At 45.1% G+C, this 70,361-nt stretch overlaps 3 pseudogenes across 1 annotated transcript; all 3 read left to right on the forward strand.

The window, feature by feature from the left end:
- Positions 1–8,160: 8,160 nt before the first annotated feature.
- LOC147956931 (uncharacterized) lies at positions 8,161–9,334 on the forward strand (annotated as a pseudogene).
- On the forward strand, positions 8,647–8,785 carry LOC147956932 (small nucleolar RNA Z247; annotated as a pseudogene).
- A 23,948-nt stretch (positions 9,335–33,282) lies between the features above and the next one.
- LOC125521649 (disease resistance protein RGA2-like) lies at positions 33,283–38,121 on the forward strand (annotated as a pseudogene). The gene is made up of 3 exons (XR_015609918.1): positions 33,283–33,452; positions 34,108–37,487; positions 37,573–38,121. The product of XR_015609918.1 is annotated as a disease resistance protein RGA2-like (transcript).
- The last annotated feature ends 32,240 nt before the right edge of the window (positions 38,122–70,361 follow it).

Here is a 70,361-nt window from a genome sequence, read left to right on the forward strand (position 1 = left end):
TAAACTTTCTGTTAGTGCCATTAGCTTTAAAATTTGAATAGTTTAAATTTGAATTTTTTAAAATTTGTGTGAACCACTAGTTTATGAATCACTAGTTTACTAAATTTGTGTGAAAACACTTTGTAGAATAGTTAAAATTGATTTTTGAGTCAATCTTTTTCCTGCTATTTAATAGTAGGTGGCACTTTTTTTGTTTTGTGTGAAAACACTTTGTAGCTTTTTTTCCTTTTTTCTATTGATTTTTTCGTTTCTACTTAGAACTAAATACTTATAGTTTTTTAGTGATTTCTTTTTTTCTTTTAGGTCACAAAAAATAAAAATTTCTCTGCTAGTGAACATAGATGCACTTATAGAGAAAATTAAACATAAATTCATAATTAATTTCTATTTATGAATTTAGGTCCAATTTCCTCTATAGGTGCATCTATTTTCACTTTGAGAGGAGCTCAACAACGCAGAGAGGGACCGGCTTATAAACAGGTGTGGGAGCCCTTCGGTTGGCGAGGTGGGACTAAACTCTGGGCCAACCCTTTAGTCCCGGTTCGTGGCATGAACCGGGACTAAAGGGGAGCCTTTGGTCCCGGTTCGTGGCATGAACCGGGACCAATGGTGGCGGCCCAGACAGGGGGGCCTTTGGTCCCGGTTCGTCCCACAAATCGGGACCAAAAAGTCCAGACGAACCGGGACCAATGGCCCACGTGGCCCGGCCGGCCCCCTGGGCTCACGAACCGGGTCCAATGCCCCATTGGTCCCGGTTCTAGATTGAACCGGGACTAATGGGCTGACCCGGCCTGGACCGTTGGCCCCTGTTCTACTAGTGGTGGTGGGTCGCCACCTCCACGCGTAGCTCCGCTGCGCCTCGATGGTGACGCGAAGAAGGCCAAGCTGATCCTTCTGTGTAGCTTCGCCACCAGGTGAGTCACAGGCGGCGCCAGGCTGTGGGTGGTCTTTTTTGTATGAGATCACTTTTTGTATACAAGCTAGCAATTCGGCTTCGGTTGTTATGCACGCACATGTCAAGGGATAGCCAGCTAGCTAGCTATAAAAACGCAACAGAAGTGTATTCAAACGACCGGCTAGCTGCGCGTGCACGCAACGGCTAGGTAGCTGCTGGAGTATTTGAACCCAACGGCTAGGTAGTAAAATTTACAGCGTTGTGCGGCAACAACCAAACAGGTTCTATGTATTGTCAATACTCCAAAATATTGTCTTTTGGTAAAACCACGGTATCTCATACCTACAGGCAAAATTACTGCAGTTTTGGTACTTCAGTTTATATAATACTTTGCTATTAAAACAGCCAGGATAGTCCACCACCAGGGGGCCAGGCCATAGAAGAGCCAAGCAAATGGATAAATATTGATGGATGAACTCGATCATTTCACACAGTCCATCGCATTCGATCGCACTTCCCACACTAATTCAGTATGTGGTTCCATCATACATATATCACTTTTACTCTTGGCGTCAAGATTCGAAGGCTGCTGGCATCAGTTGAGCCAGGTGAATCCAACGGGGCTCCAGACACGGTAGAGTGTGGTGTTATAATTTTCGAAATAGTATGAGATTGTACAAACAATCAGAGGTAGAGCTATGCACAAATGGAGGGGGGGGGGGGGGGGGTGCATTGGCCCCCAGCCTTGGATCAAGTTGTGAAGGATTTTAACGAGCTTAGATTAGATTTTTTTAATTAGCAAGCTCTGCCACTGCATATAATAGTTAGATCATACCCAAATCCTTACTGAACGCGTTAGCAAAATTTCTTGGCTTGTTCACCGCACCACGAGGAAGCACCGTCGTGTAGTCGCAGCGGCGAATCCTGCAGCGCCGGCTACTCGAGGCTGCATAGGAAGTCCACATTGTAATTTCTCTCACATTGTGAACTTAGATGATATTGGTAATATTTTGATTTCCCGTTTGATTTGGACGTTATAGTTTGTATTACTAATATATGCTTGATTTTATGTGTTGCCTGAACTCAATTCCCATGGAAATTTCATGGAATTTTGTCGTTTTCCCGTAAGTGATGAAACGCCTTTTTAGAGGAGGCAATGGGAAGAACTCTGCAGAGGAGACCTCTCGTAACCACAAGCGGTCGATGGGAGAATATATCTCCCTCAACGCAGAGGTGAACGAGGCATATCTCAAGTAATGTGCTCACGGCGTGCTTCCCATGAGGTGGAGGTGTGATACCTTCTTTACTGAATAAGGACTTACCACCAAAATCGACTGGATGCACTGGCGGAGCCAGGGGTATTCCTTGGTATTTCATGGAATACCAATGATTTGGCCCCCCAAAAAATTAGGTATACTAGTCGTCAACCCGTGCATTCGCACGGGCTAGTGTATAATATCTTTTATATAGACTGACTTGTTTAAAGTAACAATATCATTTAAAATATAGTCCAAAACAAATGGTAATGTTATAACACTATGCCATAAAATAATACCAAAGTACTACCAAGAATGATCGATATGATCTACATTACATAAACACCCAACGGTAGTCATTTCACATACAATTTGAAGATATCAGCTACTATAAATAATTTTCTTTCTGTTGTTGGCTCAGACATTAAAAACCTTAGATGCTACAAAGTTATTGTTGCAGTACTAATTAACAAACAGTATATCTTACCAGAATCTTAATAATGTGGGAATCTACTGAGTGATGTCACTGCATATAAAGTATATTGCACGATCTAATCATAATCTTATTGACAGAACACTTCACCTTTTGAATAGGCAACATGACAAAAATATGGTGAGCATAAATCTAATGTGCACTAACCATCAAGCTTTCTATATTATTATAGAATAAATTATGCAACTACCAGGCTCTTTGATACGAACTGTTTGATCAGTTCATAAATCATCTGAACATAAACACACTTAAAAGTAGCAATGTACAGTTGTACACTGGTAATGGCAAACTTCTAACTTCTTATATCAGTGGATACTGAGACATATATTCCCTCGAATCAGATCTCTTGCTAAACTTAAACTACTAACTTAAGTTTCATTGCATGTATTTTAAGAATAACATACAAAAACTTTATTTTATCTGCATCCTACCTAACACAGTATTGTTGTGTTAGCACGTAATTCAACTTCCTATATATGAACACTGTTCTTCGTGCCATCCACGTTATACTTACATAGGATACATGGCCTCTTTTGAAAGCAGGTTAATTCCCACTTGTCGCGCATCACTATTTTTATTATTTAAGCACTCCTAATCATCACTATACCTCGGCATGATGCAATTCTAACACAACGATTTTTTTTATACCAGTGATGTACTGCATGCAGTTCTCTATTCTGAAGATGAAACATAAATTTTTAAATTGTTAAATCCTAGAGTTCATGTCTTCTGTGTATAAAATTCATGTAAGACGGATGAGAAATCTCAGTGAACAGAAAAGTTTGAATAGGAAATCCCAAAGGACAACTTACAGGTCACGGTTAGAAAATTAGTTGGGAAACTGAGTTTACTTACGGCCCACATATATGAAAGCGAAACCTACTGATCATGGTAGACAACAACAGCCAACCCAAAAATACCTGATGCTCATCTTCCAGACATCATCTTCTCTTTGATATTCCATCTTCTTCTGCATCTCTTTTATATTCCATCATGCATACAAAGTGTGCAGTCAAACACCTATACATGGGCAAACAGCTTATTATCGGCTATCTGCTGTTCACTATTCGATTTGAATCTCTCGAATGCAGCCATAAAGAGGAGGGCGATAGAAGCAACTTAACCTCATTAGGGATTTGGATATCTTCGTCATTGTGCCAGTCCATGCCGTTGCCCATTGAATACAATCTTAATCCCAATTAGTAGGTCTTTTTCTTTTAGATATTGTCTCGCCAGTCAGCCTAGTGGATTGTTGTGTTCACAATTCGCTCTTGTGGGCAGGGTGTTGGGTTTTACAACATGATCTTCTCCTTGGTCTACTGAACACATATGTATGCCCCCAAATTAGATGCAATCAGTATAGCACCCACCCCCAATCCTTCACCTCGATTTGGATACTCCTTTTTAAGGTGGTTCTAAGATCTGCATGACAATATATATCAAAGGAAAAAAATAAATAATACAAAAGGAAAGGTAAAAGAATTTGTGAGGATCCTTTTATACGTGATGAACTACTTTCTAGTAGTTATTTAGAGAAACTATATATTGTTGACTTTCAGGTATTACTTCCGGACTGTTGGAGTTGTTTTTTTGTTGGAGTTGTTTTATACATACTGTTGGAGTTTATTGTTGTTGTTGACTTTCTGGTATTACTTCCGGACACTGAACCACCTTTGATCGCCATATCTCCAGCCACCAGCAAAAAGTATTCAAGACGAACTGGGCTGTTAAGGAGAGAAATATAGTTCAGATACATATATAATTATCATCATCAATTAAGGAAAAGAAAATAAATCACCAAAGACCAGTGTCAGCATTGCCGCAGCTCCAGATTCAACTTATCAGTCATTTGGAGAACCTAAAAGATGAGCACTGCTTTTATCCAATCTTCAGGCATATCCGGTGGAACAGCAGATCGCCTAGCTAGCATGCAGCCATGCGATATGCAATCTGTGCCAGCACGTTTATTCAGGAAAAGCAAGGTGCTGTTGATGCCCTTATGGATCCAAAATAGATATGCAACAAAACATCGGTTCTATTAACCAGATTGAGTTTGTAGAGATTCCAGAAGATTCCTATATATATGGTCAAATAGGGAACCAATTAAACCTGCAATCTTTAGAAAAATTGGAAGAACTGTCAGAAAAATAACACAATACACAAGACAAAAGATTACCGAGCCTTGTCATCTAATTACATTATTGATGGAATCTAATATGCAGCTGTCTTGAGCATATATGTAGCCTCACGTATATTCCATCGTTGTGACGCACAACCTCACCAGATCTATAACAAAAGGAAAAACATGTAAGACATGTAAAATCAAAACCCTATTTATCAGGTGGCTATGCATATTCCCTTCCAGCCAAAGCAATTGACATTATTTTTCATAAGGCGGCCATGAGATCGATGTGATCAGGACAAACGTTGCAGTGCAGATTGACAGGAGATACACGAACCAGGTGCGAGGATGGTGACAAACGACTGGAGGCTATACAATGCCGATGTTGAGAGAGAGAATGGAGGGAGGAAAGGGCAGGTTTCTCTCGAGGGAAAGAGAGAACGGAGAGAGATGAAGGGAGGGGTTTCCATCGAGGGGAGAGAGATAATCGAGAGATTGGAAGGGACGGTGGAATAGCAATGGAAAGAGATGAGATTTTTTTTACGGGAGGGAAGAGATGGGAGTTTTTCTTTCACGGGAGGAAAGAGATGAGATATTTTTCTTTTTTTTTGAAAGTAGATGAGATATTTTTCTAGATGAAATTGGAGTGTATAAGTCTAGGTTTTTTTCTTTGCAGAAGATATAATAGGTAGAGCTTTTGTGAAAAAAAACAAAGATCTTTGCAGCAAAAGGGGATGGATTGGATCGTACCGTGTCTTTCGGCTCGATTGGCGTTGGGATTTTTTTTCCCAGTCTCTGAAATTTATTTTCCACCAGATGAGCGGTTCCTAATTAATGATTAACGACGGGTAAATCTACACCGTTATAACTCGGTCTCACCAGATGAACGGTTCCTAATTACTGATTAACGTGGTAATTTCTTGGGAGTCTGTAATTAGTATAGGTATAAATAAATATAAATATAGATAGATAGATAGACATATCCAGCCCACGCAACAGGCAAGTGTGTCCAGCCCATGCACGTGACACGCAGCCATCAACTCAGTCCAGATCGAGACTCCTCTCTCCTCCAGTACGCAGTTGCTTTTCTTCTCCCTTGTTCTGCCCCGGCCTAGCTGCTCCAGCCGAAGGGGGGCGGCTGGCGGCGACACCGCATCAGCCACCAACATGGCAGCACGGCAACACCTGTAGGCGGCCGCGATTGGTCCAGGCGTTCAGCCGTCGGCTGCTCTGCTCGTCCCCGACGCTCACTGACTGGATTGGAGTTTGGAGAGGTAATTTTCTGCACTAATTAGAACGAATCCATGCCACTGGTTGCTAGATCCCTATTTATTTACTCTGATTTACTAGCATCTATTTAGTGTGTTCTGCTAGATGCTAAATGAGGTGTAAATAGAAGCCAATCTACTAGTAGATGCTAAATCTTTGAAAGTAACAAATTCTAATTTGCTAGATTCTAGATGCACGCTACTGCCACTGATTTTTATCTTGTGTTCTTGTAATGTACTCCCTCTGTTTCTAAATGTAAGACCTTTTTAAAGATTTCAATATAGACTACATACAAATATATATAGATGTATTTTAAAGTGTACATTCGCTCATTTTACTCCGCATGTAGTTTATATTAAAATCTCTAAGAAGGCTTGTATTTAGGAACGGAGGGAGTAGATGAAGAACAAGGGCGTTAGCTTATCTTGTGTTCTTGTAATGTATTGAAGAACAAGTGTGTCGGCTAATTTGCTACTAGATGCTACTGCCACTTATTTGTAATGTAATCTTGACACTTATTTTTGGACGGAGGGAGTAGATCGTAGAGTTGTATTGTAATATTTTTTGTTGCTTTGTAATCTTTCTTAATTGTTAGAGATATTGCCGCAACAATATTTTGCTACCATTGTCGATATATAGTCATTGACTCATTGATATTGCCAGCTTACTGCACAATTATTGTCCTATCTAGTATACATTTACATTGCATTGCAAAAAAAAATTACAAGGAATACCCAGCAACAAATTCCTGGCTCCGCCACTGACTGGATGGTGCACAACTCGGGCATGGGTGAGTTTGGTCAATTACCCACCCAAACATATAATTAGGTCACCCACGATTTGACGCCACCTTGGAGGATAACCTGACATTCCTACCGTGTCCTAAACTAATCATCACAAATATCGTTACCTTCCTTCTCATGGATCCCACAACTCTCATGGATCCACTGATAATATCCGCGGAAGTTAATGCTGTTGCTTCATCTCTACTACTTCCTGTAGCTGCTTAGTGTTAAGCTTTTGACTGTGCATGTGTGGAGAATTCTGAACATTTGGTACTAACTGACGCCAGGCACATCCAATTCCGGTTCGCAGCAGATTGCTGATGCCAACATGTCAATGATTTCAGGTTTGCAGAAGTCGGAATTCGGACAGGCTTTCAAGACCATGGCCGGGACAGAGGAGCACGCCACCGTCTGATACCGCAGATCCATAGAGACCATGAATCACTCCGTGTTTCAGGTCAACCATTTTGACCACAACCTTGTACTTTCCTCTTGCATAGCATAACCCACCCTCATAACTGCTGGAAGCAAATCAACTGATCACGGTTCCTGCATAAATAACTCTGGCTGACCTGCGGGCCCAACTTCCATATCTCTCTTCTGACGACTGCTTCTCCGAAGCTTGCACTGCGCTGGTTGACGGAGCTTCAGTTTCTTCACTTCCAACCACCCCTGTTGCCGTTCAGCTTCAGAATGATTGGCCAGGGCATGCACACGTCGCTTCTCCCATTTTCAGCTGCATCTGGGTGTTACTCTGGGTTCACTGAACTAATTCACCATAATATGAATTTTTGTTCTATATTCTACAGTTGTACTGATATATATAGCAAACCAGAAAAAAAAGGACACCACACCTTATTGTGCAGTTGTAGAGGAATGCCTATACAACCCTGAAGAAGATTACAGAGTTCAGCAAACGTTGCCATGCTGTTTAGACGGCAACCGTAAGTAGCACATTGTCTAGCAATAGAATGAAAGTAAGGATGGGACATCTGGTTTGCAAAACTGATATTTTTGCGCTGCAGATGATTTATCTTACTCCGGTGCCCTATGTTAAACATACATGACAGGTGCATATCTACATGACAGGCGCACCTTAGGAGATGGTTAGGTTGTTAGAGTATAATGTTTATCTCATGTAACTTCCTATCTCTATCTTCTTTCTTGATCTCCAAGTATGTAATCTCAACCGAATGTATGCGCTGTTATGGGAGGTGCGCCCCATCTATATAACAAGAAGCCGTCGCCCTGAGAAGGCAAGACGTTCCGCTAGTTCGCACATGGTAATCAGAGCCCCATCTCTTCCCATCTACTGAGATCCCATCTACACGAGCCTAGCCATGTCTTCCTCCTCCTCCTCCGGCGCTTCACAGACTACACTTAATGGGCAGGTCACCGAGAAGCTAACACGCACGAACTACGTGCTCTGGCGCACACAGATCACTCCCCACCTGCGCGGCGCCGGCGTGTTCAGCTACGTGGACGAAACCACCACGGAGCCGGCCAGGCTTCATGTCACCAAGGACAAGGATGGCAAAGAAAGCGCTGAGCCCAACCCTCTCCACCCAATCTGGGTCCGGGAGGATCAGCAGGTGTTGGGCTACTTGCTCAGCACCCTCTCCAAGGAGGTACCCATCGCGGTGACCACGGTCACCACGGCGCACGCACTCTGGACAGCGTTGACAGGTATGTTTTCCTCGCAGTCCATGAGCCGTGTGAACAACATCAGGACGGCGCTCATCAATGTGCAGAAGGGCAACCAGACGGTTGCCGCCTACTTCGCCTCTCTCCGTGGCCTCGCCGACGAGCTTGCCGCCACGGGGAAGGCCATCCAAGACGACGAGCTCATCTCCTACATCATCCACGGCCTCGACATCGACTACCAGCCCCTCGTCTCCGCCATCGACGCACGCGTCACGCCGGTATCCCTCGACGAGCTCTACGCCATGCTCAGTAACTTCGACCAGCGCATGGCCTAGTTCAACCACTCGGACAACGGCGGCTTCCGCTCCTCTGCCAACGCCGCGGTGCGTGGCTGTGGTGGTGGATCACATGGCCATGGCTCTTCTCGCACCAAGGGGCGATCTAGAGGACAAGGTGGTCGCGGCAACAGCAGCGGCGGCAACGTCCGCTCTGGTGCATCTCGCGGTCGTCGTGGCGGCGGTCCAACTTGGGCCCGACCAGAGATGCCTCGCTGCCAAATTTGTGGTAAGCCAGGGAACACCGCGAAGGATTGCTGGTACCGTTATGATGAAGATGATAATGACTCCCAAGATGAAGAAAAAGTGGCTGCTGCGGCTGATGGATCCTACGGCATCGACACAAATTGGTACGTTGATAGCGGCGCCACCAATCACATCACCAATGAGCTTGAGAAGGTCACCATGAAAGAAAAGTACCGTGGCAAAGATCACATCCACACGGCAAGTGGAGAAGGTATGCAGATTTGTCACATTGGTCATTCTACTTTTCGTACCCCTCACCGTTCAATTCATCTCAAGAAAATTTTGCATGTCCCTAGTGCTGCTAAAAGTCTCCTCTCCATTCATAGAATTGCCCTTGATAATCATGTTTTCCTCCAATTTCATCCATATTTCTTTTTGATCAAGGATCAGGCCACGAAGAAGGTCCTCTATCGAGGTAGATGTGTTCGAGGGCTTTACCCACTGATTCCGGAGCTTAGGAGAGTCAATAAACAAGCCAATGGTGTTGTAAAAGTCTCGTCAACACGGTGGCACGATCGATTAGGGCATGCTGCTTTTTCTTTAGTTGAAAGATTGCTTAGGAAAAATAAACTCCCATTTGTTGGTGAGCGAAATGTCGAAACTATTTGTGATTCCTGTCAATGTGCTAAAAGTCATCAATTACCTTATCTAATATCTACTAGTGTCTCTACCAAACCACTTCAATTAATCTTCTCTGATGTGTGGGGTCCTGCTCCCACTTCTGTTGGTAGACATGAGTATTATGTGAGCTTCATAGATGACTATAGCAAGTTTGTATGGATTTACCTCCTCAAAAAGAGATCTGATGTCTTTCAAGTTTTTCGAAACTTTCAAGCCTTGGTTGAATGAAAATTTGATAGCAAAATTATTGCAGTCCAATCGGACTCGGGGGGGGGGGGGAGTATGAAAAACTAAACTCCTTCTTCCAAACACTTGGCATATCACACCATGTATCATGCCCTCATGCCCATCAACAGCATGGCTCTACTGAATGAAAGCACAGACACATAGTTGAGGTCGGGCTAGCTCTCCTGGCAGGGGCCTCCATGCCCCTCAAGTCTTGGGATGAGGCTTTTCTTACCGCTGTTCACATCATTAATATGCTCCCTAGTCGAGTCATCAACAATGAAACTCCGGTAGAAAGACTTCTTCACACAAAACCAGACTATAAATCTCATCGCGTGTTTGGGTGTGCTTGTTGGCCCAATCTTCGCCCATACAATAAAAGAAAACTCATGCTTCGCTCAAAGTAATGTGCTTTTTTAGGGTATAGCCCTCAACAAAGGTGTCAAGTGTTTAGATATATCCACTGGCCCTGTCTATATATCTCGTGATGTCGTTTTTGACGAAACAAAATTTCCATTCGCCACCCTACATCCAAACGTCGGTGCTCGCCTCCGAGAAGAAATTCTCCTCCTGCCCACTCATCTCACCACTATAAATCAAGGGGGGGTCTGAATTATGATGATCAACTGTTGACTAATCCTGCTACTAATGGGGTGCATGAGCTTTCTAATGATGTTACAGGAGATAACAGCGAAAAACAATGGAGAAATCAGTGAAAAAATGCGCCGGCAGCTCAATATCACATGTGTCCGCATCCAGGAGGCAAATCCTCCTCGGGATCGGCTCCGCAGTAGCATTTCAGTCGATCCCCCTCGGGATCCGCGCCGACAGACGAGCCAGACGCGCCAGCGACAGCGCCAGCCAACCACGCTGTTGTCCCCAGCCCAGCGCGCTGTTGGGTAACGTAGTAATTTCAAAAAAAATTCCTATGCACACGGAATATCATGGTGATGCATAGCAACGAGAGGGGAGAGTGTTGTCCACGTACCCTCGTAGACCGAAAGCGGAAGCGTTATATCAACGCGGTTGATGTAGTCGTACGTCTTCACGATCCGACCGATCCAAGCACCGTTACTCCGGCACCTCTGAGTTCTTGGCACACGTTCAGCTCGATGACGATCCCCGGGCTCAGATCCAGCAAAGCGCCGGGGAGGAGTTCCGTCAGCACGGCGGCGTGGTGACTATCTTGATGTTCTACTGTCGCAGGGCTTCGCCTAAGCACCGCTACAATATGACCGAGGTGGAATATGGTGGAGGGGGGCACCGCACACGGCTAAGGAACGATCACGAAGATCAACTTGTGTGTCTAGAGGTGCCCCCCTGCCCCCGTATATAAAGGAGCAAGGGGGGTGCGGCCGGCCAGGAAGAGGGCGCGCCAGGAGGAGTCCTACTCCCACCGGGAGTAGGATTCCCCCCCTTTCCTAGTTGGAATAGGATTCAGGAGGGGGAAAGAGGAGAGAGAGAAGGAAGGGGGCGCCGCCCCCTCTCCTTGTCCTATTTGGACTAGGGGGGGAGGGGCGCGCGGCCCATCCCTGGCCACCTCTCCTCTCTTCCACTAAAGCCCACTAAGGCCCATATACCTCCCGGGGGGTTCCAGTAACCTCCCGGTACTCCGGTAAAATCCCGATTTCACCCGGAACACTTCCGTTATCCAAATATAGGCTTCCAATATATCAATCTTTATGTCTCGACCATTTCGAGACTCCTCGTCATGCCCGTGATCACATCCCGGACTCCGAACAAACTTCGGTACATCAAAATGCATAAACTCATAATGAAACTGTCATCGTAACGTTAAGCGTGCGGACCCTACGGTTCGAGAACAATGTAGACATGACCGAGACACGTCTCCGGTCAATAACCAATAGCGGAACCTGGATGCTCATATTGGCTCCTACATATTCTACGATGATCTTTATCGGTCAGACCGCATAACAACATACGTTGTTCTCTTTGTCATCGGTATGTTGCTTGCCCGAGATTCGATCATCGGTATCTCAATACCTAGTTCAATATCATTACCGGCAAGTCTCTTTACTCGTTCCGTAATACATCATCTCGTAACTAACTCATTAGTTGCAATGCTTGCAAGGCTTATGTGATGTGCATTACCGAGAGGGCCCAGAGATACCTCTCCGACAATCGGAGTGACAAATCCTAATCTTGAAATATGCCAACCCAACATGTACCTTTGGAGACACCTGTAGAGCTCCTTTATAATCACTCAGTTACGTTGTGACGTTTGGTAGCACACAAAGTGTTCCTCCGGCAAACGGGAGTTGCATAATCTCATAGTCAAAGGAACATGTATAAGTCATGAAGAAAGCAATAGCAACATACTAAACGATCGGGTGCTAAGCTAATGGAATGGGTCATGTCAATCAGATCATTCAGCTAATGATGTGATCCCGTTAATCAAATAACAACTCTTTGTCCATGGTTAGGAAACATAACCATCTTTGATTAACGAGCTAGTCAAGTAGAGGCATACTAGTGACACTCTGTTTGTCTATGTATTCACACATGTATTATGTTTTCGGTTAATACAATTCTAGCATGAATAATAAACATTTTTCATGTAATAAGGAAATAAATAATAACTTTATTATTGCCTCTAGGGCATATTTCCTTCAGTCTCCCACTTGCACTAGAGTCAATAATCTAGATTACACAGTAATGATTCTAACACGCATGAGTCTTGGTGCTGATCATGTTTTGCTCGTGGAAGAGGCTTAGTTAACGGGTCTGCTACATTCAGATCCGTATGTATCTTGCAAATTTCTATGTCTCCCACCTGGACTAGATCCCGGATGGAATTGAAGCGTCTCTTGATGTGCTTGGTTCTCTTGTGAAATCTGGATTCCTTTGCCAAGGCAATTGCACCAGTATTGTCACAAAAGATTTTCATTGGACCCGATGCACTAGGTATGACACCTAGATCGGATATGAACTCCTTCATCCAGACTCCTTCGTTTGCTGCTTCCGAAGCAGCTATGTACTCCGCTTCACATGTAGATCCCGCAACGACGCTTTGTTTAGAACTGCACCAACTGACAGCTCCACCATTTAAGTAAACACGTATCCGGTTTGCGATTTAGAATCGTCCGGATCAGTGTCAAAGCTTGCATCAACGTAACCATTTACGATGAGCTCTTTGTCACCTCCATATACGAGAAACATATCCTTAGTCCTTTTCAGGTATTTCAGGATGTTCTTGACCGCTGTCCAGTGATCCACTCCTGGATTACTTTGGTACCTCCCTGCTAGACTTATAGCAAGACACACATCAGGTCTGGTACACAGCATTGCATACATGATAGAGCCTATGGCTGAAGCATAGAGAACATCTTTCATTTTCTCTCTATCTTCTGCAGTGGTCGTACATTGAGTCTTACTCAACTTCACACCTTGTAACACAGGCAAGAATCCTTTCTTGGCCTGATCCATTTTGAACTTCTTTAAAACTTTGTCAAGGTAAGTGCTTTGTGAAAGTCCAATTAAGCGTTTTGATCTATCTCTATAGATCTTAATGCCCAATATGTAAGCAGCTTCACCGAGGTCTTTCATTGAAAAACTCTTATTCAAGTATCCCTTTATGCTATCCAGAAATTCTATATCATTTCCGATTAGTAATATGTCATCCACATATAATATCAGAAATGCTACAGAGCTCCCACTCACTTTCTTGTAAATACAGGCTTCTCCAAAAGTCTGTACAAACCCAAATGCTTTGATCATACTATCAAAGCGTTTATTCCAACTCCGAGAGGCTTGCACCAGTCCATAAATGGATCGCTGGAGCTTGCACATTTTGTAAGCTCCCTTTGGATCGACAAAAACTTCTGGTTGCATCATATACAACTCTTCTTCCAGAAATCCATTCAGGAATGCAGTTTTGACATCCATCTGCCAAATTTCATAATCATAAAATGCGGCAATTGCTAACATGATTCGGACAGACTTAAGCATCGCTACGGGTGAGAAGGTCTCATCATAGTCAATCCCTTGAACTTGTCGAAAACCTTTTGCGACAAGTCGAGCTTTGTAGACAGTAACATTACCGTCAGCGTCAGTCTTCTTCTTGAAGATCCATTTATTCTCAATTGCTTGCCGATCATCGGGTAAGTCAACCAAAGTCCACACTTTGTTCTCATACATGGATCCCATCTCAGATTTCATGGCTTCAAGCCATTTTGCGGAATCTGGGCTCACCATCGCTTCTTCATAGTTCGTAGGTTCATCATGATCTAGTAGCATGACTAACAGAACAGGATTGCCGTACCACTCTGGTGCGGATTTTACTCTGGTTGATCTACAAGGCTCAGTAGTAACTTGGTCTGAAGTTTCATGATCATCATCATCAACTTCCTCACTAATTGGTGTAGGTGTCGCAGAAACCGGTTTCTGTGATGAACTACTTTTCAATATGGGAGCAGGTACAGTTACCTCATCAAGTTCTACTTTCCTCCCACTCACTTCTTTCGAGAGAAACTCCTTCTTTAGAAAGATTCTGAATTTAGCAACAAAAGTCTTGCCTTCGTATCTGTGATAGAAGGTGTATCCAACAGTCTCATTTGGATATCCTATGAAGACACATTTCTCCGATTTGGGTTCGAGCTTATCAAGTTGAAGCTTTTTCACATAAGCATCGCAGCCCCAAACTTTTAGAAACGACAACTTTGGTTTCTTGCCAAACCACAGTTCATAAGGCGTCGTCTCAACGAATTTCGATGGTGCCCTATTTAACGTGAATGCGGCCGTCTCTAAAGCATAACCCCAAAACGATAGCGGTAAATCAGTAAGAGACATCATAGATCGCACCATATGTAGTAAAGTACGATTACGACGTTCGGACACACCATTACGCTGTGGTGTTCCGGGTGGCGTGAGTTGCGAAACTATTCCGCATTGTTTCAAATATACACCAAACTCGTAACTCAAATATTCTCCTCCACGATCAGATCGTAGAAACTTTATTTTCTTATTACGATGATTTTCAACTTCACTCTGAAATTCCTTGAACATTTCAAATGTTTCAGACTTATGTTTCATCAAGTAGATATACCCATATATGCTTAAGTCATTTGTGAAGGTGAGAAAATAATGATATCCGCCACAAGCCTCAACATTCATTGAACCATATACATCTGTATGTATGATTTCCAACAAATCTGTTGCTCTCTCCATAGTACCGGAGAACGGTGTTTTAGTCATCTTGCCCATGAGGCACGGTTCGCAAGTACCAAGTGATTCATAATCAAGTGGTTCCAAAAGCCCATCAGTATGGAGTTTCTTCATGTGCTTTACACCGATATGACCCAAACGGCAGTGCCACAAATAAGTTGCACTATCATTATCAACTCTGCATCTTTTGGCTTCAACATTATGAATATGTGTATCACTACTATCGAGATTTAATAAGAATAGACCACTCTTTAAGGGTGCGTGACCATAAAAGATATTACTCATATAAATAGAACAACCATTATTCTCTGATTTAAATTTATAACCGTCTCGCATCAAACAAGATCCAGATATAATGTTCATGCTCAACGCTGGCACCAAATAACAATTATTTAGGTCTAATACTAATCCTGAAGGTAGATATAGAGGTAGCGTGCCGACCGCGATCACGTCGACTTTGGAACCATTTCCCACACGCATCGTCACCTCGTCCTTAGCCAATCTTTGCTTAATCCGTAGTCCCTGTTTCGAGTTGCAAATATTAGCAATAGAACCAGTATCAAATACCCAGGTGCTACTGCGAGCATTAGTAAGGTACACATCAATAACATGTATATCACATATACCTTTGTTCACCTTGCCATCCTTCTTATCCGCCAAATACTTGGGGCAGTTCCGCTTCCAGTGACCAGTCTGCTTGCAGTAGAAGCACTCAGTTTCACGCTTAGGTCCAGATTTGGGTTTCTTCTCCTGAGCAGCAACTTGCTTGCTGTTCTTCTTGAAGTTCCCTTTCTTCTTCCCTTTGCCCCTTTTCTTGAAACCAGTGGTCTTATTGACCATCAACACTTGATGCTCCTTCTTGATTTCTACCTCCGCAACTTTTAGCATTGCGAAGAGCTCGGGAATTGTCTTATCCATCCCTTGCATGTTATAGTTCATCACGAAGCTCTTGTAGCTAGGTGGAAGTGATTGGAGAATTCTGTCAATGACGCAATCATCCGGAAGATTAACTCCCAATTGAATCAAGTGATTATTATACCCAGACATTTTGAGTATATGCTCACTGACAGAACTGTTCTCCTCCATCTTGCAGCTATAGAACTTATTGGAGACTTCATATCTCTCAATTCGGGCATTTGCTTGAAATATTAACTCCAACTCCTGGAACATCTCATATGCTCCATGACGTTCAAAACGTCGTTGAAGACCCGATTCTAGCCGTAAAGCATGGCACATGAACTGTCGAGTAGTCATCAGCTTTGCTCTGCCAGACGTTCTTAACGTCGTCAGTTGCATCAGCAGCAGGCCTGGCACCTAGCGGTGCTTCCAGGACGTAATTCTTCTGTGCAGCAATGAGGATAATCCTCAAGTTACGGACCCAATCCGTGTAATTGCTACCATCATCTTTCAACTTTGCTTTCTCAAGGAACGCATAAAAATTCAACGGAACAACAGCACGGGCCATCTATCTACAATCAAACATAAACAAGCAAGATACTATCAGGGACTAAGTTCATGATAAATTTAAGTTCAATTAATCATATTACTAAAGAACTCCCACTTAGATAGACACCCCTCTAATCCTCTAAGTGATCACGTGATCCATATCAACTAAACCATGTCCGATCATCATGTGAGATGAAGTAGTTTCAATGGTGAACATCATTATGTTGATCATATCTACTATATGATTCACGCTCGACCTTTCGGTCTCCGTGTTCCGAGGCCATATCTGTTATATGCTAGGCTCGTCAAGTTAAACCAGAGTATTCCGCGTGTGCAACTGTTTTGCACTCGTTGTATTTGAACGTAGAGCCTATCACACCCGATCATCACGTGGTGTCTCAGCACGAAGAACTTTCGCAATGGTGCATACTCAGGGAGAACTCTTTTACTATGATAATTTAGTGCGAGATCATCTTATAATGCTACCGTCAATCAAAGCAAGATAAGATGCATAAAAGATAAACATCACATGCAATCAATATAAGTGATATGATATGCCATCATCATCTTGTGCTTGTGATCTCCATCTTCGAAGCACCGTCATGATCACCATCGTCACCAGCGCGACACCATGATCACCATCGTAGCATCGTTGTCGTCTCGCCAAACTTATGCTTCTATGACTATCGCTACCGCTTAGTGATAAAGTAAAGCATTACAGGGCGATTGCATTGCATACAGTAAAACGACAACCATATGGCTCCTGCCAGTTGCCGATAACTCGGTTATAAAACATGATCATCTCATACAATAAAATTTAGCATCATGTCTTGACCATATCACATCACAACATGCCCTGCAAAAACAAGTTAGACGTCCTCTACTTTGTTGTTGCAAATTTTACGTGGCTGCTACGGGCTTAGCAAGAACCAATCTTACCTACGCATCAAAACCACAACGATCGTTTGTCAAGTTAGTGCTGTTTTAACCTTCTCAAGGACCGGGCGTAGCCACACTTGGTTCAACTAAAGTTGGAGAAACCGACACCCGCCAGCCACCAGTGTGCAAGGCACGTCGGTAGAACCAGTCTCGCGTAAGCGTACGCGTAATGTCGGTCCGGGCCGCTTCATCCAACAATACCGCCGAACCAAAGTATGACATGCTGGTAAGCAGTATGACTTATATCGCCCACAACTCACTTGTGTTCTACTCGTGCATATAACATCAGCACATAAAACCTAGGCTCTGATGCCACTGTTGGGGAACGTAGTAATTTCAAAAAAATTCCTACGCACACGCAAGATCATGGTGATGCATAGCAACGAGAGGGGAGAGTGTTGTCCACGTACCCTCGTAGACCGAAAGCGGAAGCGTTATATCAACGCGGTTGATGTAGTCGTACGTCTTCATGATCCGACCGATCCAAGCACCGTTACTCCGGCACCTCTGAGTTCTTGGCACACGTTCAGCTCGATGACGATCCCCAGGCTCCGATCCAGCAAAGCGTCGGGGAGGAGTTCCGTCAGCACGACGGTGTGGTGACGATCTTGATGTTCTACTGTCGCAGGGCTTCGCCGAAGCACCGTTACAATATGACCGAGGTGGAATATGGTGGAGGGGGGCACCGCACACGGTTAAGGAACGATCACGAAGATCAACTTGTGTGTCTAGAGGTGCCCCCTGCCCCTGTATATATAGGAGCAAGGGGGGGGGGGGGTGCGGCCGGCCAGGAGGAGGGCGTGCCAGGAGGAGTCCTACTCCCACCGGGAGTAGGATCCCCCCTCCTTTCCTAGTTGGAATAGGATTCGGGAGGGGGAAAGAGGAGAGAGAGAAGGAAGGGGGGCACCGCCCCCCTCTCCTTGTCCTATTCGGACTAGGGGGGAGGGGCGCGCGGCCAAGCCCTGGCCACCTCTCCTCTCTTCCACTAAAGCCCACTAAGGCCCATATACCTCCCGGGGGGTTCCGGTAACCTCCCTGTACTCCGGTAAAATCCCGATTTCACCCGGAACACTTCCGATATCCAAATATTGGCTTCCAATATATCAATCTTTATGTCTCGACCATTTCGAGACTCCTCGTCATGTCCGTGATCACATCCGGGACTCCGAACTAACTTCGGTACATCAAAATGCATAAACTCGTAATGAAACTGTCATCGTAACGTTAAGCGTGCGGACCCTACGGTTCGAGAACAATGTAGACATGACCGAGACATGTCTCCGGTCAATAACCAATAGCGGAACCTGGATGCTCATATTGGCTCCTACATATTCTACGAAGATCTTTATCGGTCAGACCGCATAACAACATACGTTGTTCCCTTTGTCATCGGTATGTTGCTTGCCCGAGATTCGATCATCGGTATCTCAATACCTAGTTCAATCTCGTTACCGGCAAGTCTCTTTACTCGTTACGTAATACATCATCTCGTAACTAACTCATTAGTTGCAATGCTTGCAAGGCTTATGTGATGTGCATTACCGAGAGGGCCCAGAGATACCTCTCCGACAATCGGAGTGACAAATCCTAATCTTGAAATACGCCAACCCAACATGTACCTTTGGAGACACCTGTAGAGCTCCTTTATAATCACTCAGTTACGTTGTGACGTTTGGTAGCACACAAAGTGTTCCTCCGGCAAACGGGAGTTGCATAATCTCATAGTCATAGGAACATGTATAAGTCATGAAGAAAGCAATAGCAACATACTAAACGATCGGGTGCTAAGCTAATGGAATGGGTCATGTCAATCAGATCATTCATCTAATGATGTGATCCCGTTAATCAAATAACAACTCTTTGTCCATGGTTAGGAAACATAACCATCTTTGATTAACGAGCTAGTCAAGTAGAGGCATACTAGTGACACTCTGTTTGTCTATGTATTCACACATGTATTATGTTTCCGGTTAATACAATTCTAGCATGAATAATAAACATTTATCATGTAATAAGGAAATAAATAATAACTTTATTATTGCCTCTAGGGCATATTTCCTTCACGCGCGCCACGCGTCACGCCTCAATTGCTGGCGGCCCGAGCTCTTCTCCACGCCAACCCTCGTCCAGCACAAGGCAGCCCGCGGCTCGTCAGGATGGCGCGCGATTCCGTGACCAGCCGGTCATGTACAAGCGACGCGACCCGATCCGCCAGTCTAACGCGGGGCCCGGGCCTGCTTTGATATTGTTGGGGAACGTAGTAATTTCAAAAAATTTCCTACGCACACGCAAGATCATGGTGATGCATAGCAACGAGAGGGGAGAGTGTTGTCCACGTACCTGTTGGGGAACGTAGTAATTTCAAAAAATTTCCTACGCACACGCAAGATCATGGTGATGCATAGCAACGAGAGGGGAGAGTGTTGTCTACGTACCCACGCAGACCGACTGCGGAAGCATTGACGCAACGTAGAGGAAGTACTCGTACGTCTTCCCGATCCGACCGATCCAAGCACCGTTACTCCGGCACCTCCGAGTTCTTAGCACACGTACAGCTCGATGACGGTCCCCGGGCTCCGATCCAGCAAAGCGTCGGGGAAGAGTTCCGTCAGCACGACGGCGTGGTGACGATGATGATGTACTACCGACGCAGGGCTTCGCCTAAGCACTACAACAATATGATCGAGGTGGAATATGGTGGCAGGGGGCACCGCACACGGCTAAGGAACGATCTCAAGGATCAACTTGTGTGTCTAGAGGTGCCCCCTGCCCCCGTATATAAAGGAGCAAGGGGAGTAGGCGGTCGGCCAGGGTGTGGCGCGCCAAGGGGAGTCCTACTCCCATCGGGAGTAGGACTCCTAGTTGGACTAGGAGAGAGAGGGGGAAATAGGAGGAAGAGAGGAAGGAAAGGGGGGGCGCCGCCCCCCTTCCCTTGTCCTATTCGGACTAGGAAGGGGAGGGGCGTGCGGCCACCTCTTGCCTCCTCTCCTCTTCTCCCTTAAGGCCCATGAAGGCCCAATAACCCCCCCCCCCCCAGGGGGGGGGTCCGGTAACCCCCGGTACTCCGGTAAAATGCCGATTTCACCCGGAACGATTCCGATGTCCAAATATAGGCTTCCAACATATCGATCTTTATGTCTCGACCATTTCGAGACTCCTCGTCATGTCCGTGATCACATCCGGGACTCCGAACTAACTTCGGTACATCAAAATGCATAAACTCATAATAACTGTCATCGTAACTTTAAGCGTGCGGACCCTACGGTTCGAGAACAATGTAGACATGACCGAGACACGTCTCCGGTCAATAACCAATAGCGGGACCTGGATGCCCATATTGGCTCCTACATATTCTACGAAGATCTTTATCGGTCAGACCGCATAACAACATACGTTGTTCCCTTTGTCATCGGTATGTTACTTGCCTGAGATTCGATCGTCGGTATCCAATACATAGTTCAATCTCGTTACCGGCAAGTCTCTTTACTCGTTCCGTAATACATCATCTCACAACTAACATATTAGTTGTAATGCTTGCAAGGCTTATGTGATGTGTATTACCGAGAGGGCCCAGAGATACCTCTCCGACAATCGGAGTGACAAATCCTAATCTCGAAATACGCCAACTCAACATCTACTTTTGGAGACACCTGTAATGCTCCTTTATGATCACCCAGTTACGTTGTGACGTTTGGTAGCACACAAAGTGTTCCTCCGGCAAACGGGAGTTGCATAATCTCATAGTCATAGGAAAATGTATAAGTCATGAAGAAAGCAATAGCAACATACTAAACGATCGGGTGCTAAGCTAATGGAATGGGTCATGTCAATCACATCATTCAACTAATGATGTGACCTCGTTAATCAAATAACAACACTTTGTTCATGGTTAGGAAACATAACCATCTTTGATTAATGAGCTAGTCAAGTAGAGGCATACTAGTGACATTAAGTTTGTCTATGTATTAACACAAGTATTATGTTTCCGGTTAATACAATTCTAGCATGAATAATAAACTTTTATCATGATATAAGGAAATAAATAATAATTTTATTATTGTCTCTAGGGCATATTTCCTTCAGTACCCTCGTAGACCGAAAGCGGAAGCGTTATATCAACGCGGTTGATGTAGTCATACGTCTTCATGATCCGACCGATCCAAGCACCGTTACTCCAGCACCTCCGAGTTCTTGGCACACGTTCAGCTCGATGACGATCCCCGGGCTCCGATCCAGCAAAGCGTCGGGGAGGAGTTTCGTCAGCACGATGGCGTGGTGACGATCTTGATGTTCTATTGTCGCAGGGCTTCGCCTAAGCACCGCTACAATATGACCGAGGTGGAATATGGTGGAGGGGGGCACCGCACACGGCTAAGGAACGATCACAAAGATCAACTTGTGTCTAGAGGTGCCCCCCTGCCCCCGTATATGAAGGAGCAAGGGGGGGGGGGGTGCGGCCGGCCAGGAGGAGGGCGCGCCAGGAGGAGTCCTACTCCCACCGGGAGTAGGATTCCCCCCCCTTTCCTAGTTGGAATAGGATTCGGGAGGGGGAAAGAGGAGAGAGAGAAGGAAGGGGGGGGGCGCCGCCCCCCTCTCCTTTTCCTATTCGGACTAGGGGGGAGGGGCGTGCGGCCCAGCCCTGGCCACCTCTCCTCTCTTCCACTAAAGCCCACTAAGGCCCGTATACCTCCCGGGGGGTTCCGGTAACCTCCCGGTACTCCGGTAAAATCCTGATTTCACCCGGAACACTTCCGATATCCAAATATAGGCTTCCAATATATCAATCTCTATGTATCGACCATTTCGAGACTCCTCGTCATGTCCGTGATCACATCCGGGACTTCGAACTAACTTCGGTACATCAAAATGCATAAACTCATAATAACTGTCATCGTAACGTTAAGCGTGCGGACCCTACGGTTCGAGAACAATGTAGACATGACCGAGACACGTCTCCGGTCAATAACCAATAGCGGGACCTGGATGCCCATATTGGCTCCTACATATTCTACGAAGATCTTTATCGGTCAGACTGCATAACAACATACGTTGTTCCCTTTGTCATCGGTATGTTACTTGCCCGAGATTCGATCGTCGGTATCCAATACCTAGTTCAATCTCGTTACCGGCAAGTCTCTTTACTCATTCCGTAATACATCATCTCACAACTAACACATTAGTTGTAATGCTTGCAAGGCTTATGTGATGTGTATTACCGAGAGGGCCCAGAGATACCTCTCCGACAATCGGAGTGACAAATCCTAATCTCGAAATACGCCAACTCAACATCTACCTTTGGAGACACCTGTAATGCTCCTTTATAATCACCCAGTTACGTTGTGACGTTTGGTAGCACACAAAGTGTTCCTCCGGCAAACGGGAGTTGCATAATCTCATAGTCGTAGGAACATGTATAAGTCATGAAGAAAGCAATAGCAACATACTAAACGATCGGGTGCTAAGCTAATGGAATGGGTCATGTCAATCAGATCATTCAACTAATGATGTGACCTCGTTAATCAAATAATAACACTTTGTTCATGGTTAGGAAACATAACCATCTTTGATTAACGAGCTAGTCAAGTAGAGGCATACTAGTGACATTAAGTTTGTCTATGTATTCACACAAGTATTATGTTTCCGGTTAATACAATTCTAGCATGAATAATAAACTTTTATCATGATATAAGGAAATAAATAATAACTTTATTATTGCCTCTAGGGCATATTTCCTTCAGTACCCTCGTAGACCGAAAGCGGAAGCGTTATATCAACGCGGTTGATGTAGTCGTACGTCTTCACGATCCGACCGATCCAAGCACCATTACTCCGGCACCTCCGAGTTCTTGGCACACTTTCAGCTCGATGACGATCCCCGGGCTCCGATCCAGCAAAGCGTCGGGGAGGAGTTCCGTCAGGACGATGGCGTGGTGACGATCTTGATGTTCTATTGTCGCAGGGCTTCGCCTAAGCACCGCTACAATATGACCGAGGAGGAATATGGTGGAGGGGGCACCGCACACGGCTAAGGAACGATCACGAAGATCAACTTGTGTCTAGAGGTGCCCCCCTGCCCCCGTATATGAAGGAGCAAGGGGGGGTGCGGCCGGCTAGGAGGAGGGCGCGCCAGGAGGAGGCCTACTCCCACCGGGAGTAGGATTCCCCCCCTTTCCTTGTTGGAATAGGATTCGGGAGGGGGAAAGAGGAGAGAGAGAAGGAAGGGGGGCGCCGCCCCCCTCTCCTTGTCCTATTCGGACTAGGGGGAGGGGCGTGCGGCCCAGCCCTGGCCACCTCTCCTCTCTTCCACTAAAGCCCACTAAGGCCCATATACCTCCCGGGGGGTTCCGGTAACCTCCCGGTACTCCGGTAAAATCCCGATTTCACCCGGAACACTTCAGATATCCAAATTGTTGGGTTTCGTAGTAATTTCAAAAAATTTCCTACGCACACGCGAGATCATGTGATGCATAGCAACGAGGGGGAGAGTGTTGTCTACATACCCAACGCAGACCGACTGCGGAAGCGATGACACGACGTAGAGGAAGTAGTCGTACGTCTTCACGATCCAACCGATCAAGCACCGAAACTATGGCACCTCCGAGTTCGAGCACACGTTCAGCTCGATGACGATCCCCGGACTCCGATCCAGCAAAGTGTCGGGGAAGAGTTCCGTCAGGACGACGGTGTGGTGACGATCTTGATGTACTATAGCAGCTGGGCTTCGCCTAAACTCCGCTACAGTATTATCGAGGAATATGGTGGCAGGGGGCACCGCACACGGCTAAGGAATAGATCACGTGGATCAACTTGTGTGTTTCTGGGGTGCCTCTGCCTCAGTATATAAAGGAGCCAAGGGGGAGGGGGGCACCGACCAGGGAGGAGGGCGCAGGAGGAGTCCTACTCCTTCCGGGAGTAGGACTCCCCCCCCCCCAATCCTATTCCAACTAGGATTCCCAAGGGGGGAAAGAGAGAGAGGGGGGCCGGCCACCTTCTCCTAGTCCTAATAGGACTAGGGGAGGGGGAAGGTGCGCAGCCACCTTGGGCTGCCCCTTTCTCCTTTCCACTAAGGCCCATCAAGGCCCACATGGCTCCCGGGGGGTTCCAGTAACCTCCCGGTAACCCGGTAAAATCCCGATTTCACCCGGAACACTTCCGATGTCCAAACATAGGCTTCCAATATATCAATCTTTACATCTCAACCATTTCGAGACTCCTCGTCATGTCCGTGATCACATCCGGGACTCCGAACAACCTTCGGTACATCAAAATGCATAAACTCATAATATACCTGTCATCGTAACCTTAAGCGTGCGGACCCTACGGGTTCGAGAACAATGTAGACATGACCGAGACATGTCTCCGGTCAATAACCAATAGCGGGACCTGGATGCCCATATTGGCTCCTATATATTCTACGAAGATCTTTATCGGTCAGACCGCATAACAACATACGTTGTTCCCTTTGTCATCGGTATGTTACTTGCTCGAGATTCGATCGTCGGTATCCAATACCTAGTTCAATCTCGTTACCGGCAAGTCTCTTTACTCGTTCCGTAATACATCATCTCACAACTAACATATTAGTTGTAATGCTTGCAAGGCTTATGTGATGTGTATTACCGAGAGGGCCCAGAGATACCTCTCCGACAATCGGAGTGACAAATCCTAATCTGGAAATACGCCAACCCAACATCTACCTTTGGAGACACCTGTAATGCTCCTTTATAATCACCCAGTTACATTGTGACGTTTGGTAGCACCCAAAGTGTTCCTCCGGCAAACGGGAGTTGCATAATCTCATAGTCATAGGAACATGTATAAGTCATGAAGAAAGCAATAGCAACATACTAAACGATCGGGTGCTAAGCTAATGGAATGGGTCATGTCAATCAGATCATTCAACTAATGATGTGACCTCGTTAATCAAATAACAACTCATTGTTCATGGTCAGGAAACATAGCCATCTTTGATTAACGAGCTAGTCAAGTAGAGGCATACTAGTGACACTTTGTTTTTCTATGTATTCACACATGTATTATGTTTCCGGTTAATACAATTCTAGCATGAATAATAAACATTTATCATGATTAGAAGGAAATAAATAATAACTTTATTATTGCCTCTAGGGCATATTTCCTTCACAAGTTGCTAATCAAGAGAAGAAACCCAAGTCTGGACCTAAGCCTGAAACTGAGTGCTTCTACTGCAAGCAGACTGGTCACTGGAAGCGGAACTGCCTCAAGTATTTGGCGGATAAGAAGGATGGCAAGGTGAACAAAGGTATATGTGATATACATGTTATTGATGTGTACCTTACTAGAGCTCGCAGTAGCACCTGGGTATTTGATACTGGTTCTGTTGCTAATATTTGCAACTCGAAACAGGGACTACGGAATAAGCGGGCACTGGCAAAGGACGAGGTGACGATGCGCGTGGGAAACGGTTCCAAAGTCGATGTGATCGCGGTCGGCACGCTACCTCTACATCTACCTTCGGGATTAATATTAGACCTAAATAATTGTTATTTGGTGCCAGCGTTGAGCATGAACATTATATCTGGATCTTGTTTAATGCAAGACGGTTATTCATTTAAATCAGAGAATAATGGTTGTTCTATTTATATGAGTAATATCTTTTATGGTCATGCACCCTTGAAGAGTGGTCTATTCTTATTGAATCTCGATAGTAGTGATACACATATTCATAATGTAGAAGCCAAAAGATGCAGAGTTGATAATGAAAGTGCAACTTATTTGTGGCACTGTCGTTTAGGTCATATCGGTATAAAGTGCATGAAGAAACTCCATACTGATGGACTTTTGGAACCACTTGATTATGAATCACTTGGTACTTGCGAACCGTGCCTCATGGGCAAGATGACTAAAACACCGTTCTCCGGTACTATGGAGAGAGCAACAGATTTGTTGGAAATCATACATACCGATGTGTGTGGTCCGATGAATATTGAGGCTCGTGGCGGATATCGTTATTTTCTCACCTTCACAGATGATTTAAGCAGATATGGGTATATCTACTTAATGAAACATAAATCTGAAACATTTGAAAAGTTCAAAGAATTTCAGAGTGAAGTTGAAAATCATCGTAACAAGAAAATAAAGTTTCTACGATCTGATCGTGGGGGAGAATATTTGAGTTACGAGTTTGGTGTACATTTGAAAAACTGTGGAATAGTTTCGCAACTCACGCCACCCGGAACACCACAGCGTAATGGTGTGTCCGAACGTCGTAATCGTACTTTACTAGATATGGTGCGATCTATGATGTCTCTTACTGATTTACCGCTATCATTTTGGGGTTATGCTTTAGAGACGGCCGCATTCACGTTAAATAGGGCACCATCAAAATCCGTTGAGACGACGCCTTATGAACTGTGGTTTGGCAAGAAACCAAAGTTGTCGTTTCTTAAAGTTTGGGGCTGCGATGCTTATGTGAAAAAGCTTCAACCTGATAAGCTCGAACCCAAATCGGAGAAATGTGTCTTCATAGGATACCCAAAGGAGACTGTTGGGTACACCTTCTATCACAGATCCGAAGGCAAGACATTCGTTGCTAAGAATGGATCCTTTCTAGAGAAGGAGTTTCTCTCGAAAGAAGTGAGTGGGAGGAAAGTAGAACTTGATGAGGTAACTGTACCTGCTCCCTTACTGGAAAGTAGTACATCACAGAAAACTGTTTCAGTGACACCTACACCAGTTAGTGAGGAAGCCAATGATAATGATCATGAAACTTCAGATCAAGATACTACTGAACCTCGTAGATCAACCAGAGTAAGATCCGCACCAGAGTGGTACGGTAATCCTGTTCTGCAAGTCATGCTACTAGATCATGATGAACCTACGAACTATGAAGAAGCGATGGTGAGCCCAGATTCCGCAAAGTGGCTTGAAGCCATGAAATCTGAGATGGGATCCATGTATGAGAAAAAAGTATGGACTTTGGTTGACTTGCCCGATGATCGGCAAGCAATTGAAAATAAATGGATCTTTAAGAAGAAGACTGACACTGATGGTAATGTTACTGTCTACAAAGCTCGACTTGTCGCAAAAGGTTTTCGGCAAGTTCAAGGGATTGACTACGATGAGACCTTCTCACCCGTAGCGATGCTTAAGTCCGTCCGAATCATGTTAGCGATTGCCGCATTTTATGATTATGAAATTTGGCAGATGGATGTCAAAACTGCATTCCTGAATGGATTTCTGGAAGAAGAGTTGTATATGATACAACCGGAAGATTTTGTCGATCCAAAGGGAGCTAACAAAGTGTGCAAGCTCCAGCGATCCATTTATGGACTGGTGCAAGCCTCTCGGAGTTGGAATAAATGTTTTGATAGTGTGATCAAAGCATTTGGTTTTATACAGACTTTTGGAGAAGCCTGTATTTACAAGAAAGTGAGTGGGAGCTCTGTAGCATTTCTGATATTATATGTGGATGACATATTGCTGATTGGAAATGATATAGAATTTCTGGATAGCATAAAGGGATACTTGAATAAAAGTTTTTCAATGAAAGACCTCGGTGAAGCTGCTTACATATTAGGCATTAAGATCTATAGAGATAGATCAAGACGCTTAATTGGACTTTCACAAAGCACATACCTTGACAAAATTTTGAAGAAGTTCAAAATGGATCAAGCAAAGAAAGGGTTCTTGCCTGTGTTACAAGGTGTGAAGTTGAGTAAGACTCAATGCCCGACCACTGCAGAAGGTAGAGAGAATATGAAAGATGTTCCCTATGCATCAGCCATAGGATCTATCATGTATACAATGCTGTGTACCAGACCTGATGTGTGCCTTGCTATAAGTTTAGCAGGGAGGTACCAAAGTAATCCAGGAGTGGATCACTGGACAGCAGTCAAGAACATCCTGAAATACCTGAAAAGGACTAAGGATATGTTTCTCGTATATGGAGGTGACAAAGAGCTCACCATAAAAGGTTACGTTGATGCAAGCTTTGACACTGATCCGGACGATTCTAAATCGCAAACCGGATACGTGTTTACATTAAACGGTGGAGCTGTCAGTTGGTGCAGTTCTAAACAAAGCGTCGTAGCGGGATCTACATGTGAAGCGGAGTACATAGCTGCTTCGGAAGCAGCGAACGAAGGAGTCTGGATGAAGGAGTTCATATCCGATCTAGGTGTTATACCTAATGCATCGGGTCCAATGAAAATCTTTTGTGACAATACTGGTGCAATTGCCTTGGCAAAGGAATCCAGATTTCACAAAAGGACCAAACACATCAAGAGACGCTTCAACTCCATCCGGGATCTAGTCCAGGTGGGAGACATAGAGATTTGCAAGATACATACGGATCTGAATGTTGCAGACCCGTTGACTAAGCCTCTTCCACGAGCAAAACATGATCAGCACCAAGGCTCCATGGGTGTTAGATTCATTACAGTGTAATCTAGATTATCGACTCTAGTGCAAGTGGGAGACTGAAGGAAATATGCCCTAGAGGCAATAATAAAGTTATTATTTATTTCCTTATAATCATGATAAATGTTTATTATTCATGCTAGAATTGTATTAACCGGAAACATAATACATGTGTGAATACATAGACAAACAAAGTGTCACTAGCATGCCTCTACTTGACTAGCTCGTTAATCAAAGATGGTTATGTTTCCTGACCATGAACAATGAGTTGTTATTTGATTAACGAGGTCACATCATTAGTTGAATGATCTGATTGACATGACCCATTCCATTAGCTTAGCACCCGATCGTTTAGTATGTTGCTATTGCTTTCTTCATGACTTATACATGTTCCTATGACTATGAGATTATGCAACTCCCGTTTGCCGGAGGAACACTTTGGGTGCTACCAAACGTCACAACGTAACTGGGTGATTATAAAGGAGCATTACAGGTGTCTCCAAAGGTAGACGTTGGGTTGGCGTATTTCGAGATTAGGATTTGTCAGTCCGATTGTCGGAGAGGTAGCTCTGGGCCCTCTCGGTAATACACATCACATAAGCCTTGCAAGCATTACAACTAATATGTTAGTTGTGAGATGATGTATTACGGAACAAGTAAAGAGACTTGCCGGTAACGAGATTGAACTAGGTATTGGATACCGACGATCGAATCTCGGGCAAGTAACATACCGATGACAAAGGGAACAACGTATGTTGTTATGCGGTCTGACCGATAAAGATCTTCGTAGAATATGTAGGAGCCAATATGGGCATCCAGGTCCCGCTATTGGTTATTGACCGGAGACATGTCTCGGTCATGTCTACATTGTTCTCGAACCCGTAGGGTCCGCACGCTTAAGGTTACAATAACAGGTATATTATGAGTTTATGCATTTTGATGTACCGAAGGTTGTTCGGAGTCCCGGATGTGATCACGGACATGACGAGGAGTCTGGAAATGGTCGAGACGTAAAGATTGATATATTGGAAGCCTATGTTTGGACATCGGAAGTGTTCCGGGTGAAATCGGGATTTTACCGGGTTACCGGGAGGTTACCGGAACCCCCCGGGAGCCATATGGGCCTTCATGGGCCTTAGTGGAAAGGAGAAAGGGGCAGCCCAAGGTGGCTGTGCACCTTCCCCCTCCCCTAGTCCTATTAGGACTAGGAGAAGGTGGCCGGCCCCCCTCTCTCTCTTTCCCCCCTTGGGAATCCTAGTTGGAATAGGATTGGGGGGGAGTCCTACTCCCGGAAGGAGTAGGACTCCTCCTGCGCCCTCCTCCCTGGCCGGCGCCCCCCTCCCCCTTGGCTCCTTTATATACTGAGGCAGAGGCACCCCAGAAACACAGAAGTTGATCCACGTGATCTATTCCTTAGCCGTGTGCGGTGCCCCCTGCCACCATATTCCTCGATAATACTGTAGCGGAGTTTAGGCGAAGCCCTGCTGCTGTAGTACATCAAGATCGTCACCACGCCATCGTGCTGACGGAACTCTTCCCCGACACTTTGCTGGATCGGAGTTCGGGGATCGTCATCGAGCTGAACGTGTGCTCGAACTCGGAGGTGCCGTAGTTTCGGTGCTTGATCGGTTGGATCGTGAAGATGTACGACTACTTCCTCTACGTCGTGTCATCGCTTCCGCAGTCGGTCTGCGTTGGGTACGTAGAGAACACTCTCCCCCTCGTTGCTATGCATCACATGATCTTGCGTGTGCGTAGGAAAATTTTTGAAATTACTTCGAAACCCGACATGAAGAATACATGGCACTCAAGAAAAATAAAACTTGGCATTTAGTTCCCCCACAGCAAGGTAAAAATCTAATTGATTGAAAGTGGGTATTCAGAATCAAAAGGAAATCTGATGAAACTATTGATCGCTACAAAGCTAGGCTCGTTGCAAAGGGTTTTAAACAACGGTATGTCATAGATTACGAGGACACATTTAGTCCAGTTGTTAAAGCTGCCACTATCCATCTGGTTTTGTCTATTGCTGTTTCTAGGGGATGGAGTCTCAGGCAACTTGATGTTCAGAACGCGTTTCTCCATGGTGTTCTGGAAGAGGATGTATATATGAAACAACCTCCTGGGTTTATAAGTAAAAGTGCACCCTCTCGTGTCTGCAAGTTGGACAAAGCACTTTATGGTTTGAAACAGGCACCTAGAGCATGGTACTCCCATCTCTGTCACAAAATGCAATCACTTGGTTTTGTTCCTTCAAAGTCTGACACCTCTCTGTTCATCTACAACAAGTCCAATACATGCATATTTGTCCTAATATATGTTGATGATATTATTGTGACAAGCTCATCTGATGAAGCTATCACAGGACTGTTCAAAGATTTGAGTGCAGATTTTGCCTTGAAGGATCTTGGAGACTTGCATTATTTTCTTGGGATTGAAGTAAAGAGGCACAAGGATGGACTTCATCTCTCCCAAGAAAAGTATGCAGTTGACTTGGTAAGAAAAGCTGGTCTACAAGGTTGTAAACCTACACCTACTCCACTATCCAGCTCAGAAAAATTATCTCTCACACAAGGAACTCTCTTGACTCAAGAGGACAGCACAAAATACAGAAGCTTGGTAGGAGCTCTTCAATACCTTACTCTTACTAGGCCTAATATTTCTTTTGCTGTCAACAAAGTATATCAGTTTCTTCATGCACCTACAACTGTTCATCTCACTGCTGCTAAACGGATAGTTAGATATGTCAAAAACACATTAAGCATGGGTCTTAATTTCAGCAAGTCATCCTGTACACTTGTCAGTGCATTCTCTGATTCTGTTTGGGCAAGCTGTCTTGATGATAGACGCTCTATTGGTGGTTTTGCTGTTTTCTTTGGACCCAACTTAATTTCATGGTGTGCTCGCAAGCAAGATACAGTCTCCAGATCTAGTACAGAGGCAGAATATAAGGCTTTGGCAAATGCCACAGCTGAAATCATATGGGTTCAATCCATGCTCAAGGAACTTGATATAAAGAGTAAACAAGCTCCATGTTTGTGGTGTGATAACCTTGGTGCCACCTATCTTTCAACTAACCCAGTGTTTCATGCCAGGACCAAACACGTTGAGATGGATTTTCACTTTGTCAGAGAAAGGGTGGCTCACAAACAACTTGACATTCGTTTTGTGCATTCCAGTGATCAAATTGCAGATGGATTCACAAAGGCATTGCCTGTCAAGAGCTTTGAAAACTTCAAGTATAATCTCAACTTAATGGAGTTGTGATTAAGGGAGGGTGTTAAACATACATGACAGGCGCATATCTACATGACAGGCGCACCTTAGGAGATGGTTAGGTTGTTAGAGTATAATGTTTATCTCATGTAACTTCTTATCTCTATCTCCTTTCTTGATCTCCGAGTATGTAATCTCAACCGAATGTATGCGCTGTTATGGGAGGTGCGCCCCATCTATATAACACGAAGCCGTCGGCCTGAGAAGGCAAGACGTTCCGCTAGTTCACACACCCTATATAATAAAAGTGTACTTATGTGCTCCAGCAGCCATTGTTAACACCCATATTTATTTGACGATGATCTATCCTCTGGAGGTAGAGAATTGAGTTATTTGACGATAATCTATCCTCTGGAGGTAGAGAATTGAGTTGTATTTGGGCTGATACGTCACGAAAAAAATTGACGCAGGAGCGCCTCTTAAGAGTTTTCTTGGCATAAATAGGTGATACATTCCACACAGAAATTCCTCCTCGCTATGAGATTTCTGGTGTCGATTTTTCTGGAGCAGTAGCCAACAGACAAAAAGATTAATTCATATAGCAAGCCAAATATGATACGGATCAATTACCACGTCCATCTCCCGCATCTCCCATCTTGACACAAGTGAGAGAAGTCTTCAGTCTTCACAGCAGATGCATGGACGTCTCGCTTATTGTCCTGTCGACAAGTTGGAAAATAAAGTGATGACGGTACAGCCAATTGTTTGAATATGCATGTTGCAGAATAAACTCAATGGTGGTTGAATATCGGTATTCAAGTATTTATTGAGTGAAAGGGAAGTATTGTGGTCCTAAATACGACATTTCCACGCTCTTTCCATCTTTATTCCCTTTCACTGCCTTTTTTTCTGACCAAAATGTTTCCTTCCACAATTATTAGTACTAACTGAACAATTAGATACCATCTACTGGATGGTCTTAAGAAGATTACATAAACTCAGAACATATAATCGACTGCACTAACAGAATGGCAATGCTAAAATGATCTGAAGAAACAGTTGTGTATAGATAAAACAGAGTATTTGAAAGTATATAAAATTAAGGAAATTATAGAAATATCCAATAATAGCGATGTATGGCTGCAAATAAATGAGGGACCACCGGTAGGTACATGTATCAGTCAGTCAGTCAATATACAGCTCATGGATTCCCTGATCTTATCTCCATTTGCTTCCATCCTCTCTCCAGCAACCACACAATTCCATAGCAGCCTTGGCGTGTGGAGAGACCTACACAGGGACGGCGAAGGAACGAGCAGCAGTACAGTACTGCTCTTTCACCAATTTGGACAAGATCAAATTTGGGCGTCGTTGAGGTGAATTCTCTGCTCAATCCTTGGCCTTGTTTGCTGTTCTTCGATTGTTCATGTTATGTTTTTATAGCTGTACAGCAGGCCAAAATGCCACTAGATTTTTTATGTATATGTATCAAAAAGTATGTACAAGAGGTATATACAGGAGCTATACAAGCTAAGCTATTAGGGAAAGTAGTGGCAGCTGCACCCACCTTCGGTGCACCCACGCAAAAAAATATAGCAAAACATTTCAAAAAAAATCTGAAACTTTGTGGAAATGATCATCAACAAATGTTAGAGAGGCTTGCAAAATTTGGTGGTCAAATAACATTCGAGGAGGTCTGTACAAAAAAGAACAAATTCACTGAAAATTAGTCAAAATGTAAGTACACTGTTTGAGCAGATTTTCTAATTTTGTCTTTTTTGTAGAGAGTTTCTCGAATGTTATTTGACCACCAAATTTTGCAAGCCTCTCTAACATTTGTTGATGATCATATCCACAAAGTTTCAGATTTTTTTGAAATGTTTTGATATGTTTTCTTGCGTGGGTGCACCGAGAGTGGGAGTAGAAGGACCACTCTCAAGCTATTATGGAACTATAAAATATAAAATAAGAGGATTACAAGGTTGTTCATGTTCTATCAGTGCTTAACCTCTCTTCTTTCTTGCGCTGCAGTTTCTTCTTGCTCCGACCTGCAAGCTCATGACAGAGTCGCTGCTTCTCCCTCTAGTGCGCAGCATGGCTGGCAAGGCCGCAGATGCACTCGTCGAGACGGTGACTCGTATGTGTGGCCTCGACGATGATCGCCAAACGCTCGAGCGGCATCTACTAGCCGTCGAGTGCAAGCTGGCAAACGCTGAGGAGATGAGCGAGACAAATCGCTATGTCAAGAGCTAGATGAAGGAGCTCAAGTCCGTCGCCTACCAGGCCGATGACGTGCTCGACGACTTCCAGTATGAGGTGCTGTGTCGCGAGTCTAAGGTTGGCAAGTCCACTACCCGAAAGGCACTCAGCTACATCACGCGCCACAGCCCGTTGCTCTTCCATTTTGAAATGAGCAGGAAACTCAAGAACGTCCTCAAGAAGATCAATAAGTTGGTTGAGGAGATGAACAAGTTTGGCCTGGAAAATTCTGCCAGTAGGGAGAAGCGGCGACATCCTTGCCGGCAAACACACTCAAAACTGGATGATTGTACCAAAATCTTTGGAAGAGATGATGATAAGATGATGGTGGTGAAGCAACTGCTCGACCAACAAGATCAGCAGAAGGTGCAGGTGCTGTCCATCTTTGGGATGGGTGGTCTTGGCAAGACGACTCTTGCTAAGATGGTGTACAATGAACAAGAGGTCCACGAACATTTCCAGTTGAAGATGTGGCACTGCGTGTCTGAAAATTTTGATGTTATTGCTCTTTTGAAATCCCTAATTGAATTGGCCACAAATGGAAGTTCTCCCATGACAGGCAACATCGAACTATTGCAGAAGAAACTTGATGAAGTCATTAGCCAGAAAAGGTTTTTACTTGTTCTCGATGATGTATGGGATGAAGATAAGAGAATGTGGGAGGATGAACTAAAGCCACTATTGTGTTCTGTTGGTGGACCTGGAAGTGTTATAGTGGTCACATGTTGAAGCAAACAAGTGGCCTCTATAATGTGCACTGTCAAGCCCCACGAGCTAGTATTTTTGAGTGAAGAAGACTCGTGGGAATTGTTTTCGAACAAAGCATTTAGCAATGGTGTTGATGACCAACCAGTGTTGGTCGCCATCGAAAGGCGTATTGTCAATAAATGTGGGGGGTTGCCTCTTGCTCTTAAGACGATGGGCGGATTGCTGAGTTCAAAGGAAAAAGTACAGGAATGGAAAGCCATCGAAGAAAGTAACATTGGGGATAATGATGGAGGCAAATATGAGGTCATGCCCATACTAAAGTTAAGCTACATAGACCTGTCATCTGAAATGAAGCAATGTTTTGCATTTTGTGCAGTTTTTCCCAAGGATTATGAGATGGAGAAGGATAGGTTGATCCAACTATGGATGGCAAATGGCTTTATTCAAGAAGAGGGAACAATGGATTTAGTACAGAAAGGAGAATTCATTTTTGATGAGTTAGTTTGGAGGTCCTTCCTCCAAGAAAGTGGTACTCAAATCTGCTGTCCGTCATGGTGACACACAATATAAGACAGTTGTATGTAAAATGCATGACTTAATGCATGATCTAGCAAAATATGTCACAGATGAATGTGCAAGTATAGAAGTATCGTCTCAGCAGAAAGCATTGTTAAAAGGTGTTTGTCACATGAAAATGTCAAAGGCTGAATTGGAACATATCAGTGGGTTATGCAAAGGCAGAACATACATCCGCACTTTATTAGCTCCGTCAGAATCATGGGAGGATCATAATTATAATTTTCCAAGCAGATCACACAAGTATATTAAGGAGTTGCAACAGGTATTGGCATCACTAAGAGCATTGCATTGCCCCCCTTCTCCAATTGTCATTTGCAAGGCCATAAATGCAAAACATTTACGGTATCTTGACCTGTCTGGATCTGACATTGTTAGGTTGCCAGATTCAATATGTATGTTGTATAACCTGCAGACACTAAGGCTCATAGATTGCCAGAACATGCAACAGTTACCAGAAGACATGGCAAGATTGACAAAGCTCATACATCTTTACCTTTTTGGTTGTGATAGTCTCAAAAGTATGTCTCCAAACTTTGGTCTACTTAACAACCTTCACATATTAACAACATTTGTTGTGGGTACTAGAGATGGCCTTGGGATAGAGCAGCTCAAAGATTTACAATGCCTTAGCAATAGTTTGGAATTGTTGAATTTGAGCAAGATAAAGAGTGGCGAGAATGCAAAAGAAGCCAACCTCAATCAGAAGAAAACTCTAAGTGAGTTGTTCTTCTCTTGGGACCAAGAAATAGATGATGGGCCTAGAGATATTGCCTGTAATGTGGAAGAAGTGCTTCAGTGCTTAGAACCTCATAGTAATATCCAGAAATTGGAGATACGTGGATATGGTGGCCTAGAAATATCACAATGGATGAGAAAGCCTGAGATGTTTCACTGCTTGAGAGAACTCAAGATGTCTGGCTGCACAAAATGCAAGAGTATCCCTGTAATATGGTTCTCGATGTCTCTAGAGATTTTGGTCTTACAGAAGATGGATAACCTGACAACATTATGTAATAACCTTGATGTGGAATGTGGAGGATGCATTACCCCTCTGCGAATTTTCCCAAGGTTGAAGGAGATGACGTTGATTGAGTTACCAAGCCTGGAGATATGGGCAGAAAATAGTGTGGGAGAACCTGGTAACATTCCGGGTGCTTGAAGAGCTAGAGATCAAAAATTGCCCCAAGCTTGCATGTATTCCGGTGATCCCCATTATCAGATTGTTGAAAATAGTTGGGGTCCACAATACTGCAGTCGGTTTAGTGTTTATGGGCATCCGTCTGGGCTCCTGGCCATTTCTCGTCAGCTTAACTCTTGGGTCTCCAGAAGACATACTCATGTTGCCTCTAGACGCCCAGCAAAACCAAACTCAAATACCTCTTGAAAAACTGAAGTATTTGGATCTGGAAGGCCCCAACAGCTTGGTCAGAAGCTCCGGATCACAGCTTATGGTTTGGACGTGCTTTTCGTTGGTGGAACAGCTGACGATTTACAGTTGCAGCAATCTTGTCCGCTGGCTAACAGAGGAGCTACGGTGCTTGGATCGCCTCCGCATACTGTACATCGGAAATTGTGTCAACTTGGAGGGCAACACTTCATCCTGTGAGGAGGAAACCCTTCCGCTGTCCCTGGAGAACTTGTGGATTGAAGGTTGTCGAAGCGTCGTGACACTGCCTCCAAACCTTGGAAATCTTGCCAAGCTGAGGTGTCTCTATGTGAGGAACTGCCCAGACGATGCAGAGAAGGTGGGGAGTATTTCCACTTGCTCTCCTCTGTCCCACATAAGTGGATCCATGAATGACGGCGTCATGAAGATCCAGAATACTGTAGCCGCGAAGTAAATCGGGATACGGTTGAGTGCCCTGGTAAACGGTCAATCTTGCTGCTGTCTAAGTAACTTTTCCCGCATTAAATCCGGTGATAACATGCGATGCATCGACATACCTGCAGGTGGGAGTCTCTGAAGCAGGCAATGGTCGATCTTGCTGCCGTCCTCCTCGGCATGCAGGGCGCAGAGGGCGGAGAGGAAGGTTGGCGCCGCGGCCTGAGGCAACCGCCGTCCTCGTCGCCAGGAATAGCGCACGCTGGGGGCGGGCGTCGACAGCGGAGGCGTGGAGAAGAGGGGGCGAGATTTGCCTGCACCAACGACGGAGACTAGAGGAAGAAGCAGAGGACGCACGCTGTGGGCCGACATATCAACCAGCAGTGGAGGATGTCATTACTTCTCCTCTCTTTGCGGAGGCCCTCTGCAACTAGTATTTCATTTTTCTAAAAACAATATGTACTAGTATTTCATACACAAGGCAGGAGTGACTCCAACACTATGTGTACAGCATTGTAATTTCTGTGTAGGTAATAACAGAGTCTGTGCTGTTGAAACAAGCCTTCTTTTTCACTTTCATCAGGTAGATAATAAACATAACAAAGTCTGTGCTGTCGAAACAAGCCTGACTATAATTAAGGTCTCTTGCTTGTTCAAATATGGTTGAACAATGGTTATCCCCCGTCTCATGGATCCCACAACTCTGTTGCATCACTGACCCGCTGATAATATCCTGGAAGAAGTTAATATGGTTGCTTCATCTCTGCTAGTACTTACTTCATGTTACTGCCTAGTGTTAAGCCTTTTGACTGTGCATGTGTGGGGAGTTCTGAACATTTGCTGCTAACTGACGCCAAACACATCCAATTCTGGTTCGCAGCAGATTGCCAATGCCAACTTGCCTAGTGTTGATCTCAGGTTTTCAAGACCATCATCATGGCTGGGGCTCCAGAGGAACACGCCTGAATTCTGATGCCGCCGTCTGATACTGCACATCCGTAAAGACCATGAACCAAGAACGACTCGGTGTACTGTTTCAGGTAACCAAAACTTGTAACCACAGCCTCAAATCAGCACTCTGTTTGCCTGCATAACTAAAAATAAATGCTGAAATCACTTAAACGACATCGACACTGCTGGTTAATCTGAAGCGACGAATGAAATGGTTGGGCACATGAGATTCGGCGGATGATAACATGGATTGCTCACGCGATGTACCTGCAGCTCGGGATTTCTGAAAGCCTCCGCACATGAGTGGACGAGCTGTAAGAGAAAGCCTCCGCCACATCTCGCCGCTGTGCGCGCCGCGACCGTCCTACCTGCCAGAGCGCACGACGGGACACCAGCAGAGGAGAGGTGGGCTGGGCTGGGCCATTACTTGTAGTATTTACCCATTTCAGAAAAAAATATTGTGTTCCCTAAAAAAAACTATTGTGTATCCATTTGGTTTACAGATATGGACGTTTGGTTCCTGGGTGTATATACACCTTATATGAAAAACAAAGAGTAATTACAAATATCAAAAAATCTGATTAAAAAATTAAAGTTGACCTTCTATTGTACTTGTAAAAAAAATCTACCAAGAAGAAACGCATGTTGACTTCAGAGCAAAAAGTTAAAAATGTAAGGTCAAATAGTTGTGGAAAGTAACTTGTATATAGCCATATTCTTTTCCCAGAAGTCAACGGAAGTTTTTCCTTCGCGAAAATTTATATACTAGTGCAAAAGAGGTCAAGTTTATTCAAAAAAAGTTCTATAATTTTTGACTCCTTTTGCAAAAATCAATATTCCCATATAGAGTGTATATACACTCATGAACCAAAGGGCATTTCCCTTTGGTTTATGGACTATCCACAAAAAAGTGTTTAGCAATATGTGCCCAAGAAATAACTTTTTGAAAGTATTTTTAAAGGACTGCTCTATCTGCAAGTCTTAACTATAATATATATAAGAAATGCTTCCAGTCCTTCGACATATTTTCTTTCCAGTCAACATTGATAGCTTTTCATTTTTCAAAAGCCAGAAGCAGTATTACATACACGAGTTCATTGCTTGAATCAGTACAACATAAGCTAGTTATGCTGATCGAAACTACAACACACACGATGATTCCTTGTAGAAAATTCGCATGATGCAACATCCACTGGTCGCTGGGCTTTCAGTCCACCTCACCGACGGTTCGATCTACTACATCGTGCAAAATCCGTCCGAGGAATGTCGTCTGTATAGCACTGCTCTATGCGGATTAGCTTGATAGTGTTCTTGGGAAATTGAAGTAAACAATGTGCCAACTTTCCGATGGGATTGTTTGAACTGCAAAAATGTTCTCTCGGCCACGAACCCACGACAACAACAAATATTCGGAATTTAAGATTCTGATTTAGTGGAAGTTCAAATGACCTGCAGTTCATTTGTTAGAATATAGCTGGATACTTATACCTCTCTGAAGAAAAACTCACTCTGGGAAAATAGTTTCTTATGAACTACTCCTGATTCCAGTGTATGTGTACAACAATGGTCTTACAAGGCTAAACTTTTCATACGACACATGACATAAAATCAAATGATTTTGTGAGTGAAAGCATAACATTTTCTTTGACTTGAACTTCATGTGCAAGATTTCTTGCCTACAACATGGGTTGCATCCAAACGATCATTCACCGTAAAATCAGAATGTTGTGTGATTGCTAAGTTATTTTTCAAAATATCGAGATAGAAATATGATGCCATCAATCTATGTAATGTGAAATCACACTAGTAGAAAACCGGCCTTTTGTCCCGATTCATAAGGGCCTTTAGTCCCGGTTCCCCAACCGGGACTAAAGGGTCGTTACTAATACCCTCACCCTTTTGTCCCGGTTCATAAGGGCCTTTAGTCCCGGTTCCCCAACCGGGACAGATGGGCCTCCACGTAGCCTGTGCGCCGAGCCCAGCCAGGAGGGCCTTTGGTCCCGGTTGGTGGCACCAACCGGGACCAATAGGCCTCCACGCGTCAGCATTTCTGTGGCTGGGGTTTTTGGTTTTTTTGAAAGGAGTTTGGGGGTTTTGGGCGGTTAATTTAGGTATTTCATATATTGTGTTAGATAGCTAATTAATAGAGAGAAGTGTCCTCTCTTATGTCCGTGCTTGGTCGACGCTACGTACTATATACATACGTATAGAGAGGACTAGTCACGCTAACTAGCTAGTAAGCAAACGAAGGAAACAGAAGATCGTCATGAACATATATGCATACAGAGAGAAGTGATATCGACCACCTCTCCTTCTCCGAGAGATTGGTCGAACAACAAGTTCTCGTATATCTATCGTCCGACACTACCGGCTACATATATACAATAATTATCTCTTACAAATATAATCTCCTACATTATGGACGCATGGTCCACATAGTATTCTCCGTCTTCAGCGATCACGTGGTCAAGAAAGAATGCCGCCAATTTCTCTTGAATTGATCGCATGCGATCTGGTTTTAGGAGTTCATCCCGCTGCCGAAACATCTAATTTGAAGAAGGGGGTCAATACATATATATATGAATGAATGGAACTCAACACAAATGATGGTAATAAACAAAAATTGTGAATATTATTTCTTACGCACTTCATATTGTTTGTCAGAGTAGCCCCGCTCACAGGTCGTGTGGCGGATGGACTCGCAGATGTAGTATCCACAGAAATCATTCCCTTGTTCCTGCCACAACCACTTTACAAGAAATAGAGGTCAATCAAACAGATAAGCAAGAATGCCAAATGGTATTGATGAAACTAGCGCTTGAATCAATAGCTAGGAGATGCGCGGAACATGGTACTATATGTACTTACTTTCGGGTATCTAAATTGCAGCTCCTTCGGGAGTCCCGGGGATTTTGTGCTGAATTTTCTCCAAACCCTGCCAGACAAAAGAAAACAATTACTTGATATTAGGAAATGAACAAATTTTCTGATATGGTGGATAATGATCGATTTAACTTACTTCTTGAGGATTTCAGTCATGTCCGCATACTCCTGGGGATCTTTTCGTCTCGAGTCCAAGACAGTTACTACTCCCTGCTCAAGCCTAATCTCCAGGAGAATATAGTGGAAACTGCGCACGCATGCATAACTCATCAATTACATTACTATAACCTAGACTAATATATAAGGGAAACCGAATATGCACAAGACATCACTCACTTGAAGTTGTAAGGAAAGAGTATTATATCTTTGTGTTCATTTATTTTTAATGATCGTAGCAAGTTGGCCTCGGTTTCTGCGGCATGATCTTTAACCTGAACTGCATCTATGAGATTTGTGTTAATGAACCCAATATCACCGATTTGTCTTTTCTTCAATTCGGCAATCTTCAATCTGCATAATATAGTGAGGATAATTATAAATACATGCAATGAAAGAGCTGAGCTATATAGAGAGACTGAATGACAGAAGTAGTAGTACTTACAGACAGTAGCAGGTGACCGTCGCTTTATTGAGGGCCAATTGATTGAAAAACTGATAGAACTCCTCAAATGGAATAGGCAACAATTCAATTCCAACGAGGTCATGCTCCGGTTTAACTCTCGCATACAAAGTACTCCTCCCCCCAGACTCTCTGCAGATTTTCAAGTACCAATCATGCAATCTTCGCATCATCGTTGTTAGAGATTTTTCATCTTTGACGAGAGGCTTCCCGTACTCGTATCTGTGTATCTGCACGTCCAGGAAATCATAATGTACAGCGTCGGGCAGGTAATCGTCAAGATTGTTATAACCGGGCACCATCCTCGGATCGACGCTAGGCACCTTGAGCGGGGGGGCCGATTGCTTTGCTTGTTCGCCGAGCTGGGCAATTTGTTTCCCAGCTCGTCGTTCTTTCATCCTTTGATCACTGACAGTACTTCCCGACCGCTGCGCTTCGGCAAATGCCTTTCCAATAATGCGCTCATAGTTGCCTTTCGGCGGAGACTTGGGTGGTTTTGCCAGGGTAGCCAGAGCGCGCTTCACTTTCACCGGATCTACCTTCTCCTTCGGAGGTGGATGTCTCTTTGCTTTCAACCCTTTAAACCAGTCATCCACCTCAATTTGCGCGATCCTCGCGTTCTCCTCCAGGGTCCTCTCGTATGGTAACTTCTCTGGAGTCTTCAGAGAAGGACCGAATATGTATTTCCTCCCGCCTCTAGCTGTACTGCTAGACGCCGGCAGAGCAGACAGAGCGGCAGTCTTCTTGACTTGCTTACGAGGCGGAGGAGAAGGACTACGACGCGCCGGAGCAGCTGCCGGAGCGGCGGCGGGTCTCTTCCACCCTTGCTGACGAGGCGGAGAAGGAGTAGGCTGGCTGCTCGGGCGCGCCGGCGCAGGCGGAGAAGGAGGCGGAGTGCCGCCACGCGCCGGAGAAGGAGCCGGCCGAGGGCCCTGATCGTCACTCGCCGGAGGAGGAGGCGGTGGAGGAGGCGGAGTGCCCTAACTCGCCGGAGGAGGAGGAGGAGGCGGAGGCGTCCAGTTTGGAAGGTTGATGAGCTCCTTCCGCCATAGGCATGGAGTCTTCAGAGCAGAACCCAACCGAGTCTCCCCTTCTCCGGTAGGGTGGTCAAGCGGGAGATCCTCAAATCCCTCCGTTATTTCATCCACCATCACCTTAGCATATCCTTTTGGAATCGGCTGGCAGTGAAAAGTTGCGTCGGGTTCATTAGGAAAAACAGAGCCAACAGCCGCCTTGACCTTCATATTCATCCATTGCGTCATAAGGTGGCAATTTTGAGCCTCCGTGATAGCATCCACGGGATAGCTGGCAGGAGCCGTCAAGACAAGCTCCGGCTGAAGCAGCTCGGTGGAAGCCATGCTGCTTCTCCGCTGAGATGGCGGGGTACCTTCAGGGGAAGCTTCGGCAGTTTGTTTGCTGCGATTTGCTTCTCGTTCCTCTATCCCGAGTACCCTTGCTTTAAGCGCCTGCAGTTCGGACTGCTACACTTTCTTCCTCCTCTCCTGGCTTTTGTAACCGCCTGCGTCCGGAAACCCAACCTTCCACGGAATGGAGCCTGGCGTGCCTCGTGTCCGTCCAGGGTGCTCAGGATTTCCGAGGGCCTTTGTGAGCTCGCCGTTCTCTCTGTCTGGAAGGAACGTCCCTTTCTGCGCTGCAGCGATATAGTACCGAAGCTTCTTCAAGGGTATGTCAAGTTGCTCATCCTTCCAAATGCACTTCCCTATTACAGGGTCCAAGGTTCCGCCAGCCCCGAAGAACCAAGTCCGGCAACGGTCTGGCCAGCTCATTGTCTCTGGTTCGATCCCTTTATCAAGCAGATCCTTCTCAGCCTTGGCCCACTTAGGCCGGGCTACGAGGTAGCCACCTGACCCCGTGCGATGGTGAAGCTTCTTCTTCGCAGCATTTTTCTTGTTTGTCGCCGACATCTTCTTACTCTTTTCCGATGTCTTGTAGGCCACAAATGCAGGCCAGTCATCTCTGATCTTCTCATATATGCCCTTGAATTCTGGTGTCTCTTTTTTCTCGACAAACCTATTCAGGTCATTCTTCGAGCTCCTGAATAGGTCTGCCATCCTCTTAAGAGCAAAAGACTTGATTAATCGCTCTTTAACTGGCTTCTCCGGATCATCCTCTGGCGGTAGGGTGAAATTTGTCTTCAGCTCAGTCCAAAGATCATTTTTTTGCATATCATTGACGTAAGACACCTCAGGGTCTTCTGTAGCCGGCTTGAACCATTGCTGGATGCTGATCGGGATCTTGTCCCTAACCAGAACCCCGCACTGAGCAACAAATGCCTTCTTTGTTCGGATGGGTTCAATAGGTTGGCCGTCGGGCGCGATTGCTATGATCTCAAACCTTTCATCCGAGCTTAACTTTTTCTTCGATCCTCGTCTCTTTACCTCAGTTGTGCTCGATCCGGAGGGCTAGAAAAAAGAGCAAAGACTTAATTAATATGTGTACATACCAAAACAATGAATGCATCAATTAGCTAGTCAGCACAGGCTTAACTAATATATATACCTGGCCGGACTCGGTTCGGTCACCGGAGCCGTCATCACGGTCTCCTTCTTGCACCGGCATTGGGTCACCGGAGCCGTCATCACGTTCTTCTTCTTGCACCGGCATTAGGTCACCAGAGCCAGCTTCTTCACCCTCTCCTTCCACAGTACCATCGGTGTCGTTGAGATACAACGAGACGGCATCACTTCCTCGTGCGATTATGTCCCTCAACATCGCTTCGTTTGCTTCGTCTCGGGCGGTGTCCATAGTTTCTACAAATATTTACAACATGGCAATTATTATGCAAACATGACAAATGGATATATTAGTGGCAAACGTAGAACTATCTAGCTAATCATATAGTAAGGAATCATATATATTAATTAGTGGCCTCGACGCTGCTTCTCTAGGGTTTGGGGTGGCCTCGACAACGCTTCAAGGAGGGGGTAATAACGACCCCCCCCCCACGTGTTGAAGCTATCGGGAGGGGGTATATCGACAACAACGACACTACATCTATGTCCCTCGACGACCCTCGTTCCCGATAAAAAAAAGAGGAAGAAGAAAAAAAAGAGGAGAAGAAAGAATAGAGGAGAAGAACTCCTCTATTCTTTCTTCTCCTCTTTTTTTTTCTTCTTCCTCTTCTTTTTTTATCCTCTTCGTCCTCTCATGTTCGAGAGGATCGCCGAGGGGTCGGGAGGTTGCCTAGTGCCGAGCGATCCTCGACCCCTCGAACCCTCGACCCTAGTTCCCGACCCTCGACCCCTCGGCGATCCTCGACACCCTCGTTCCCGATAAAAATTAAGAAGAAGAAGAAAAAAAAGAAGAAAAAAGAGAGGAGAAGATCGAAGAAAAAAAAGAAAAAAAAGAGGAGAAGAAGAAAGGAATTTTCTTCTTTTTTCTTCTTCTTATTTATTTCTCCTCTTCTTTTCCTTTCCTCTTCTTCTTTCTTTCCTCTTCTTATTTTCTTCTTTCCTATCCTTCTTTTTCTAAAATTGTAACTTTTGCATATATAAAACTTTTCTAAAATTGTAACTTTCTATATATGAACAAAAAACTTTCTATGAACAAAAAAACATTTTTAACATATATATTTTGCAAATTCTAGCCACATACATCACATACACATATACATTATAGCCACATACACATATACATCACATATGAACAAAAAAAATAAACTAATAAAAATAAAAAAACATATTGCAACATATGAACAAAAACATATAGCCACATACATACACATACAATATATATATATGAAAAAAAATTAAACTAATAAAAAAAGTGGTGGCGCCGGCGGGGCAGAGGGGCATGGCGGCAGCGGTGGCGCCGGCGGGGCAGGGCAGTGCAGGGGCGCGGGAGCGAGGCAAGGCAGGGGCGCGAGAGGCAGGTGCTCACAGAGGGGTGGCGGAGCACGGCGGGCGGCGTCGGGGCGCGGGGAGCGGCGCCGGCGTCGGGGCAGATGGCTTCGAGGGCGGCGGCGACGGCAAAGTTGAGCAGCCTGACCGCGTCGGAGGCGGCGACGACGGTGAGGTGGACCAGCCTGACGGCGTCGGAGGCAGCGGCGACGACGAGGTGGAGCAGCCTGACGGCTCGGCGGCGACGGCGACGAGGCAGAGCAGCGGGCGTCAGGCAGAGAAGAAAGGGATGGATTTTGGAGAAACTGTTAAGTGCTGCTTATATAGCAAAGCCTTTAGTCCCGGTTAGTGGCACAAACCGGGACTAACGCCCCTCTTTAGTCCCGGTTGGTGCCACCAACCGGGACCAAAGGCCTCTTTTTAGCAGCCCAAAGGGCGGGAAGCGGCGGCCTTTGGTCCCGGTTGGTGGCACCAACCGGGACTAAAGAGGGGCATTAGTCCCAGGTCGTAGCACCAACCGGGACTAATGCCTGTGCTGCCCCGAACTCAAATATTTAGTCCCACCTCGCTAGTTGAGAGGGAGGCGCACCTGTTTATAAGGTGCGGTGCGCCATCCCTCTCGAGCTCCTCTCTAAAGCAGGCTTTCAGGCTTAACACTGCAATTTGTGCCTGTGGGCCTACTGGGCCTCCCGCGGGCCTGAATCCTGGCCCATGGTAGGGTTTCTAGTCGTATTGAGGCCGTGGGGGCCCAGTAGGTGGCACTTTTTTTGTTTTTTTGTTTTTTTTGTTTCTACTTAGAACTAAATATTTATTGTTGCTATATTTAATTTTTTTCCAGTTTTTTTGTTTTGTTTTCTGCATTATTTATTTTCTTTTGTTTCTTGCTTTATTTTTTAATTCTTTTAGCTTTTAGTTTTAGAAAAATTATAAACTTTCTGTTAGTGCCATTAGTTTTCAAATTTGAAAACACTTTTTTAGTTTTTTTTGTTTTATTTTCTGCATTATTTATTTTCTTTTGTTTCTTGCTTTATTTTTTAATTCTTTTAGCTTTTAGGTCAGCAAAATTATAAACTTTCTGTTAGTGCCATTAGTTTTCAAATTTGAAAACACTTTTTTAGTTTTTTTGTTTTCGTTGTTGCTTTATTTATTTTATTTTGTTTCTTGCTTTATTTTTTAATTCATAGTTTTCAAATGAACGCTGAAAAAGTTGGCATAGCATACTCGTCTGTTACAAATTTGGCATGGTATCATCATAATAGTTGTGGGAAAAAGTCTTCACTTTTTCTTCGCTTGTGTCATTTGCTTATTGCGCCGTAACCATGGATAATCTTCATCGTTTATCAGGACACTTGGGTCAGCTTTGACATTGAAGGGAGGAATTTCATGAAATCTTTGATAATCTTCAGACATGTCTGTCTTGCCCTCCACTCCCAGGATGTCCCTTTTTCCTGAAAGAACTATGTGGCGCTTTGGCTCATCGTATGATGTATTCATTTCCTTATCTTTTCTTTTTCTCGGTCTGGTAGACATGTCCTTCACATAGATAACCTGTGCCACATCATTGGCTAGGACGAACGGTTCGTCAGTGTACCCAAGATTTTTCAGATCGACTGTTGTCATTCCGTACTGTGGGTCTACATGTACCCCGCCTCCTGACAGATTGACCCATTTGCACTTAAACAAAGGGACCTTAAAATCTTGTCCGTAGTCAAGTTCCCATATGTCCACTATGTAACCATAATATGTGTCCTTTCCCTTCTCGGTTGTTGCATCAAAGCGGATACCGCTGTTTTGGTTGGTGCTCTTTTGATCTTGGTCAATCGTGTAAAATGTATTCCCATTTATCTCGTATCCTTTGTAAATCAATACAGTCAAAGATGGTCCCTGGACAACAAGTACAACTCATCACAAACAGTGTTGTCACCTCTGAGACGTGCTTCCAACCAACTGCTGAAAGTCCTAATGTGTTCACATGTAGTCCAGTCGTCGCACTGCTCCGGGTGTTTGGAGCGCAGACTGTTCTTGTGTTCATCGACATACGGGGTCACCAAGGTAGAGTTCTGTAGAACTGTGTAGTGTGCTTGAGACCAAGAATGCCCGTCCCTGCATATTATTGAGTCCGCTCCTAGCGTGCCTTTTCCAGTCAGTCTCCCCTCATACCGCGATTTAGGGAGACCTATCTTCTTAAGGCCAGGAATGAAGTCAACACAAAACCCGATGACATCCTCTGTTTGATGGCCCATGGAGATGCTTCCTTCTGGCCTAGCGCGGTTACGGACATATTTCTTTAGGACTCCCATGAACCTCTCAAAGGGGAACATATTGTGTAGGGGCCCCAGAACGACAATCTCGTCGACTAGATGAACTAGGACATGCGTCATGATATTGAAGAAGGATGGTGGGAACACCAGCTCGAAACTGACAAGACATTGCGCCACACCACCCCTTAGCCTTGGTACCATTTCTGGATCGATCACCTTTTGAGAGATTGCATTGAGAAATGCACATAGCTTCACAATGGCTAATCGGACGTTTTCCGGTAGAAGCCCCCTCAATGCAACCGGAAGCAGTTGCGTCATAATCAGTGGCAGTCATGAGACTTTAGTTTCTGGAACTTTTTCTCTGGGATATTTATTATTCCCTTTATATTCGACGAGAAGCCAGTCGGGACCTTCATACTGAGCAGGCATTCAAAGAAGATTTCTTTCTCATCTTTCGTAAGAGCGTAGCTGGCAGGACCTTCATACTGCTTCTGAGGCATGCCGTCTTTTTCGTGCAAACGTTGCAGGTCCTCCCGTGCCTCAGGTGTATCTTTTGTCTTTCCATACACGCCCAAGAAGCCTAGCAGGTTCACGCAAAGGTTCTTCGTCATGTGCATAAGAGCGGACCTCTAGGTCTTTCCAGTAGGGTAGGTCCCAAAATATAGATTTCTTCTTCCACATGGGTGCGTGTCCCTCAGCGTCATTCGGAACAGCTACTGTGCCGGGACCCTTTCCAAAGATTACGTGTAAATCATTGACCATAGCAAGTACGTGACCACCGGTACGCATGGCGGGCTTCTTCCGGTGATCTGCCTCGCCTTTGAAATGCTTGCCTTTCTTTCGACATTGATGGTTGGTTGGAAGAAATCGACGATGGCACAGGTACACATCCTTCCTGCATTTGTCCAGGTATATACTTTCTGTGTCATCTAAACAGTGTGTGCATGCGCGGTATCCTTTGTTTGTCTGTCCTGAAAGGTTACTGAGAGCGGGCCAATCGTTGATGGTCACGAACAGCAACGCCTTTAGGTTAAACTAGCGGAGTGACCCGCGCATTTGCTCGGCTAGCTTTCTACATTTATGCTACAGGACATACTGATATGATAGTTCATACATGATTAAAAACCTATACCCAAGTTGCTTGGCATTGTTTCTTGGCCAATTATTTTCCACACAATTTTTGCTTGATATAATCCTAGTAAACATGCATGTCATACTTATATTTTTGGTAATATTTACATGCATTTGATACTTATATGGAATGTTACTTTGCCTTCTTTTTTCTTCCATCACTACATATTGCATGTCATCGATGGAAACCTTTTAAAAAAAGTTCTAATCTACAACTACATATCACCTATAGGTTTTATATTGATGTAATTCTAAATAGCTAATTTTGTTTCATTGTATAGTCAAATTTCATATTTTTATCAAGAAATGATTTTTTTACTTCATATAGAACTAAATTGCTTGCGAGGTGTCCAACACATTATAGTGGCTATGTTGCTTTTTAGTTATTATTTTTATATATTTTAATTTTAAAATTCAACCACTTATAATCTATTTAATGTTTTGTCTATATGTCACATTGATTATTAAATTTCTATCATTTGTCCCTTTGCATGAACTTCATTCCTAGGTTCACAACTATTAGACATGTTGCAGAAACTCCACCAAGCATGAAGGCATTATTTTCATACTCTCACATATTACGCATTGTTTTGTGTCAATAAATCAATCATCAATGGAACCTCCCTCTCTTTGATTTTTAATGGCTCTTTAGCCACATGTCTTTAGCTATCGTCCTCGAACGACACATCTTATCGGTAGTGCCCACTACATAACAACTTAGTAATTGTCATGTGTTACATGTTCTTCTTGTCCTGAGTCAGTTTCTTCTCACGAATCACTGTATCGCACCATAATCTCAACAATATATAACCTTCCCCTGATTGATCGAATGGCTTCCTCTCTAGCATTTTTAGAAGGTGGCATCATACTTTGCCCGGTTTCTAAAATAGTGACTCATATGTTGTAGCCAATTGTTATGTCGCTTGATCATTCTCTCTCACTTACTGTCCTTGTAGCCTATTGTTTTTCATCGTGACCATGTTGTTTTGAGGTTTCCATCTCAAAACATTATTTTCTCCTATGGTACGATATGGTCACTTGCATAGTAGCATGTTGTTAATTATCCACCTTCTCTTATTCAATGCCATGCATGCATGTACGCTCCAGATCCTTAGCGTAGATTGTATGTATGCTCCAGATCCTTAGCTTAGATTGTTTGACTACCCATTGTCGATGCCTAAGCCTGTTTTTCTCCTTAAAATAAGTATTCTCTCCTACTATGTAATTATTTTAGAGACATCATGCATGTCTAGTGCGTGGTACTTCTACGTGTATATTCTCTTTGACTCCTCGTAATCTACCACCTCTCTATTAGCATTTTTGGAGAAGGTGCCTATGACTTTTTTTTGAGAGAATATAAGTCAACAAAATCGAGAACTGTATTTGGTCCGACAGTTTATGGTTTTAGCTATCCCTATGTAGTTAGGGTCGTTAGGTAGCACTAGTAGAAAAAGGGCCTATAGTCCCGGTTCGTAAGGGCCTTTAGTCCCGGTTCCTGAACCGGGACTAAAGTGTCGGTACTAATGCCCCGACCCTTTAGTCCCGGTTCAATCCAGAACCGGGACTGATGGGCCTCCACATGGGCAGTGCGCAGAGCCCAGGCAGGAGACCCTTTGGTCCCGGTTGGTGGCACCAACCGGGACCAATAGGCATCCACGCGTCAGCATTTCTGTGGCTGGGGTTTTAGTTTTTTTTTGAAGGGGGGGGGGGTTGGGGGGTTTGGGGGGATTAATTTAGGTGTTTCATATATTGTGTTAGCTAGCTATAATTAATAGAGAGAAGTGTCCTCTCTTATGTCCGTGCTTGGTCGACGCTACGTACTATACATAAGAAAAGAGAGGACTAGACACGCTGGCTAGCTAGTAAGCAAACGAAGGAAACAGAAGATCGTCATGAACATATATGCATACAGAGAGAAGTGATATCGACCACCTCTCCTTCTCCGAGAGATTGGTCGAACAACAAGTTCTCGTATATCTATCTGACACTACCGGCTACATATATACAATAATTATCTCTTACAAATATAATCATACGGACTCAGGGTCCACATAGAATTCTCTGTCTTCAGGGATCACGTGGTCAAGAAAGAATGCCGCCAATTCCTCTTGAATTGCTCGCATGCGAGCTAGTGCTAGGAGTTCATCCCGCTTCCGAAACATCTAATTTAAAGAAGGGGGTCAATACATATATATATGAATGAATGAAACTCAACACAAATGATGGTAATAAAATAAAATTGTGAATGTTGTTATTTACGTACTTCATATTGTTCTTCAGTGTAGCCCCGCTCACAGGTCGTGTGGCGGATGGACTCGCAAACATAGTATCCACAGAAATCATTCCCTTGTTCCTGCCACAACCATTTTACAAGAAATAGAGGTTAATCAAACTGATAAGCAAGAATGCCAAATGGTATTGATGAAACTAGCGCTTGAATGACTAGTAGATGCGCTTAAAATGCTACTATAGTACTTACTTTCAGGTGTCTAAATTGCAGCTCCTTCGGCAGTCCCGGAGCTTTTCTGGTGAATTTTCTCCAAACCCTGCCGGACAAAGAAAACAATTACTTGATATATCAGGAAATGAACAAAGTTGCTGATATGGTGGATAATGATCGATTTAACTTACTTCTTGAGTATTTGAGTCATGTCTGCATAGTCCTGGGGATCTTTTCATCTTGAGTCTAAGACGGTTACTAGTCCCTGCTCAAGCTTAATCTGTAGGAGAATATAGTGGAAACTGCACACGCATGCATAACTCATCAATTACATTACTATAACCTTGACTAATATATAAGGGAAACCGAATACGCACAAGACAGTAACACTCACTTGAAGTTGTAAGGAAAGAGTATTATATCTTTGTTTTGATTTATTACGAACGATCGTAGCAAGTTGGCCTCGGTAGCTGCGGCATGAAATTTAACCTGAGTTGCATATATGAGATATGTGTTAATGAACCCAATATCACCGACTTGTCTTTTCTTCAATTCGGCGATCTTCAATCTGCATAATATAGTGAGGATGATTATAAATACATGCAATGAAAGAGCTAAGCTATATAGAGAAACTTAATGACAGAAGTAGTACTACTTACAGACAGTAGCAGGCGACCGTTGTTTTATCGAGGGTCAATTGATTGAAAAACTGATAGAACTCCTCAAATGGAACAGGCAACAGATCAATTCCAACAAGGTCATGCTCCTTTTTAACTTTCACATACAAAGTACTCCCCCCAGAGTCTCTGCAGATTTTCAAGTACCAATCATGCAATCTTCGCATCATCGTTGATAGAGATCTTTCATCTTTGACGAGAGGCTTCCCGTACTCGTATCTTTGTATCTGCATGTCCATGGGTTCATAATGTACTTCGTCGGGCAGGTAATCTGCAAGATTGCTATAACCAGGCACCATCCTCGGATCATTAGCGACGTTGTGGCTAGGCACCTTGAGCGGGGGGCACGATTGCTTCGCTTGTTCGCCGAGCTGGGCAATTTGTTTCCCAGCTCGTCGTTCTTTCAGCCTTTGATCACTGACAGTACTTCCCGACCGCTCCGCTTCGGCAAATTCCTTTCCAATAATGCGGTCATAGTTTCCTTTCGGCGGAGACTTCGGTGGTTTTGTCAGGGCAGCCAGAGTGCGCTTCACTTTCACCCGATCTACCTTCTCCTCCGGAGGTGGATGTCTCTTTGCTCTCAACCCTTGAAACCAGTCATCCACTTCGGTTCACGCGATCTCGGCGTTCTCCTCCGGGGTCCTCTCATATGGTAACTTCTCTGGAGTCTTCAGAGAAGGACCGAATCTGTATGTCCTCCCGCCTCTGGTTGTACTGCTAGACGCCGACCGAGTAGACGGAGCGGTTGTCTTCTTTACTTGCTTATGAGGCAGAGGAGAAGGACTACGACACGCTGGAGCAGCTGGAGCGGTGGCAGGTCTCTTCCGCCCTTGCTGACGAGGCGGAGAAGGAGGAGGCTGGCTGCTCGGGCGCGTCGGCGCAGGCGGAGAAGGAGGCGGAGTGCCGCCACGCGCCGGAGAAGGAGCCGGCCGAGGGCCCTGATCGTCACTCGCCGGAGGAGGAGGCGGTGGAGGAGGCGGAGTGCCCTGACTCGCCGGAGGAGGAGGAGGAGGCGGAGGCGTCCAGTTCGGAAGGTTGATGAGCTCCTTCCGCCATAGGCATGGAGTCTTCAGAGCAGACCCCAGCCGAGTCTCCCCTTCACCAGTAGGGTGGTCAAGCTGGAGGTCCTCAAATCCCTCCGTTATCTCATCCACCATCACCCTAGCATATCCTTCTGGAATCGGCCGACAGTGAAAAGTTGCGCCGGGTTCAGTAGGATAAACAAAGCCAACAGCCGCCTTGACCTTCAAATTCATCCATTGCGTCATAAGGTGGCAATTTTGAGACTCCGTGATAGCATCCACGGGATAGCTGGCAGGAGCCGTCAAGGCATGCTCCGGCTGAAGCAGCTCGGTGGAAGACACGCTGCTTCTACGCTGAGATGGCGGGGTAGCTTCGGGGGAGGCTTCGGCAGTACGTTTGCTGCGATTTGCTTCTCGTTCCTCTATCGCGTCTACCCTTGCTTGCAGCGCCTGCATTTGGGTCTGCTGCACTTTTTTCCTCCTCTCATGGGATTTGTAACCTCCTGCGTCCGGAAAACCAACCTTCCACGGAATGGAGCCTGGCATGCCTCGTGTCCGTCCAGGGTGCTCAGGATTCCCAAGGGCCATTGTGAGCTCGTCGTTCTCTCTGTCTGGAAAGAACTTCCCTTGCTGCGCTGCTTCGATATACTGCTTAAGCTTCCTGACTGGTATGTCCATTTGATCGTTCGTCCAAATGCACTTCCCTGTTACAGGATCCAAGTGTTGGGGAACGTTGCAGAAAACAAAAATTTTCCTACGGTTTCACCAAGATCCATCTATGAGTTCATCTAGCAACGAGTGATTGGATTGCATCTACATACCTTTGTAGATCACGCGCGGAAGCGTTCAAAGAACGGGGATGAGGAAGTCGTACTCGACGTGATCCAAATCACCGGAGATCCTAGCGCCGAACGGACGGCACCTCCGAGTTCAACACACGTACGGTCAGCGTAACGTCTCCTTCTTCTTGATCCAGCAAGGGGTAAGGAGAGGTTGAGGAAGATGGCTCCAGCAGCAGCACGACGGCGTGGTGGTGATGGAGCTGCAGTACTCCGGCAGGGCTTCGCCAAGCTCTATGGAGGAGGAGGAGGTGTTGGAGAGGGAGAGGGAGGCACCAAAGGCAAATGTAAGAGACCCTCCCTCCCCCCCACTATATATAGGGGGCCTAGGGGGGGCGCCGGCCCTAGGAGATGCAATCTCCTAGGGGGGTGGCGGCCAAGGGGTGGGGGGCTTGCCCCCCAAGCAAGGGGGCGCCCCCTTTAGGGTTTCCCCCACCCTAGGCGCATGGGCCCTAGGGGGAAGTGGCGCCCCAGCCCACTTTGGGCTGGATCCCTTCCCACTTCAGCCCACGGGGCCCTCCGGGATAGGTGGCCCCACCCGGTGGACCCCCGGGACCCTTCCGGTGGTCCCGGTACATTACGGGTGACCCCGAAACTTGTCCCGATAGCCGAAATAGCACTTCCTATATATAATTCTTTACCTCTGGACCATTCCGGAACTCCTCGTGACGTCCGGGATCTCATCCGGGACTCCGAACAACATTCGGGTTACTGCATATACATATTCCTACAACCCTAGCGTCACCGAACCTTAAGTGTGTAGACCCTACGGGTTCGGGAGACATGTAGACATGACCGAGATTCCTCTCCGGTCAATAACCAACAGCGGGATATGGATACCCATGTTGGCTCCCACATGCTCCTCGATGATCTCATCGGATGAACCACGATGTCGAGGATTCAAGCAACCCCATATGCAATTCCCTTTGTCAATCGGTATGTTACTTACCCGAGATTCGATCGTCGGTATCCCAATACCTCGTTCAATATCGTTACCGGCAAGTCACTTTACTCGTACCGTAATGCATGATCCCATGACCAGACACTTGGTCACTGTGAGCTCATAATGATGATGCATTACCGAGTGGGCCCAGTGATACCTCTCCGTCATACGGAGTGACAAATCCCAGTCTTGATCCGTGTCAACCCAACAGACACTTTCGGAGATACCCGTAGTATACCTTTATTGTCACCCAGTTATGTTGTGACGTTTGGTACACCCAAAGCACTCCTACGGTATCCGGGAGTTACACGATCTCATGGTCTAAGGAAAGGATACTTGACATTGGAAAAACTCTAGCAAACGAACTATACGATCTTATGCTATGTTTAGGATTGGGTCTTGTCCATCACATCATTCTCCTAATGATGTGATCTCGTTATCAATGACATCCAATGTCCATAGTCAGGAAACCATGACTATCTATTGATCAACGAGCTAGTCAACTAGAGGCTTACTAGGGACATGTTGGTGTCTATTATTCACACATGTATTACGATTTCCGGATAATACAATTATAGCATGAATAAAGACAATTATCATGATTAAGGAAATATAATAATAATGCTTTTATTATTGCCTCTAGGGCATATTTCCAACAGTCTCCCACTTGCACTAGAGTCAATAATCTAGTTACATTGTGATGAATCGAACACCCATGGAATTCTGGTGTTGATCATGTTTTGCTCTAGGGAGAGGTTTAGTCAACGGATCTGCTACATTCAGGTCCGTATGTACTTTACAAATATCTATGTCTCCATCTTGAACATTTTCACGAATGGAGTTGAAACGACGCTTGATGTGCCTTGTCTTCTTGTGAAACCTGGGCTCCTGGGCAAGTGCAATAGCTCCAGTGTTGTCACAGAAGAGTTTGATTGGCCCCGACGCATTGGGTATGACTCCTAGGTTGGAGATGAACTCCTTCACCCAAATTGCTTCATGCGCTGCCTCCGAGGCTGCCATGTACTCCGCTTCACATGTAGATCCCGCCACGACGCTCTGCTTGCAACTGCACCAGCTTACTGCCCCACCATTCAAAATATACACGTATCCGGTTTGTGACTTAGAGTCATCCAGATCTGTGTCGAAGCTAGCGTCGACATAACCTTTTACGACGAGCTCTTCGTCACCTCCATAAACGAGAAACATTTCCTTAGTCCTTTTCAGGTACTTCAGGATATTCTTAACCGCTGTCCAGTGTTCCTTGCCGGGATTACTTTGGTACCTTCCTACCAAACTTACGGCAAGGTTTACATCAGGTCTAGTACACAACATGGCATACATAATAGAACCTATGGCTGAGGCATAGGGGATGACACTCATCTCTTCTATATCTTCTGCCGTGGTCGGACATTGAGCTGAGCTCAATTTCACACCTTGTAATACAGGCAAGAACCCCTTCTTAGACTGATCCATATTGAACTTCTTCAATATCTTATCAAGGTATGTGCTTTGTGAAAGATCTATGAGGCGTCTTGATCTATCTCTATAGATCTTGATGCCTAATATATAAGCAGCTTCTCCAAGGTCCTTCATTGAAAAAATCTTATTCAAGTAGGCCTTAATGCTGTCCAAAAGCTCTATATCATTTCCCATCAAAAGTATGTCATCTACATATAATATGAGAAATGCTACAGAGCTCCCACTCACTTTCTTGTAAACGCAGGCTTCTCCATAAGTCTGTGTAAACCCAAACGCTTTGATCATCTCATCAAAGCGAATGTTCCAACTCCGAGATGCTTGCACCAGCCCATAAATCGAGAGTTGGAGCTTGCACACCTTGTCGGCATTCTTAGGATAGACAAAACCTTCCGGCTGCATCATATACAACTCTTCCTTAAGGAAACCATTAAGGAATGCCGTTTTGACGTCCATTTGCCATATCTCATAATCATAGTATGCGGCAATTGCTAACATAATTCGGACGGACTTCAGCTTCGCTACTGGTGAGAAAGTCTCATCGTAGTCAACCCCTTGAACTTGTCGATAACCCTTAGCGACAAGCTGAGCTTTATGGATGGTCACATTACCATCCGCGTCTGTCTTCTTCTTAAAGATCCATTTATTTTCTATGGCTCGCCGATCATCAGGCAAGTCAGTCAAAGTCCATACATGGATCCTATCTCGGATTTCATGGCTTCCAGCCATTTGTCGGAATCCAGGCCCGCCATCGCTTCTTCATAGTTTGAAGGTTCACTGTTGTCCAACAACATGATTTCCAAGACATGGTTGCCGTAACACTCTGGTGCGGAACGTGTCCTTGTGGACCTATGAAGTTCAGTAGCAACTTGATCTGAAGTTTCATGATCATCATCATTAACTTCCTCTCTAGTCGGTGCAGGCACCTCAGGAACATTTCCTTGAGTTGCGCCATTTTCCGGTTCAAGAGGTAATACTTCATCAAGTTCTACTTTCCTCCCACTTACTTCTTTCGAGAGAAACTCTTTCTCTAGAAAGGATCCATTCTTGGCAACAAAGATCTTGCCTTCGGATCTGAGGTAGAAGGTATACCCAATAGTTTCTTTAGGGTATCCTATGAAGACGCATTTTTCTGACTTGGGTTCGAGCTTTTCAGGTTGAAGTTTCTTGACATAAGCATCGCATCCCCAAACTTTTAGAAACGACAGCTTAGGCTTCTTCCCAAACCATAATTCATACGGAGTCGTCTCAACGGATTTCGACGGAGCCCTATTTAAAGTGAATGCGGCAGTCTCTAAAGTATAGCCCCAAAATGACAGTGATAAATCGGTAAGAGACATCATAGATCGCACCATATCTAATAGAGTGTGATTACGACGTTCGGACACACCATTACGCTGAGGTGTTCCAGGCGGCGTGAGTTGTGAAACTATTCCACATTTTCTTAAGTGTGTACCAAATTCGTGACTCAAGTATTCTCCTCCACGTTCTGATCGCAAAAACTTGATTTTTCTGTCACGTTGATTCTCAACCTCACTCTGAAATTCCTTGAACTTTTCAAAGGTTTCAGACTTGTGTTTCATTAAGTAGATATACCCATATCTACTCAAGTCATCAGTGAGGGTGAGAACATAACGATAGCCACCATGAGCCTCAACGCTCATTGGACCGCACACATCAGTATGTATGATTTCCAATAGGTTGGTTGCTCGCTCCATTGTTCCTGAGAACGGAGTCTTGGTCATCTTACCCATGAGGCATGGTTCGCACGTGTCAAATGATTCGTAATCAAGAGACTCTAAAAGTCCATCTGTATGGAGCTTCTTCATGCGTTTGACACCTATGTGACCAAGGCGGCAGTGCCACAAGTATGTGGGACTATCATTATCAACCTTACATCTTTTGGCATTCACACTATGAATATGTGTAGCATTACGCTCGAGATTCATTAAGAATAAACCATTCACCATAGGAGCATGACCATAAAACATATCTCTCATATAAATAGAACAACCATTATTCTCGGATTTAAATGAGTAGCCATCTCGAATTAAACGAGATCCCGATACAATGTTCATGCTCAAAGCTGGCACTAAATAACAATTATTAAGGTTTAAAACTAATCCCGAAGGTAAATGTAGAGGTAGCGTGCCGACGGCGATCACATTCACCTTGGAACCATTCCCGACGTGCATCGTCACCTCGTCCTTTGCCAGTCTCCGCTTATTCCGCAGCTCCTGCTTTGAGTTACAAATGTGAGCAACTGCACCGGTATCAAATACCCAGGAGCTACTACGAGTACTGGTAAGGTACACATCAATTACATGTATATCACATATACCTTTTGTTTTGCCGGCCTTCTTGTCCGCTAAGTATTTGGGGCAGTTCCACTTCCAGTGACCACTTCCCTTGCAATAAAAGCACTCAGTCTCGGGCTTGGGTCCATTCTTTGGCTTCTTCCCGGCAGCTTGCTTGCCGGGCGCGGCAACTCCCTTGCCGTCCTTCTTGAAGTTCTTTTTACCCTTGCCCTTCTTGAACTTAATGGTTTTATTCACCATCAACACTTGATGTTCCTTCTTGACTTCTACCTCTGCTGATTTCAGCATTGAAAATAACTCAGGAATGGTCTTTTCCATCCCATGCATATTGAAGTTCATTACAAAGCTCTTGTAGCTTGGTGGAAGCGACTGGAGGATTCTGTCAATGACCGCATCATCCGGGAGATTAACTCCCAGATGAGTTAAGCGGTTATGTAACCCAGACATAGTGAGTATGTGCTCACTGACAGAACTATTTTCCTCCATCTTACAGCAGAAGAATTTGTCGGAGACTTCATATCTCTCGACCCGGGCATGAGCTTGAAAAACCATTTTCAGCTCTTCGAACATCTCATATGCTCCATGTCTCTCAAAACGCTTTTGGAGCCCCGGCTCTAAGCTGTAAAGCATGCCGCACTGAACGAGGGAGTAGTCATCGGCACGTGTCTGCCAAGCGTTCATAACGTCTTGGTTCTGTGGGACGGGTGCGTCACCTAGCGGTGCTTGTAGGACATATTCTTTCTTGGCAGCTATGAGGATGATCCTCAGGTTCCGGACCCAGTCCGTATAGTTGCTGCCATCGTCTTTCAGCTTGGTTTTCTCTAGGAACGCGTTGAAGTTGAGGACAACGTTGGCCATTTGATCTACAAGACATATTGTAAATACTTTAGACTAAGTTCATGATAATTAAGTTCATCTAATCAAATTATTCAATGAACTCCCACTTAGATAGACATCCCTCTTGTTATCTAAGTATAACATGATCCGAGTTAACTAGGCCGTGTCCGATCATCACGTGAGACGGACTAGTCAACATCGGTGAACATCTTCATGTTGATCGTATCTTCTATACGACTCATGCTCGACCTTTCGGTCTTCTGTGTTCCGAGGCCATGTCTGTACATGCTAGGCTCGTCAAGTCAACCTAAGTGTTTGCATGTGTAAATCTGTCTTACACCTCGTTGTATGTGAACGTTGGAATCTAACACCCGATCATCACGTGGTGCTTCGAAACAACGAACTGTCGCAACGGTGCACAGTTAGGGGGAACACTTTCTTGAAATTATTATGAGGGATCATCTTATTTACTACCATCGTTCTAAGTAAACAAGATGCAAAAACATGATAAACATCACATGCAATCAAATAATAATAATAGTGACATGATATGGCCAATATCACATAGCTCCTTTGATCTCCATCTTGGGGCTCCATGATCATCTTGTCACCGGCATGACACCATGATCTCCATCATCATGATCTCCATCATCGTGTCTCCATGAAGTTGCTCGCCAACTATTACTTCTACCACTATGGCTAACGCGTTTAGCAATAAAGTAAAGTAATTTACATGGCGTTTCTCAATGACACGCAGGTCATACAAAAAATAAAGACAACTCCTATGGCTCCTGCCGGTTGTCATACTCATCGATATGCAAGTCATGATTCTTATTACAATAGCATGAACATCTCATACATCACATATATATCATTCATCATTCATCACAACTTTGGCCATATCATATCACAAAGCACTTGCTGCAAAAACAAGTTAGACGTCCTCTAATTGTTGTTGCAAGTTTTACGTGGCTGCAATAGGGTTCTAGCTAGAACGTTTTCTTACCTACGTGAAAGCCACAACGTGATTTGTCAACTTCTATTTACCCTTCATAAGGACCCTTTTCATCGAATCCGCTCCAATTAAAGTGGGAGAGACAGACACCCACCAGCCACCTTATGCAACTAGTGCATGTTAGTCGGTGGAACCGGTCTCACGTAAGCATACGTGTAAGGTTGGTCCGGGCCGCTTCATCCCACAATACCGTTGAAGCAAGATAAGACTAGTAGCGGCAAGAAAGTTGACAACATCTACGCCCACAACAAATTGTGTTCTACTCGCGCAAGAAGAACTACGCATAGACCTAGCTCATGATGCCACTGTTGGGGAACGTTGCAGAAAACAAAAATTTTCCTACGGTTTCACCAAGATCCATCTATGAGTTCATCTAGCAACGAGTGATTGGATTGCATCTACATACCTTTGTAGATCACGCGCGGAAGCATTCAAAGAACGGGGATGAGGAAGTCGTACTCGACGTGATCCAAATCACCGGAGATCCTAGCGCCGAACGGACGGCACCTCCGCGTTCAACACACATACGGTCAGCGTAACGTCTCCTTCTTCTTGATCCAGCAAGGGGGAAGGAGAGGTTGAGGAAGATGGCTCCAGCAGCAGCACGACGGTGTGGTGGTGATGGAGCTGCAGTACTCCGGCAGGGCTTCGCCAAGCTCTATGGAGGAGGAGGTGGTGTTGGAGAGGGAGAGGGAGGCACCAAAGGCAAATGTAAGAGACCCTCCCTCCCCCCCACTATATATAGGGGGCCTAGGGGGCGCCGGCCCTAGGAGATGCAATCTCCTAGGGGGGCGGCGGCCAAGGGGTGGGGGGCTTGCCCCCCAAGCAAGGGGGCGCCCCCTTTAGGGTTTCCCCCACCCTAGGCGCATGGGCCCTAGGGGGAAGTGGCGCCCCAGCCCACTTTGGGCTGGATCCCTTCCCACTTCAGCCCACGGGGCCCTCCGGGATAGGTGGCCCCACCCGGTGGACCCCCGGGACCCTTCCGGTGGTCCCGGTACATTACGGGTGACCCCGAAACTTGTCCCGATAGCCGAAATAGCACTTCCTATATATAATTCTTTACCTCCGGACCATTCCGGAACTCCTCGTGACGTCCGGGATCTCATCCGGGACTCCGAACAACATTCGGGTTACTGCATATACATATTCCTACAACCCTAGCGTCACCGAACCTTAAGTGTGTAGACCCTGCGGGTTCGGGAGACATATAGACATGACCGAGATTCCTCTCCGGTCAATAACCAACAGCGGGATCTGGATACCCATGTTGGCTCCCACATGCTCCTCGATGATATCATCGGATGAACCACGATGTCGAGGATTCAAGCAACCCCGTATGCAATTCCCTTTGTCAATCGGTATGTTACTTACCCGAGATTCGATCGTCGGTATCCCAATACCTCGTTCAATCTCGTTACCGGCAAGTCACTTTACTCGTACCGTAATGCATGATCCCGTGACCAGACACTTGGTCACTTTGATCTCATAATGATGATGCATTACCGAGTGGGCCCAGTGATACCTCTCCGTCATACGGAGTGACAAATCCCAGTCTTGATCCGTGTCAACCCAACAGACACTTTCGGAGATACCCGTAGTATACCTTTATTGTCACCCAGTTACGTTGTGACGTTTGGTACACCCAAAGCACTCCTACGGTATCCGGGAGTTACACGATCTCATGGTCTAAGGAAAGGATACTTGACATTGGCAAAACTCTAGCAAACGAACTATACGATCTTATGCTATGTTTAGGATTGGGTCTTGTCCATCACATCATTATCCTAATGATGTGATCTCGTTATCAATGACATCCAATGTCCATAGTCAGGAAACCATGACTATCTGTTGATCAACGAGCTAGTCAACTAGAGGCTTACTAGGGACATGTTGGTGTCTATTATTCACACATGTATTACGATTTCTGGATAATACAATTATAGCATGAATAAAGACAATTATCATGAACAAGGAAATATAATAATAATGCTTTTATTATTGCCTCTAGGGCATATTTCCAACACCAAGGTTCCGCCAGCCCCGAAGAACCAAGTCCGTCAACGGTCTGGCCAGCTAATTGTCTCTGGTTCGATCCCTTTAGCAACCAGATCATTCTCAGTCTTGTCCCACTTAGGACGGGCTACGAGGTAGCCACCTGACCCCGTGCGATGGTGAAGCATCTGTTGGAAATATGCCCTAGAGTTCCGGAATGGTCCGGAGGTAAAGATTTATATATGGGTGTCCTGTTTCGGCCATCGGGACAAGTTTCGGGGTCATCGATATTGTACCGGGACCACCGGAAGGGTCCCGGGGGTCCACCGGGTGGGGCCACCTGTCCCGGGGGGCCACATGGGCTGTAGGGGGTGCGCCTTGGCCTACATGGGCCAAGGGCACCAGCCCCAAGAGGCCCATGCACCTAGGGTTTCAAGGGGAAAGAGTCCTAGGAGGGGAAGGCACCTCCTAGGTGCCTTGGGGGGGAAGGAAACCTCCCTTGGCCGCCGCCCCACCCTAGGAGATTGGATCTCCTAGGGCCGGCGCCCCCCCCCCCTTGGCCCTCCTATATATAGTGGGGGAAGGAGGGCTTTTCTCCCACGCCTTTGGTTGCCTCCTTCTCCCTCTCCAACACCTCCTCCTCCTCCATAGCGCTTGGCGAAGCCCTGACGGAATACTGCAGCTCCATCACCACCACGCCGTCGTGCTGCTGCTGGAGCCATCTTCCTCAACCTCTCCTTCCCTCTTGCTGGATCAAGAAGAAGGAGACGTTACGCTGACCGTACGTGTGTTGAACACGGAGGTGCCGTCCGTTCGGCGCTAGGATCTCCGGTGATTTGGATCACGTCGAGTACGCCTTCTTCATCCCCGTTCTTTGAACGCTTCCGCTCGCGATCTACAAAGGTATGTAGATGCATCCAATCACTCGTTGCTAGATGGACTCATAGATGGATCTTGGTGAAACCGTAGGAAATTTTTTGTTTTCTGCTACGTTCCCCAACAGCATCTTCTTCGCAGCATTTTGCTTGTTTGTCGCCGACATCTTCTTACTCTTTTCCGATGTCTTGTGGGCCACAAATGCGGGCCAGTGATCTCTGATCTTCTCATATCTGCCCTTGAATTCTGGTGTCTCTTTTTTATCGACAAACCTATTCAGCTCTTTCTTCCACCTCCTGAATAGATCTGCCATCCTCTTAAGAGCAAAAGACTTGATTAATTGCTCTTTAACTGGCTTCTCCGGATCATCCTCTGGGGGTAGGGTGAAATTTGACTTCAGCTCAGTCCAAAGATTATTTTTCTGCATATCATTGACATAAGACACCTCAGGGTCTTCTGTAGCCGGCTTAAACCATTGCTGGATGCTTATTGGGATCTTGTCCCTAACCAGAACCCCGCACTGAGGAACAAATGCGCTCTTTGTCCGGGGGGGGGGGGGGGGGTTCAATCGGTTGGCCGTCGGGCGCGATTGCTATGATCTCTAACTTTTCATCCAAGCTTAACTTTTTCTTCGGGCCTCGTCTCTTTACCGAAGTTGTGCTCGATCCGGAGGGCTAGAAAAAAGAACAAAGACTTAATTAATATGTGTACATACCAAAACAATGAATTGATCAATCAGCTAGTCAGCACAGGCTTAACTAATATATATACCTGGCCGGACTCGGTTTGGTCACCGGAGCCGTCATCACGGTCTCCTTCTTGCACCGGCATTGGGTCACCGGAGCCGTCCTCATGTTCTTCTTCTTGCACCGCCATTAGGTCACCGTAGCCAGCTTGTTCACCCTCTCCTTCCAGACCATCGGTTTCGTTGAGAAACAACGAGATGGCATCACTTCCTTCTGCGATTATGTCCCTCAACAACGCTTCTTTTGTTACTTCGTCTAGGGCGGTGTCCATAGTTTCTACAAATATTTACAACATGGAAATTATTATTCAAACATGACAGATGGATATATTAGTGCCAAACGTAGAACTAGCTACCTAATCATAGCAAGCTATCGGGAGGGGGTATATATCGACAACGACGACACTACATCTATGTCCCTCGACGACCCTCATTCCCGATAAAAAAAAGAGGAAGAAGAAGAAAAAAAAGAGGAGAAGAAAGAATAGAGGAGAAGAACTCCTCTATTATTTCTTCTCCTCTTTTTTTTCTTCTTCCTCTTCTTTTTTTATCCTCTTCTTCCTCTCATGTTCGAGAGGATCGCCGAGGGGTCGGGAGGTTGCCTAGTGTCAAAGGATTCAACAAAACCATGTCTTCATCATTAGGCGAAAGTAACATGTGCATGATGGTACGAAGCTCTTCAAAGTTGTTCTGGAACGGAGTCCCAGATAGAATAATTCTCTTTTTGGTACAAAGTTCAGAAAGAGCCTTCCGAATATCGCTATTTGGAAGGCCTTTGCTGAATTCGTACCAAAAGGCGGATTATTCTATCCGGGACTCCATTCCAGAACAACTTTGCAGAACTTCGTACCAACATGACCTGGTTACTTCCGGCTAATGATGAAGGCATGGATTTCTTCAATACTTTGACACTAGGAAACCTCTCTCGACCCCATATGTCCACTATGTAACCATAATATGTGTCCTTTCCGCTCTCGGTTGCTGCATCAAAGCGGACACCGCTGTTTTGGTTGGTGCTCTTTTGATCTTGGGCGATCGTGTAAAATGTATCCCCATTTATCTCGTATCCTTTGTAAGTCAATACAGTCAAAGATGGTCCCCTGGACAACAAGTACAACTCATCACAAACAGTGTTGTCACCTCTGAGACGTGTTTCCAACCAACTGCTGAAAGTCCTGATGTGTTCACATGTAATCCAGTCGTCGCATTGCTCCGGGTGTTTGGAGCGCAGACTGTTCTTGTGTTCATCGACATACGGGGTCACCAAGGTAGAGTTCTGTAGAACTGTGTAGTGTGCTTGAGACCAAGAATGCCCGTCCCTGCATATTATTGAGTCCGCTCCTAGCATGCCTTTTCCAGTCAGTCTCCCCTCATACCACGATTTAGGGAGACCTATCTTCTTAAGGCCAGGAATGAAGTCAACACAAAACCCGATGACACTTTTTTAGTTTTTTTTGTTTTATTTTCTGCATTATTTATTTTCTTTTGTTTCTTGCTTTATTTTTTAATTCTTTTAGCTTTTAGGTCAGCAAAATTATAAACTTTCTGTTAGTGCCATTAGTTTTCAAATTTGAAAACACTTTTTTAGTTTTTTTGTTTTCGTTGTTGCTTTATTTATTTTATTTTGTTTCTTGCTTTATTTTTTAATTCATAGTTTTCAAATGAACGCTGAAAAAGTTGGCATAGCATACTCGTCTGTTACAAATTTGGCATGGTATCATCATAATAGTTGTGGGAGAAAGTCTTCACTTTTTCTTCGCTTGTGTCATTTGCTTATTGCGCCGTAACCATGGATAATCTTCATCGTTTATCAGGATACTTGGGTCAGCCTTGACATTGAAGGGAGGAATTTCATGAAATCTTTCATAATCTTCAGACATGTCTGTCTTGCCCTCCACTCCCAGGATGTCCCTTTTTCCTGAAAGAACTATGTGGTGCTTTGGCTCATCGTATGATGTATTCATTTCCTTATCTTTTCTTTTTCTCAGTCTGGTAGACATGTCCTTCACATAGATAACCTGTGCCACATCATTGGCTAGGACGAACGGTTCGTCAGTGTACCCAAGATTTTTCAGATCGACTGTTGTCATTCCGTACTGTGGGTCTACATGTACCCCGCCTCCTGACAGATTGACCCATTTGCACTTAAACAAAGGGACCTTAAAATCTTGTCCGTAGTCAAGTTCCCATATGTCCACTATGTAACCATAATATGTGTCCTTTCCCTTCTCGGTTGTTGCATCAAAGCGGATACCGCTGTTTTGGTTGGTGCTCTTTTGATCTTGGTCAATCATGTAAAATGTATTCCCATTTATCTCGTATCCTTTGTAAATCAATACAGTCAAAGATGGTCCCTGGACAACAAGTACAACTCATCACAAATAGTGTTGTCACCTCTGAGACGTGCTTCCAACCAACTGCTGAAAGTCCTAATGTGTTCACATGTAGTCCAGTCATCGCACTGCTCCGGGTGTTTGGAGCGTAGACTGTTCTTGTGTTCATCGACATACGGGGTCACCAAGGTAGAGTTCTGTAGAACTGTGTAGTGTGCTTGAGACCAAGAATATCCGTCCCTGCATATTATTGAGTCTCTTCCAAGAGTGCCTTTTCTAGTCAGTCTCCCCTCATACCGCGATTTAGGGAGACCTATCTTGTTAAGGTCAGGAATGAAGTCAACACAAAACCCGATAACATCCTCTGTTTGATGGCCCATGGAGATGCTTCCTCCTGGACTAGCGCGGTTACAGACATATTTCTTTAGGACTCCCATGAACCTCTCAAAGGGGAACATATTGTGTAGAAATACGGGCCCCAGGATGACAATCTCGTCGACTAGATGAACTAGGACGTGCGTCATGATATTGAAGAAGGATGGTGGGAACACCAGCTCGAAACTGACAAGACATTGCGCCACATCACTCCTTAGCCTTGGTATGATTTCTGGATCGATCACCTCCTGAGAGATTGCATTGAGGAATGCACATAGCTTCACAATGGCTAATCGGACGTTTTCCGGTAGAAGCCCCCTCAATGCAACCGGAAGCAGTTGCGTCATAATCACGTGGCAGTCATGAGACTTTAGGTTCTGAAACTTTTTCTCTGGCATATTTATTGTTCCCTTTATATTCGACGAGAAGCCAGTCGTGACCTTCATACTGAGCAGGCATTCAAAGAAGATTTCTTCCTCTTCTTTCGTAAGAGCGTAGCTGGCGGGACCTTTATACTGCTTCGGAGGCATGCCGTCTTTTTCGTGCAAACGTTGTAGGTCCTCCCGTGCCTCAGGTGTATCTTTTGTCTTCCCATACACGCCCAAGAAGCCTAGTAGGTTCACGCAAAGGTTCTTCGTCACGTGCATCACATCGATTGCGGAGCGGACCTCTAGGTCTTTCCAATAGGGCAGGTCCCAAAATATAGATTTCTTCTTCCACATGGGTGCGTGTCCCTCAGCGTCATTCGGAATAGCTAGTCCACCGGGACCCTTTCCAAAGATTACGTAGTGTAAATCATTGACCATAGCAAGCACGTGATCACCGGTGCGCATGGCGGGCTTCTTCCGGTGATCTGCCTCGCCTATGAAATGCTTGCCTTTCTTTCGACATTGATGGTTGGTCGGAAGAAATCGACGATGGCCCAGGTACACATTCTTCCTGCATTTTTCCAGGTATATACTTTCAGTGTCATCTAAACAGTGCGTGCATGCGTGCTATCCTTTGTTTGTCTGTCCTGAAAGGTTACTGAGAGCGGGCCAATCGTTGATGGTCACGAACAGCAACGCCTTAAGGTTAAATTCCTCCTGTCTGTGCTCATCCCACGTACGTACACCATTTCCATTCCACAGCTGTAAAAGTTCTTCAACTAATGGCCTTAGGTACACATCAATTTCGTTGCCGGGTTGCTTAGGGCCTTAGATGAGAACTGGCATCATAATGAACTTCCGCTTCATGCACATCCAAGGAGGAAGGTTATACATACATAGAGCCACGGGCCAGGTGCTGTGAGTGCTGCTCTGCTCCCCGAAAGGATTAATGCCATCCGCGCTTAAAGCAAACCACACATTCCTTGGGTCCTTTGCAAACTCATACCAGTACTTTCTCTCGATTTTTCTCCACTGCGACCCGTCAGCGGGTGCTCTCAACTTCCCATCTTTCTTTCGGTTCTCACTGTGCCATCGCATCAACTTGGCATGCTCTTCGTTTCTGAACAGACGTTTCAACCGTGGTATTATAGGAGCATACCACATCACCTTCGCAGGAACCCTCTTCCTGAGGGGCTCGCCGTCAACATCACCAGGGTCATCTCGTCTGATCTTATACCACAATGCACCGCATGCCGGGCATGCGTTCAGATCCTTGTATGCACCGCGGTAGAGGATGCAGTCATTAGGGCATGCATGTATCTTCTCCACCTCCAATCCTAGAGGGCATACGACCTTCTTTGCTGCGTATGTACTGTCGGACAATTCGTTATCCTTTGGAAGCTTCTTCTTCAATATTTTCAGTAGCTTCTCAAATCCTTTGTCAGGCACAGCATTCTCTGCCTCCACTGCAGCAATTCCAGTACGGTACCGAGCTTTGTGTTGCCATCTTCGCAATTGGGGTACAACCCTTTTTTGTGATCCTCTAACATGCGATCGAACTTCAGCTTCTCCTTTTGACTTTCGCATTGCGTCCTTGCATCGACAATGACCCGGCGGAGATCATCATCATCGGGCACATCGTCTGGTTCCTCTTGATCTTCAGCAGCTTCACCCGTTGCAGCATCATTGGGCACATCGTCTGGTTCCTCTTGATCTTCACCAGCTCCCCCCGTTGAAGCATCACGGTATTCAGGGGGCACGTAGTTGTCATCGTACTCTTCTTCTTCGTCGTCTTCCATCATAACCCCTATTTCTCCATGCCTCGTCCAAACATTATAGTGTGGCATGAAACCCTTGTAAAGCAGGTGGGTGTGAAGGATTTTCCTGTCAGAGTAAGACTTCGTATTCCCACAATCAGGGCATGGACAACACATAAAACCATTCTGCTTGTTTGCCTCAGCCGCATCGAGAAACTCATGCATGCCCTTAATGTACTCGCTGGTGTGTCTGTCACCGTACATCCATTGCCGGTTCATCTGCGTGCATTATATATAATTAAGTGTCCAAATTAATAGAAGTTCATCATCACATTAAAACCAAAGTGCATACATAGTTCTCATCTAACAACATATAGCTCTCCAGAGCATCTAATTAATTAAACCATACATTGAAACTATGTAAAACATTTCAATGCGAAAACAAATGTGATCATAATCGCAACCAAGGTAACAATTGATCCAACGGCATATTGATACCAAGCCTCGGTATGAATGGCATATTTTCTAATCTTTCTAATCTTCAAGCGCATTGCATCCATCTTGATCTTGTGATCATCGACGACATCCGCAACATGCAACTCCAATATCATCTTCTCCTCCTCAATTTTTTTTATTTTTTCCTTCAACAAATTGTTTTCTTCTTCAACTAAATTTAACCTCTCGACAATAGGGTCGGTTGGCATTTCCGATTCACATACATCCTAGATAAATAAAATCTATGTCACGTTGGTCGGCATAATTTTCATAAACAATAAATGAACCAATAGTTATAAAGATAATATACATACCACATACGAATCATAGACAGGACGAGGGCCGACGGGGGCGGATACCAAAACCATCGCACTATATAAGATGCAATAATAAATGTAAGAAAATGATACAAGTATCTATCTAAACATACAAGTAAGAATATTTTTCCTTTCAGAAAGAAGATAAGAACAAGAGGCTCACCACGGTGGTGTCGGTGATGAGATCGGCGCGGGTGATCGACGGCAGTGAAGACGGGGACGGGGCGTGACGGACCGCTAAATCTAGACGAATCTCGAGGAAAATGGAGCTTGGAGGTCGAGCTTCGAGAGGAGAAAGCTTAAGTAGTGTGGCTCGGGCATTCCATCGAACACCTCATGTGCATAGGAGGTGAGCTAGAGCACCACAAAGCCCTCTCCCCCTCGGCC

This window comes from Triticum urartu, chromosome 7A (assembly GCF_056163025.1).
Source record: "Triticum urartu cultivar PI428250 chromosome 7A, HENAU_Tu73, whole genome shotgun sequence".
In the NCBI taxonomy this organism is placed as follows: domain Eukaryota; kingdom Viridiplantae; phylum Streptophyta; class Magnoliopsida; order Poales; family Poaceae; genus Triticum; species Triticum urartu.